At 41.3% G+C, this 59,564-nt stretch overlaps 1 pseudogene; it reads left to right on the forward strand.

The window, feature by feature from the left end:
* The first annotated feature begins 22,705 nt into the window (after positions 1-22,705).
* On the forward strand, positions 22,706-49,376 carry LOC116559954 (annotated as a pseudogene).
* Positions 49,377-59,564: the final 10,188 nt, after the last annotated feature.

Below are 59,564 nucleotides of genomic sequence, written 5' to 3' on the forward strand. Positions count from 1 at the left end.
CCTCGGCCTCCCAAAGTGCTGGGATTACAGGCGTGAGCCACCGCGCCCCGCCTCATCTGTCTTTTATATGCTCTTGGTTGGCAATCTTCCTCTTCCTTCCCAGTTCAATTATTCAGCCTCTGATTCATTCTTCTCTTCTCCTACCCCATTCTCCTTTACCAGCCAACCTACCCATACTTATTCTGTCTGACAGGATCTTACCCTTTACCAGAGGTTCTAAGAACCAGTCCCATGTAGAGCTCCTGTCTCCTCTTCTTAATTTTCTTTTCCCTGAAAGAGCCACAGTTTTATTTCTTTGAAAAAGGAAGGTATATATTTCCCCTTAAAGGGATTATAATCATTACAGAAAATTTGAAAGTTTTCAAAAAATGAAAAACAAAACAAAACAAAAACAAAAAACAATTTCCCAAAGCCTGACTATCCAAAGAGAAACAATGTTATGTGTGTGATCTGGAGTGAAAATTTAAAATTTAAGTTAGGACATTTTATAAATTATCCAAACTTTTTGTAGGAAGAAAACAAAATGTAAATAATCAATAAGAAAAAAAAACCCCATAATCCTACTGTCTAGAAGTAAATACTGGTTTTAGTTCAGAGTATGTGTGCACACACGTGTGTGTGAGTGTGTGTATGTGGTTTGCAGGCTGCTCGGTCAGTTATGGTAGAGATGGTTGAGGCTGATCTGGGATCACAGCCTTGCTGCGTTGGAGAAAGTGGTTGGGTGGAGTGGGTGTCGATATGCAAAGGTTGGTTTAAGTAAATGGTTTTGATTTTGGTATTTGGACAAGGCTTGAGGTGGAATCTCCTGGTGAACAAAATTGGGGAATGGAAAGAATATGCTAGTGCTGTGTTTTGTGTTTTCCTGTACCTTTTCTTCTGATTTCCCAAAGAGCTTACTCTGTTCTGTAGATTAAACCTTAGGCCTCTATGGCAACAGAGACTATAGGCATTAGAGGACAAAGAAAAGAGTCGGCAAGGGGCTTTCTCTACATTTCAATCAGGACGAAGAAGGACTGCAGCACAGTCATCACTGAAGTGAAATCAGTTTTGTATTGCATCAGTTTTGTAGTGTCAGGAAGTTCTAGAAAACAGTGCCTTGTGTTGGGAACTAGCATTCTACCAGGAACCATGATATTGGCAGGGTAAAGGTGAAGAGAGGACCAGAGTCGGGGAACATGAAGGGAAAATAATGAGCAAATTATTAGAAGTAACCCATGGAGATGCCAATAAAGAATTAGGGGTGATTTTACTGGGTAGAGAGGTCCTAGGGTCAAGAGCCTGAGGGGTATGTGTGTACACATATGTATATATATGTGTGTGTATTTATATCTACATTGACCTATATATCTACATATATCTTTCTTCAAAAATAGGGCATTGGTCAGAGTAAGAGCATTTACACCATAGAAAGCAGAAAATACTACAACTCAGAGGTTTTTCTTTACTCTCCTCCCAACCCAGCCCCAGTTGTTAAACATTACCAGCACAACATTGGCTTCTTATTCCTCGATTTACCAGGGTGTTACACAAAATTCACTCTCCAGACTTGCTTTAGAGCAATTGGGAACTTCAGCATTTTGATCTACCTTTTTGGAGTGGTCTGACATAGGTCACTATATCAGCAAACATGGCAAGAACTCACCAGTCCTGTCATGAGAATAAGGTGTTAGTTTTTGCCTTGCCCTTCACCCTGGAGAGTTAAGAAGACATTCTTCGGGTGGAGGTAAAATGTGACTACTCTGTCTACACCAGGGGGAACATCAGGAACACAAGTGTGCTCAAACACACATTCTTGCTCACCCACACACAAATAAATACATTTCCTCTTAGAGTGAAAACCAGAAATTGTTTAAAGCACCCACTTTAAAAATGAAAACTAAGAGTTCTGAAAACAAGTAGTAACAACGGATCCTTGGACTTAATTTGTTTTTGAGACAGAGTCTCAATCTGTCACCTATGCTGGAGTGCACAATCTTGGCTCACTGCAAACTCCACCTCTCGGATTCAAGCGATTCTCATGCCTCAGCCTCCCTAGTAGCTGGGACTACAGGCACACATCACCATGCCCGGCTAATTTTTTTGTATTTTTAGTAGAGATGGGATTTCACCATGTTGACCAGGCTGGTCTCAAACTCCTGAGCTCAGGCAATCCGTCCACCTCGGCCTCCCGCAGTGCTGGGATTACAGGCGTGAGCCACTGAGCCCGGCCTGGACTTAATTTTAATGGTAAGGGAGGGGAGCTATAAGGAAGGGGAGGAAAAGAGATTGAGGTAGAAAATAGGAGAAGCAAAGAGAGGGGAGAGGAAAAAGGATGAAAAAGAGGAAAAGGGCGAGAAGTAAAAGCAGCAAGTAGGGAGGAAAAGTTTGGAGAGGGTGGAGAGGAGGAAAAAGTGGACTGTGGAATGGAAGCTGAGGAGCTCGCGGGCTTTGGGGTGAGTGTGGTGGTTGGCGTTCAGCTGTTTTGTCTCCTTGGGCACAGGCCCCGAGAAGAGGTTACCCCTGCTCTGCCTGCACTCAGATTTAGCAACAATATTTTAAGCTTTTATTTTTGTTTCCATCTTTATTGTTTATTTTTGACAATCAGAATATTTTCTACTGGGATTTTGAATGTCTTCACCTTGTGACAAAATTACTTGGAACTAAAGATTTAGAAATTTAGTAATTAATATTAGATTGTGTTAATATGCATAGCCTGTGTTTTGCTTTGATGGATTTTAAACCTTACAGATTGCATTAATTATTTTTAAGAAAGCTGGCCAGGCGCAGTGGCTCAAGCCTGTAATCCCAGCACTTTGGGAGGCCGAGGTGGGTGGATCACGAGGTCAAGAGATTGAGACCATCCTGGCTAACATGGTGAAACCCCGTCTCTATTCAAAAAAAAAAGATTGAGAATGTCTCATTTCACAATGTCTAGAGATTGCATCTTATTAAAAAATAAACCTATTTTTAGCCTACGTGGGAGTTGGTATAAAGAGCATAGAATTCAAGCAAATAAAATGAGAAAAGATGATTGAACAAGAGGCATCACTGATTTACTGTTTATTTAACTGCTTTGACCAAAGTGTTTGGTTCTTATATGAACAAGAAAGGGGACGAGTTGTCCACCAGAATGAAAATTATATTCTGGTTTGAAGCTTCTGCTCTCAGATAATATAGTTTTCTATAGTATGAAAGAATAGCATAATCTTTAAGCAAGGTGGGATTAAGCATGGATTCTCACCCAGGAGGAGGGTAGGTTTGATGAATTGTTTACAAATTTAATCTTTGGTGTTGGCAGCAGGGGAGGGATCATATGTGTGATGGGAATTGATGACGTGATTTTTTCTTTTATCTTCTGAGTAAAACATTTTCTTGGGGTACAGAAAATTTTATGATAGAAGAATAAATAAGAAAACCAAGAATATTTAAGCAAACCTGCAGAATAATTCAGCGGCCTTTCCAGTTAACTTAGACAGCATGTGTCCCTGGTGTCACTGACTGGCACCTATAGCAATGCTTGATGTTACTTAGCTTCTTGTCACATACAACTTTCTTCTCTTCTTTCCTATGATTGTCCCTTCCCTCCTGACTTCTCTGAGGGATAGTAGGATTGAGGCCACAGGCTGCCACTCAGGGCATTCATTCTCTGAGGAGATGGGTAGGAGCCCCTGGGCCCCTTTAACCCCTGCTGCAGTGGGGGCAGAGGCTGGGCTGCTGGTGTGCTATCCAAAGGACTGTAGCGTACTCACGATGGCAGAGTTTAATCTTGAGATGTTGAGGATTCTGGAGGAGAAAAATTTTGTGTGCTGCCGAGTCATTAGGAATTGACCATTATAGGTAGTAAATAGCAGAACAGAAGAAAGAAACAAGAGGGTACAGGACTGATCAAGAAATAATTGGAGCTAGGCGTTCTGTAGCACACTGTAACAATGTAAGACATTTGCATGTACATTATGTGGTTGATTAGGAAAGAAGCTCTTTGTTCTGAAATGCCTTCATCTGTGAAAGTTGAAGAGATGAGCTCAGCTGGGATACAGTGAACTCAGTCTACTCCTCCAGGACTGGATCTGCAGAATTCAGATCTACCTTCGGTGACAGCTCCTGGCTGTTGGTGTACAGAGCTCTCTCTCTCTCTGTATGCAGCCTGTCACTCACTCAGCTTGTACTAATAGGGTGGGGCAGTCTCAGATTGTTTTATAGGTGCAATTATTTAACTTCTTTCGTTTGGGGTTGTGTTTTATGTTGCTCTTGAAGCCTCATTTATTTGCTACATGGTAGGTAGATGAAGATACTGCTAAATGAAAATTATGCAAAGAGCTCTGAGGTTGGAGGCAGATGATCTTGGACTTTTATTCAGTCTATACTTGTTACACATGAGCTTGGACAAGACTCTGATCTTTCAGCTTTCTTCAGACCTTAAACATGAGATATAAAAGAAGTAGAACATATAAATAAATAGAAGAAAATATGCACAAATATAATATGCTCTTTGAATTGGAAGACTCACTAAGCATAAATGCCACTGAAAAAAAATCACAAACAATAGATTTACAAGTATGGAAAGCTTTTTAATTCTATATAACAGAAAATGTAATAAAATTAAGAGGCAAATGACATACTGCAAAAAAAATACTTGTACCTGGTAAGTCAAAGTGTAGAAAATAGGCAACAGATACCGTTCACAAAGAAAAAGATGCAACCAGCTGATAAATATATGTGGTCAAAGAAGTACACTTTAGCTCTCCAGTGAGATACTTTTTAATCTGCTCAAATTTGCAGGGGGGCCCATTCAATCTTATATGATGCTGGTGGAAGTGGAAATTTTCTGGGGCAGTGTGTATTAAGAGCCATAAAAATGCTTTACTCCTTGAAGTTAACAAGAAGCTTGCTAGACCTGTATGAAGGATGCCAACGTAATATAATTTATAAAATATATTTATTTATTTTTTTCATGATGTATAGGTCTTAATGTTTTTGAAACAGAATTAACCCATAGTAGACTTTGGTGGACAATGTGGGTCTTCTACTTAGATACCTTCTAATTTAGTCAGGGTTTAATTAAAGAAATATAATTACTAGGAAAATGTATTTATTTTTACTGGGGGACATACCATGTTCCTGCATGGAAAGATTCAGTTTTGTAAATATACAAATTTTCTCAAAATTAATATTTAAGTTTAGTGAAATTCCAATAAAAAAACTCTAGTAAGATTTTATTGGGGAGGGGCAGATGTGATGGGAGTTGATGTGATTTTAATTTTTCTTTTATGTTCTGAGTAAAACATTTTCTTGGGGTACAGAAAATTGTATAGTAGAAGAATAAGGAAATAAAGAATAGTTTGAATAGGAACAATAAGTAGGAAAAATATATGCAATGCGATATTAATATGTATTATAAGCCCACAGAAACTAAAGACAAGAGTGATGAAATATATATAGATGGAACAGAATAGAGTGACCACACATGAACCCTAGTATATGTGGGAATTTAGCATGTGACAAAAATGAGGAAAATTACAGTGAGGCAAAAGATGGTATTGGGCGAATTGAGAAACAGTTTGGGGGACAGTCACAATAGATTTTTACCTAAAAGTACAAGAAAACAAATTCCAAATGGAATTAGTTAAATGTGGGAGAATGACACTGTAAAAAACTTGAAAATAAAGATGAATGCCTATATAATTTTGCAGTGAGAAAGAACTTTGTAAGTAAACAAAAGCTTATAAAGAAAAAGACGGATAGAACTGATTATACAATAACTTAAAGCTACCACAAACTAAATTAATAAGGAAATCATTAATAATAAGCGATTTACTACAAAAAAAATTAACAAAGTTAAAACACTTAGAAAAAGCCAAGAGATCTTGTTTGTGGCCACCCTCAGGTTGGATAATTCACTAGAATGACATACAGAACTCAGGAAAGCAATTTTATTATGCTTACAATTGTATTATAGTGAAAGGACACAGATAATAAAATCAGGAGAGGGAAGCGACACAGGGCAGAGTCTGGAGGGGGCCAGGCCCAGGGCTTCCCATCTTCCTCTCTCTGCAGAGTCACGGATTGTGTTACCTCCTGGCCACGAGGTGTGACAATACATACAGAGTATTGCCAATCAGCATGCTCACCTGAGCCTTTGATGTCCAGAGGGTCAAAGCTCCCACTATAAATCACATCTCTGGACTCTCTGGTGGCTGAAGCCCTCAGGCCAGCAAAGACACTCATAACATGCTGGGCATTCCAGGGGGCTAGAGCTCCCTTTCCAGTGGCCAAAAGACCTAAGTTAATTCTTCATTACACAAAAACCTATCATTTTATCCCTGTCAAGTTGACAAAGCGTAGCAGATGCCGTCAGTGCTGGGGCACATCCCTGGACATTTCAACGTTCCCCAGGAGACTTCTAAGGGCAATATTTGCAACTCCATGCCTGAGGGCCTTAAAAAACAAAAGAGAAAACAAAACAAAACAAAACTGCTGAAGGCCTCCTGCCCTTTTCCTTCAGTAGCCCTCACTTAATGACTCTTGGAGCTGTCATGTAAGACCTTAGCCCTTTAAGTGGGATAATGTTGGGGCATTCTGCACCACTTCCCAGAATTTCTCTGCAAGATTAAGTTCCGGTTGCCCACTGTGGTAGGTGTCTTAGTAGTGCACCCTTTGTTGGCTGCCTTTGCTTCTGGTTACCACTTACCCATATCCATCCCTATTTCTGTATTACTCAGATAAACTTCCTGCACTTGAATCCTTGTCTCAGGGTCGGCTTCTGGAGGATAACAAACTCAGGCATCAAATTTAACGTGGAATTCAGAGGTGGCTTGTGTACGTGGAAGTAGATTTCTCTGCTCCTTTGTGTTCTCTGCTCCACTTTGTGGAGTGTAAATTGGTTCAAGCTTTTTTGGTGGCTACTTTGGAAGTATTTATCAAGTAGCTTTAAAATATGCATAGTCTTCAACTTAGTAATTCTACTTCTGAGAATATTTCCTGAGAAATAGCTAGGGATGTGTACTAGGCTTTCTTTTCTGTTTCTAAACAATAAACTGCCTTGAAACGAGGAAAAGGACACTAAATAACTTTGTAGGTAAAGTTTTATGTCTCATGTATTAAAGGTAGGATGCAACAAATAATTTACAGCTTTCCTTTCATAAGCAACTATTAACCTTTAAAAAACTTTCCTCAGATATAGATTAACTTTTATTGAATATAGCTGTTAATAAGAAATTTTAAAATTGTTTGCATACTGTATTAGCCCGCTTGGGCTGACATAACAAAATACCATAGACAAGGTGTTCTAAACAACAGAAATAGAAATTTATTTTTTCACAGGTTTGGAGGCTGAGGGATTCAAGATCAAGGTTCAGTTCAGTTCCTAGTGAGGGTTCCTTCCTGTCTTGCAGATGTGCTCACTAGGCGGGGAGAGACAGTAAGCCCGCTGGTGTCTCCTCTTCCAAGGACACTAATCCTATTGCATTGGGGTCCACCTTCATGATCCCATTTAACATCAGTTACATCCTTACACCAAATACAGCCACACTGGAGGTGAGGAGTGCAACGTATGAACTTTGGGAGGACACAATTCAGTCCATAGCGCACACTAATAAATAGCTGTTATTTAGTAAGTTTTTGAACGTTCTTATTTGCTCCTTTTGTTCTTTTTCAGCTCTCTGGGTCATATCTGTTGATGAATATCTCTAGTAGGAAAAGCCTGTCTCCCATCACTTTTTGGACCCATCGCCATAGGGGTATTTGATGCCATTGTCCAAAAGACTTGGCTTTACTGTTTACCAGCAAAGTGTCAGCCGGGCTGGCTCCTTCTGAGGACTGTGAGGGAGTCTGTCCCTTAGCTTTGGGCAGCTTGCTGGCAATCTTTGGCATTCTGTAACTTGTGGTAGCATAACTCCAGTATTGACATGGCATTCTCTTTCTACGTGTGCCTGTGTCCAAATTTCCCCTTCTTACAATGACACCAGTCATACTGAATTAGGGGTTATTTTACTCAGATATGGTCTCATCTTAACTATGTCTGCAACAACCCTATTTCCAAATAGGCCATATTCAGAGGTACTGGGAAAATAGGACTTCAATATATGATTTTTGGGGGGACAAAATTCAACCTATAACAACTTGGAAGTCTTTGTCATGAATCAAAAGTTGAATCTGAGTCAGTTTATTTTATTTTATTTTTTGAGATGAGGTCTCACTTTGTTGCCCAGGCTGAGGTGCAGAGGCATGATCGTAGCTCACTGCAGCCTCGAGCTTCCCAGGCTCAGGTGATCCTCCCACCTCAGCCTCCCTAGTAGCTGGGACTACAGGTGCGTGCCACCATATGCAGCTATTACCTTTTTTGTACTTTTTGTAGAGATGGGTTTTTGGCATGTTGCCCAGGTTGGTCTGGAACTCCTGGACTCAAGTGTTCCATCCACCTCGACCTCCCATAGTGCTGGGATTACAGGCTTGAACCACCTCACCTGGCCAAGAGTCAATTTCTTAAGAGATGTTTCCTTCCTTATTTATTTATTCTCATTCTTCTCAGCAAACTGACACAAGAACAGAAAATCAAACACCGCATGTTCTCACTCATAAGTGAGTGTTGAACAATGAGAACCCATGGACACAGGGAGGGGAACATCACACACTGGGGCCTGTTGGGGTGGGGGGTAAGGGCATTAGGGGAGTGACAGCAGGGAGTGGGGGCTTGGGGAGGGCTAACATTAGGAGAAATACCTAATGTAGATGACAGGGGGATGGATGCAGCAAACTACCATGACATGTGTATACCTATGTAACAAACCTGCACATTCTGCACAAGTACCCCAGAACTTGGAGTATAATAAAAATAAATTAAAAAAGAAAGTCCTACCCACGTTAAAAAAACAAAAACAATGTGAAGCAAGACACATCACTTCCTAGCATTATGCTATAAACAGGTGATAAAGGGTGAGGGGTTATTCTCCAGTGAGGAATCCAGTCCAACCCACAGACCAGCTCATTGCCAACCAGCTGAGTCCAAAACAACTAGATCTTTTTAGACAATTGCCACCCAAACCAGAGTGCTATGAAATGAATTGTGTACCTCCCCTCTTCAAATTCATATGTTGAATTCTTGTGTCAGTTTGCTGAGAATGATGGTTTCCAGCTTCATCCATGTCCCTGCAAAGGAAACAAACTCATCTTTTTTTATGGCTGCATAGTATTCCATGGTGTATATATGCCACATTTTCTTTATCCAGTCTATTTTTGATGGGCATTTGGGTTGGTTCCCAGTGTTTGCTATTGTGAACAGTGCTACAATAAACATATGTATGCATGTGTCTTTATAATTGAATGTTTTATTATCCTTTGGGTATATACTCAGTAATGGGATTGCTGGGTCAAATGGTATTTCTATTTCCATATCCTTGAGGAATCGCCACACTGTCTTCCACAATGTTTGAACTAATTTACACTCCCACCAACAGTGTAAAGCGTTCCTATTTCTCCACATCCTCTCCAGCATCTGTTGTCTCCTGATTTTTTTAATGATCGCCATTCTAACTGGCATGAGATGGTATCTCAATGTGGTTTTGATTTGCATTTCTCTAATGACCAGTGGTGATTTGCTTTTTTCCATATATTTGTTGGCTGCATAAATGTCTTCTTTTAAAAAGTATCTGTTCATATCCTTCACCCACTTTTTAATGGAGTTGTTTGTTTTTTCTTGTAAATTTGTTGAAGTTCTTTATAGATTCTGGTTATTAGCCCTTTGTCAGATGGGTAGATTGCAAAAAATGTTTTCCCATTCTGTTGGTTGCCTGTTCACTCTAATAATAGTTTCTTTTGCTGTGCAGAAGCTCTTAAGTTTAATTAGATCCCATTTATCTATTTTGGCTTTTGTTGCCATTACTTTTGGTGTTTTAGTCATGAAGTCCTTGCCTACGTCTACGTCCTGAATGGTATTGCCTAGGTTTTCTTCTAGGGTTTTTATGATGTTAGGTCTTATGTTTAAATCTTTAATCCTGCTTCACATTGTTATGTGCCAAGTGCTAATTGTGGAGGACCTGTTCTTCTTTCACTCTCTTAGGCCTTAGTCATTAGGTATTCGTTGTCAATCCTATGGCTTCCTTCACCCAGTTCTTGTAGGTCCTCTCAGGGCATTGCTACACACTGCTGATTTCTCTTTGCTGCTGTCATCAAATACGTATTCTGGACAGTGGGGCTCCATAATGAGCTTCAACACCAGCCCTGTATTCATGATACATCACTGGTCACAAGTGAGGCTGGAGGAGAAGTCGTCTGCTGAGGAAGTAAGCACATGATCTGTCACCAAGGAGTAAGCATTTGGGCAAGATTGAAATTCAACTCTAAACTTCATCACACATCACCATCAACACATTCCTGAACATGCATTGTATTCCATTCCTCCTGAGACCTTGGAATGTTATCAGCGAAGGACAGCAGGCAAGGTAGTACATGTGAGAACAATTGTTGACCATGAAATACTTTATTCAGAAAGGAGTAGTAATGGCAAAAAGAATCTTTTTAGCAGCCACCGTTTCCCCTAGGGGAGAAAGCTCAGCAGTTGGTTTGCTCAGCTGGTTCACTGGAGGCAGATGAATTGGCACTTTACAGCTCAGGGCCAATACAGGCTCACAGAGGTGGCTTCTCTCTGCAGGCTGATTTGGGGCCCCCAACAGGGCCCAAAGCCCAGCAATCAGCACCTGTCTCTCAATTCTGGGCAACTAACAAATCCCATCCCAGTGTGCTGAGAGCGCCCTCTAGTGCCCAGCAACTTCCTCAACAATGGAGTGTAAAGATCTTCAAGGACCTTCACCAGAAGGAACTTGAATTTCAGACCTAACCTGAAGCTTATTATTTAAGGAAACCGACATATTTTTTCAAAGAAATTGTTGTATTATAAACTATTCAGACTGTAAAAGCATTCTCCAAAGAAAACCAAAGACTTAACTACAGTGATTCATTTGCTTTAAGTCCATAACAACAAAATAGTAATTTAACAACACAAATAGCATGCTCTTTAGCTCTTTGAAGGATGGCAACGAGCAAAACTGAAAAATAATGATCTAGCAATTACTGGCTGAACCACATTCTAAGAACTGTTAAGATAACAGGTGAACATTCGAAATTCAAATTTACCACTGTGGAGGCTGCTTATTTGCATGACAGATGGATTATTTGTTTTACAGAAAGGCTTTCTCACAGGCCTGGATTTGACTACCAATTAGCCTTAAACCCAGCAGAGCTTTAATTAGAATGCAAGGGGTTTGTGGGATCTGTGGGCACTGGGGGAAGAATGTCTTGAGATTTTTCTAGGAGTTAGTACAGGGCCTCTGAGTTACATCTGATATATATGGCACAAATTATATAAACGTTGGGATTGCCTGTCACCTAATACAATTATTTGTACACACAGAGTGTGACATTAATTCCTGCAGTGAACAACTCTATAGGCCCTTCATCCTAATGTGTCCATTTCAACGAAGCCCTATTTGCTGTGCACACACTTTTTTCCAAGAATCTATTAGTGAATGTGACTATCAAGTTATAAGCAACAAAAAAGCAACAAAATATAGAGAAATCTCCATTACATCCCTTTTCCGTATAATACTTTTCCTTGATTTTGCTATAAGCATTTCTCTGGCTTTCCCCCTCCTGACCCACACAATTATTAAATGTTTGTTGTCTCAACTAACCATGCCAACAGGTTCATAATATCACTTGATACGGAGAAAGTGGAAGACTCTGTGAAACTTGTTTACATTAAACATGCAAGCATAAGAAAAGATTGTTGAGCAACAGGAGTGAGCTAAGAAAGCAGTTGTGAATTCTGTGCATATAAGATGGAACTAGATGTTATTTGTGTGTGTTAAGTGCCTAGCCGAGTAAATAAAGAAGATTCAAATCAGGTGCAGCTGTTCTTTCTCAGTGCTGTGTGGGTATTAGATTCCCTGCAACCATCTGTGGCCTCAGACCCCACGTTCCTTTGCATAGGGAGCTTGCAGCCCCTTTTTAGCTGAATGCAGCTGGGAGCAGGAAGGGTGGAGCTGGCTAGGGTTTGACTCAGCAGCTGTGGGCGAGACCCTGCACACTCTATCTTGAGGACTGTGATAAAGGTTAAAAATAAAAGATAGCACTTGAGTGGGCGTCATAAAGAGTAGCTATCTAATTCTAGGGCTTATTTTTACAAAGCAGCAGCTGACAGTGTCAGCCCAGCACGTCCCAAAAGTTCTAAGACAGGACACTCCTACATTTGCTATGACCAATGTCACTTTAAGAGGTCTTGGCAGTTACATTCTCACTTAAGTTTTCCTTCTGCAACAACGATATATATGGAGGATTAGAAGATACTGCAAAAGGTCACCTTTTATTCATACCCACTTAAAAACTAAACCCACTAAATCAACTTCCTCTCTCCCTTCTCAAACATGTATAGAGCGCCACCACGTGGCAGGCACAGTGCTGGGCGCTGCCATTCACAGGTGCAGACCCCAAGGGTCTTTTCCCTCAGAGCTGGTGGAGGTTGGGGCATAGCCTGCGCTCAGTCCTGGATCTGTCTCTTGAGGACCAGTTCCTCTTTGGCCATGGAGAATGAGCAGAGCAGCATCTAACAACAGACGGGGTGCCCTCTCAGCTTCTCTGTCTTCACGAGTGAGTGCCACACATTTTAAACTAGAACTCTTTTGACGTATTTAGCACCTAACAGATGGTGCAAGAATTCTGGGCACTTTTTCTTTTCTGTTTGGGTGGGGAGGACATGCCTGTGACAAATGTGAGCAGATTTGGAGAGGTGAGGAAATATAGGAAAGAGGGAGGCCAGTCTCTTTTCCCTCTTTTGGAAAAATAAGCATTTTTCATAGAAACCTGATATTTTCATAAGACTCTTTTTAAAAAAAGACATGTTTTAACATGAAAAGAGTCATAGATACGTAAAAGTAGATACAGTAGTGTAATAAATCCCCATGTACATTTTGTTCGGCTTTAACGATTTGTGGCATGTGGCCTGACCTTGTTTTACACACATCCTCTCCCCTGTATTATTTTGGAGCAAACTTGATATTATTATTTTTTTGAGATAGAGTCTTGTTCTGTCACCCAGGCTGGAGTGCAGTGGCACAAACTTGGCTCACTGCAACCTTCGGCTCCTGCGTTCAAGCTATTTTCCTGCCTCAGCCTCCCGAGTAGCTGGCATTACAGGTGTGCGCCACCATGCCCAGCTAAGTTTTGTTTTTTTTTTGAGACAGAGTTTCGCTCTTGTTACCCAGGCTGGAGTGCAATGGCGCGATCTCGGCTCACCGCAACCTCCGCCTCCTGCCTCAGCCTCCTGAGTAGCAGGGATTACAGGCATGCGCCACCAGGCCCAGCTGATTTTTTGTATTTTTAGTAGAGACAGGGTTTCACCGTGTTAACCAGGATGGCCTCGATCTCTTGACCTCGTGATCCACCCGCCTCGGCCTCCCAAAGTGCTGGGATTACAGGCGTGAGCCACAGTGCCCAGGTGATATGTTGTTTCTTCTTTAAATATTTCAATATGTAGTTCTATAGATAATAATTCCTTTTTAAAAAGTAACCACTAACGAAAAAAATTCACAAGTTCATATGTTAAAACTTAATCACCAATGTGACAGTATTAAGACGACAGGCTTTTTAGAAGGTGATTAAATCCTGAGGGCAGAGCCATCCTGAAAGGAATTAGGGTCCTTATAAAAGAGCTTGAGGGAGCAGGTTTGTTCTCTTCTGCTCTTCTGCCATGAGGACATTTCATCCCCCTTTCTGCCCTTCTGTCCCTCCCACCGTGTCAGGACACAGTGTTCAAGGTACCTCCTTGGAAGGGGAGACCAGGCCCTTTCCAGCCACCAAACCTGCCAGCATCTTGATCTTAGACTTCCCAGCTTCCAGAACTGTGAGAAATACATTTTTTATTGTTTACAAATTACCCAGTCTCAGCTATTTTGTTATAGTGCATAAACAGATGAAGACACTATATAATTATAAAGGATTTGCCAAGGATAATATTAAAGCCAGAGGCATAGAAGATAGGCATAGTTTTGTTTCACTTTGCTTCTTCATTTTGTGTCTTTGTACAAATTGTTAGTTCTCCATCACCTGTGGGATGTTCTCCTTCCTACCCCACCTGCTCCCACCAGTTTACAGCTCCCAATTTCTTCAAGACCTGGCTCAAAGCCTAGTCCTTCGTAGAGGACTCTTTCCTGAGTCCAGACCACTGCAGTCACCCCTTTACCCAGGGGTCACAAGGCACCCACACAGGCTGACAATTGCCACTTGGTCATCATTTTTAGTCATCAAATAGTCATTGTTAGTCATACTTGGTATAGGAAAGGCTCTCTGTCATATGCTGTGGGGAAGGCAGGGAGAGCTTTGCAGAGGAGGTGGGATTCAAGCAGGGTCTTGAAGGCTGTGTTTTAATTAAAGAGGTGGAAAAGAAGGGGAATGAAATTATACACAACGTTGAAGATCAGCTTCTACTCTTCTTGTTATTGGCTATATAATTTTGAGATAAATCCTTTAATCCCTTTGGAAATCCATTTTCTTATATGTAAGATGGGAATGATGAAATCTATGTTGGAGGGTGTGTATGAGGATTAATGGGAAAGCCCCATGTATTGGTGGGAATGAATTTCTTTGCAAGTGATATTAATAACTTAATTAAGATATAACATGTAAGGAGGCTGAGGCAGAAGAATCGCTTGAACCCAGGAGGTGGAGGTTTCAGTGAGCCGAGATCGCACCACTGCCCTCCAGCCTAGGTGACAGAGCGAGACTCTGTCTCAAAAAAAATAAATAAATAAAAATAAAAATAAATAAATAAATAAATAAATAAAAGATACAACATGTAACATCTCTTCAGTGGTTAATACATGAAGCTGGCAAACCTCCTTTCTCCACGATGTCAACTCTCATCTGGTGGTGTCCTCTGTCTTGCTCCTGTTGGTTGAAGATGGGAGAAGTCTTGCATTTGTACGTCCTTGTGCTGGGGACCACGGATGGGTGCTCTGTCATTCTGGTAACTATAAATTGCCCAGTAACTGGCTGGCTTTCAAGGGAGAGGGGAACTGAACTGCCTCCTGTCCTCTGCACACGCTTTGTTATTTTAAGTCTGCACCTTTCTTGCTGTTGCCTCCACTGCTTGGAATGTGCCATCTTCTCAGCCTAAGCTGGTCAGAGTCACTGGGTCAGTAACAGTCAGCTGAAGTTTCACTCTGCGAACTTTCCCTGACCTCATTTTGACCTCCTAGACTGGCTTAGGTTCCCCTTTTCTGTGCTCCCATGCTGTACTGGGCATTGCTCTCTTCAGTGCACAATTATCACACCATACTACAAAGACCTGTCTTTTTCACTGGCTCCCTGGTCCTTCAAGACGGGCACATAGCACTCACTCATGACATGGTTGTGAATGAATGAATGGCCTTTCTCCGTTCCCTCCCAGTCCTAAATTTTCCCCGCTCCGGGCACCACCATTCCTTCTCTCTCATTCTGCATTGTTTATGGCTTGTTAGTTATTAATACAAAGCCACTTCCTGGTCTGGCCATTAGTAATGTCTCTAGGTGTTAATCATAACACCAGCTCACATCTGCTGAGCACTTACTATTTGGCTGCCACTGTTCTGAGCACTTTGCATGTATAAACTCCTTTGAACGTTCCTTTTTTGCCACTTTATTCCTGCTAGGGACTAACCTTGACATTTTGAGGGAGTAGTGTTCTGGCAGAGCCGTGGGACTGTAACATGGCTTTATTGTCCTATGATGCAGGAGTGGAATACAAGTTGACTAAGTCTGTCATCGTCAAATACTGGAAGATATGGCTGGGAAAAAACCAACAACAAAAAGTACTCGACATTTGATCTCCTCTTAGTGCGATGACATGACAGTTTTATTTTGTTTTGTTTTTTCTTTATGTGTAGTTTTAAATTACTGTACTATGTTTCAGGTACTTAGGCCAGAAGAACAAATTGGGATGAACGGTTGTATTTACATTTCAGTTTACTAGAGGTAGCCTTGAAAGAGTTATAAAAATGTGAATATCAGCGTGGAAAAAAACAAGGGAGGTTTTCAATTGTTTTTTTCCAAAAACGATAAATTGACAAGGAAGACAGATTTGGGAAAGTCAGTCATGGGAATTCGTCTTTCAGTGAATCCTTCTTGGCTGGGAAGAAAAGCTTTTCTTCTGTTTAGTTGGGAGCAATGGCAAGGATTATTTTACCTGAGGATGCCAGATTATTTTACCAGCAACTGGCAGAGAAGAATTCTCTGGACAACAACGAGGGGCAGGATGGTGTGGAAGGAACCTGCATACCTTCAGAAGGTCTGGGGTTCAGACAATGCTGCTTACCAGCTCTTAGCCTTCATTAAATTGCTTACCATTCCTGGAGGTGCAGTTTCCTTATCCATAAAATGGGGGTCGCGTTGCCAAATTTAGCAAACAAAAATCTAGGATGCCCAGTTAAAGTAGTATTTCAGATAAACATTTTTTAAAGTATAAATATGTTCCATAAAATATTTATGCCCCACGCAATAAATATGTCACTAATGGTGCATGGGACATATACTAGAACATTATTTGTTGTTTATCTGAAATTTAAATTTAACTGTGTGTCCGATATTTTATCTGGCAACCCTAAATGGGGCAGGGGCAGTGGTGGTGGCATGAGTAATTATCTTGAAGAGGTGGTGTGAGGATAAAATCATGCCACAATTGGGTTTTCTCACAGTGTGGAGTCTGTGTGTAGTCGACACATAAGTAGTGACTGTAATTGGTGTATAGTCAAAAACAAATGGATATTATTAGTATAATAGTTATTATTAATAAAGGTCTTTAAATGGCAACCGGCCATACAGGGAGCCTTTGGGGAAAAGTTTCTGACTCTAAACTAAGGGAAGGTAATATGATCATGATCTGGGAATAATATTAAACTTAGTAATAATTTGGGGAAGAGAGAGACTGCATATTTAACTTTATCTTTTTTTTTTTTTTTTTGAGTGGGAGTCTCAGTCTGTCACCCAGGCTGGAGTGCAGTGGCCCGAACTCGGCTCACAGTAGCCTCCACCTCCTAGGTTTAAGCAGTTCTCTGCCTTAGCCTCCTGAGTAGCTGGGATTACAGGAGCGTGCCACCACACCTGGCTAATTTTTGTATTTTTAGTAGAGAGTGGGGTTCGCCATCATGGCCAGGCTGGTCTTGAGCTCCTGACTTCGTGATCCACCTGCCTTGGCCTCCCAAAGTGCTGGGATTACAGGCATGAGCCATCCCTCCCAGCCTTAAAGAAACATAAAACCGGGTGATAGGGTCTAATGGCAAGGAAACAAGGCCTTTACTGCCACCTGGTGGCCATATGCTTTAACTGCCATGTGCCTAAGCGCTGCTGTAGAGGAAAGCGTTGCAAAATCTACTAAATCCACAAGGCACCAAGGCTGTGCCGAGACTGAAATAGTCGTGCACTACTGTGTCTTCCCCCAAGTTCCCTCTCTCCCACAGCTTGAGGCTTGAGAATTAGCAGCTGGCTACGAGAGGAGGAGGAGAGAAGACGGCGAAGCCCATGCCTTCCTCCTTGGTACCGAGTTTCCAAACCCGAAGCGAAGGAGCCTGAGAGGGGAGAAGCTTCAGGTTGAGTACTATTACAGTGGACTGTTTTTCACTGTTTTTTTTTTTTTGTTTGTTTGTTTGTTTGTTTGTTTTTTTTTTTAAAGAGCCTCTTAATTTAATGGCTCAGAGTGGCTAGAAAATCCGTGCTATTGCTTAGCTTTCATCTCAAGTGCAGGGACAAGGCAAATCCAGAGAGAAGAGATGAAAGGACAAAGAAAAAAGAAAAAAAAATGTGCTTTTTACTGCATTCTGCTTCATGCAGTTCCCTCAATAAACATGTTTTAAATGCATAAATATATCATGAGGTAAAAATCGGGGGAAAGGCAGTGCAGTGATGCCGGCACAGGACAGGCAAACTGCATTCCATTCGGACCGCAGCCTGTCATCCCACACACACACACACAAACTAAGGTCAAAATCAGGAGGGAGTCCAGGGTAAGGTTATCAGTCGAGTTAGCTCTAGGATTCATAGTAAATCTATTTGAAAAAATCTTAAAAAACTCGTAAGGGACATAAAGCTGTCCAGGCCTCCTGACCCTGACCCAGCCACGGCAAGCAGGGCCACTTCCTTTTATTCTCCCCTGCGTCCTCCTGAGTCTCTCCAAGCCCTGCAGGGAAGGGCGGAAGCTGCTTCCATCAGTGCCTCTTCCCCAGCTTCCACTCTCCTCTCTCTTCTGTGACCTCTCAGTTTTCCTTCTCTGTACCCCAAATCATGCCTGTCTGTGGCTGTTACAGACTACTACATCATCCATCATCTGTTGCTGTAACGGAATACTACCGACTGGATAATTTATAAAGGCAAGAAATTTATTGCTTGAAGTTCTAGAGGCTCGGAAGTCCAAGGACATGGCACTGGCATTTGGTGAAGGCCTTCTTGCTCATCCTCACATGGCAGAGGGCATCACATGGCGAAGGGGCAAGAGCAGGCATGCCTGCTCAAGTCACTCCAACTCTTCTTATAAAGCCGCCAGTCCCATGGTGGGGCCACACACTCACGACCTGACTTACTCCTAATTACCTTCCAAAGGCCCTACCTTCAAATATCATAAGCTTCCAGCACACGAAATTTGGGAGACGTATAGAAACCACAGCAGTGTTCAACCTTAGAATACTGCCTGGCGTTTGTCCAGGCTCTGACAGCCACTACCTCTGGGACATGTGAGGATCACTGTTTACACGCAAGGCTTGCCATGGCCATTACACATCTGTGAGTCAGTGTAGGGTCCTGGTGGAAGCCTGAGTCTTGGCATCTCTCCATTGTTTGCCACCTTGGTTCTCCACCTTCAATTTTTGGCCTCTCATTTTGGACTATGATGATTTTCTTGACGTTAATTTTTTTTCTTTTAGTATGAAAGTTTTCAAGACGCCTACAAGTGGAAAATGCACTCCTCCCAGCCAAATCAAGCTGCGCCAGATTCCTTACAGCTGCGTGCCGCGAAATGACTAATGAAAGAGCCTTCTGCTGCTGGTGGAACTTTCATATGTGGCACTATTGTGCCACTCAGCAGGACTTGACCCTGGTATTTACATATTGGATGTCACCCCAAAAGCCCCTGACCAGGGGGTTTCCGGGATGTAATAAGAATGCTGCTCTGGGCTTTGGAAGGTGTACTGTATACACGCCCATACTGTAGGGGAGGGGTTAGCATTTCAGACCCCCGTTCCTCCCTCGACAAGCAAGTGCTTTTCTCCAGGGAAGATGTTCAGATTCAGTCATAGAGCCATTGGTGCCACAGCAGCTCGGTAACAACAGCCCTGCTGCCTGCCAGCTGCTGATGGAGGTGTTGAGAATACCTAGATGAGGAAGTCAGGGGCCCTGCGTGCCTGAGCAGAGCAATGGACACAAACCCTTGGATAATTTCCATCCTTGGCTGTGTGTTCTGTAGCGTAGGTGTGAAGTGGGTGTTCTGGGAGCTCAGAAGAGGGGCCCTGAACTTATGGGTGGCCAGGGAAGCTTCCTGGAGCTCAAATGACTGAGTGGAGTCTTCAGCATTAAAAGAAGAAGTGCTTCTCCCGCACCCACACTCCCAGTTAGAAAGGTAATGCACCTCATTGAAATGATTTCAACTTTATGGAAATGTGTTCCTTTAAAGTTCAGAGAGTAAAGAGGAAGTAATAAAGCACAACTAGTAGACTTTCTAATCAATCGGAGCCTGTAGCTTTCTTCCTGAAAAGCGTATGGTGTGTGTGCATGTGTGAGTGTGCGTAGGTGAATCTGTAAAGGATGGAGTGGTAGCTGAAAAGAGGGAGGTGCAGGCGGAGGTGAGATCTCATCTTCGTGCCCAGAACTGCTTTGTGATAATGTCAGGCAAGGAGAGAAATCAATACTCACCCTCTATGGGACTCTGGCTTTTTACAACTTGGCTTTCCAGGTTTTCATTGATGTCTTATAATTTCAGAGTCTCATTGCTGGCCATGTTTCAAGTGGTTGATTAAGATGTTTTTTCTAACAAAATTGTTCTCTCCCTAAAAAAAAAATGTATAGGTCTAGCTATAAGATGTTAACAATATTTAACCTGCTACAATGCCAATAAGAGTTCTCATTTATTGAAGAGTTTCTTTGCACCAGCTATGTGCTAAGAGCTTTACAGTGGTTGCTTCGTAGCATCAACCCTCACACCAACCTTATGAAGCGGGTACCTCACTATTCCCATGTCCCAGATAAGGAAGCTAGGATTATTACTTGCTGCAGCCACATAGCTGATAATCAGCGGGTTCTCTCTGATTCCCAGGGCTGTGCTCAAGGATGCACCATCCTTCTGCCTTCTTTCTCAAACATATTTGGCTACAGGAGCATTTTCAAAAGTGAGCACCACTTATCTCTTAATACTACTATTAGCAATCTATGGAGCACGATTTGGGAAAAGCTGCCCTAGAAAAATACTGCCTTGTCTGTAAATAGAGATAATAATACAATCTCTGCATTGTGATGATTCAAAGACGTTTCAGGAAATGGGTGCTGAGGATACTTACCTTCCACCAGGAATGTGTATGTGCTTTAAAAATAACATCTGTGGCCAGGCACAGTGGCTCACGCCTGTAATCCCAGCACTTTGGGAGGCCGAGGCGGGTAGATCACTTGAGTCCAGGAGTTTGGGACCAGCCTGGGCAACATGCCGAAACCCTGTCTCTATTAAAAATACAAAAATTAGCCGGGCATGGTGGCGCATGTCTGTGGTCCCAGCTATTCGGGAGGCTGAGGTGGGAGGATCGTTGGGGTCTGGGAGGTAGAGCTTGCAGTGAGCCAAGATGGCACCACTGCACTCCAGCTTGGGCAACAGAGTGAGACCTTCTCTCTTTCTCAAAAGAAAATTACAATAAAAAATAACTTTTCCTCAGTGACAGGAAGCAGTGTTTTGGCTAGGATGTTAATGAAGGTAATTGTTAACTGGGTTGGGAGACCCTTGACCCTGTGGGGGGAGGGCCCTGTAAGCTGCCACTGCCCCGCCTCCACAGGTCCCCCTTTGGTCCCCTTCCCTCCTCTCTGGCCTTTGGTTCTCTCCGTCATCCCTCTGTAGTGCTTGTCTTTGTTTGGATGGTGCTCCAGTTGCCTGCCTCTGGGCAGGGTCCTTGCTGTAAAGCACGCTGCTGCCTACTCAGGCCAGCCCAGCATATCTCCTCTGCATATTTGGACTGTGTCCTGAGCCCCAGCTGTAGGCCAGGCCCCTGTGACATATTGGGCACACCACCCACAGCCAGCTGCTGGCACTGCCCGGCCTACATCTGCCCAGAGAACTACACTATGACCACCCACCACATCTCACGGACAGACCCTGCCTTCAGAGACAAGGACCAACCCAGGAGAGTCTGAGGTGGTGCCACCTCTCTGGACATTGATTTGGACGGCTCGCCAACTCCCAAAGGAGCCAATCTTTCGTCCTGGTTAGCTCTCAACAAAGCCCTGCCCTGTTGGTTTGCTGCAGGGCCTGGAGGACCTGGCAGTCCCAAATCATGACATTCCTTTTCTTCCGCACACCAGGTTTGCACAGCTGTCATTTTTCTTTCAACATTTTATCAGTCCCACCAATGTGCACATTTGGGCAAAAATACTATGATCAAAACAGACAAAGACAGGTCCTCAACCCATCTCCTGAATACCACCTAGAAAGAGCATTTGCATTCTTCTCAGTAAATATCATGCATACTAAAAAAGAAAACAAATTATTTCACTGACGTGCTCACTTGCACCTGTGAGGGAGCCATTGTTACTGCCATTTCATGCATGGAAAGGCTGAGGATCACAGAGGTTAGCTTATTCGCCTAACCTCGCAGAACTGAGAGCACCTAAACCAGGGCCAGAATCATTATCCAGTGTTTGTCTCTCTGCCAAGTGCTGCCCCTTGGACCTGGGACCCTCAGGCCATCAAGGCTGGGGCCCTTTGCTTCTGGAGGGTCCCAAAGTGACAGCGTAAGGGTGGTTCCCATTGAGTCTGACATGCTGCTAGGAATCCTTTGTTTTCTTCCCTTCATTCTCTTCCATCATCCTGTTTCTAGGCTCATCCCACTGTCCATTGTTCATAGACTTCAAGGGGCTCTTTGATTTTCTCTGTAGCGAGGCCATGGGACTTTTAGGTTTCACCGACCCACCCACCCACTCACTTGCCTCTTGAGAGAGCACCATCTGAAGCACAACTGTGTGTTAGGGAGCTGTGTAAGGAGAAGTGGGAGATGTGGTCTGGCTCCTAATAAACTGTCAAAGAAAAATTATCCTGATATCTGTGAAAAACAGCAACGAATTTTTTATTCAAGACTATTGCAATAAGGGTCAAGATTATTGCAATAGGCCAGAAGGTTGAGTTCCCCGGATACCTCAGGGATAAGGGGGGATTTACAGCTAATGAGCAGAGTCGGGGAGTGGATGGAAAACTACTCAGGGGAACTTGATTAGGAGGAGGAAGAACAGCTTGATGGGATGTTGAGGGTGGGAGAATCTCAGCAGATGGACTTAACGAGATTGATTGCCAAAACTGGGCTCAGCAGGCCGAGATCAAGGCCTAAATGAGAAGAGGGCTTAAAGGAGCCTGACTAAAGTTTGATCAAGGAAGGAGTCTTTGTCAGCACTCACGAAGTCCTGTGAGAGTTAGGACCCAAACGCAGGCCCCAAGGCGCTACGAGGCCGCGGCGCGCCAGCTACGGGCATGGCTGCAGCTTGGAGAGGGGCTAGTGGGCGTCTCTGCGTTATCCAGCCTCTGACTCCAGGGCCGGCCGGAGGACAGTCACGCAGGCTTCATCTCAGGTTCGTTTATGTCTTACTACTCTGTGATGTACCACACTTTTCTTCTACTTTCTACTTTGAGGCTTGAATTTCCAGGATTTGATAAGAAAGACTGAAAACCATAAGCAAGACTGAAAAGAGCCAAGGCTTTGACTAGACCTCAGACAGGAACGCTAAGCTCCTGTTTCTTGTTTGCAATGTTGGGAAAATACTTGTTACAGACTGAATTGCGTGCCCCCAGAATTCATGTATTGACTTAACCTGTAGTGTGACTGTATTTGGAAACAGGGCCTCTAAGAAGGTAACGGCTAAGTGAGGTCATGTAAGGTGGGGCCCTGATCTGATAGAACTGGTGTCCTTCCTTCTAAGAAGAGGAAGAGATACTAGAGATCTTTTTGTCTGTGCACACACAGAGGAAGGGCCATGCAAAGACGCAGTGAGAAGGCGGCCGTCTGCAAGCTAGGAAGGGAGGTTTTACCCGAAACAGAATTTTCTGGCGTGTTGACCTTAGAATTCCTGCCTCCAGAACTGTGAGAAAAACAAAAAAGCCCTCCAGTCTGTGGTACGTGGTGACAGTGGCCTGGGCACACTAGTACAATACCTATTTTGTGGATTTATGGCGAGAACTAAACATAAGGTGAGGACCTAACTGTAATTCACACATGTTGGCTTAGCCCCCTTTCCTCCTGTCATGTGATTTGTGGGGTGTTCAGGGTCTTTTGCCACCAGACAGCGTCCTTGTGACCACGTGACGGTGTGGAAAATTCGCTCAGTAGAAGCATTCTTTTGGAGCCAGGTGTTGCCTCTCTGGGTTGCAAGTAGCAGAGCCTTCGCAGATTAGTGTAAACAAAAAGGGGGGATTTTCTGAAAGGATGTTATGATCAATTAGGGTTCCTGGTTTCACACAGTGTACATGAATTGGCTGGTTTTGGCCAAAAAGGGATTTCTGAAAGGATATAGGATGGGGTAGAGGATTGGCAGGAAGGATGGAGGATCAGATTTGGGTCTCCCAGCTGGGAAAAGGGCCAAACATCACACCTGAGAATGGGGCCTGAGGACTGCGAGGCCACGGGGCTGGGCGCTGGCTGCTGCTGCTCGCTCCTCTGACCCCGTGAACGCTGGCCTGCGCCCACACTGCGGGACTGGACTCTTCTCTGACGAAGTCCTCCACACCGATGTCCCTTGTGGTCCCTGTGGTTCCAGAGCTCTGCTGTCTTCTTGGCTGAGCCTCAATGACGAGCACTGAGAGTGGGAGGCAACCCTGCCTCCTGTCAAGATTCATAAGGTGGGGAACTTCCCCAGACAATTAAAAAGCAGGCTCAAAATGCCAGATGGCCAAAAAGAATACCAAGTTCCCCCACAGATGCAGGGAACTCTTAGAGAGCCCCCAAATGGGAAGCGCAGCTCCTCTCACAGGAGGACAAAGAATTGGAACTCCGACGGCCGGTTACTCTGCCTCCCTCTGTCTCCGTCTCTGTGTCTCTGTCTTTCTCTCTCGCCTGTGTTTTCCAGCTCCACTCGCTAAAGGTAAGGCCCACCTCTGTCCTGAGCAGTAGGCATTAGTTGTCTTTGTTAGAACATCTTTTTCCCCTCTGTCCGGTTTTGGTCTGAGTGGATGAACTCCATCCTCAGCCCTCGGGATGGGCCGTGGGACCCAGTCCCCAGCCAGTCAGCACACGGTATTCCCTTGGCTGCAGGAGTGAGTAAGCAACCTAAAATAGCCTGGAAACGTTTTCCCTTCTTTTTTATTGAACTCTAGCTTACCTGTTGCGAAGTGCACAAAGTGTACAGCTCAATTAATTTTACGTAAAATCCGTTGTAATCACATGTGGAATCACCACTGAGATTGAGATCCTGACCATTTCCATCAGCCCAGCACCCTCCCCTGCAGTTCTTCTCTGTAATACTCCACTCAGAGACAATCACCATTCCGACTTCTGTTACCAGCAATGGAAATTTTACCCTTTTTTTTTGAAGTCTATATGAATGGAATAATAGGTAATCTTTCGTCTTTCTCTTATTGACTTGCAGCAATCCTTTATTCTGGATTTGAGTCCTTTGCTAAATACATAGATTGCAAATACGTTTTCTCAGCCCAGTCTGTATTTTGACTCTCTTAAGGATGTCTTTTTAGGAATATCAGTCCGATTTGTTGGCCTTTTCTATGATTAATGATTTTCATTTGTTCTATGTAGAAAATCTTTGCTCACTCTTAGATCATGCGCAAGTTAATGACTTTGAGGAACGAAGAAGTAAAATGTTTTTGTTGCATTTGAGATTGTGAGGCAGTGAGGCTGAGCCAGAATCGGAGACCGAGAGCAGAAAGACTGCGGGGTGGCCTTGAGGTGGGGTGCTGTCGCGAGGTGAGTCTGAGCTTCACAGGAGCTGTCTGTTCACTATAATTGTGGCTGAAATCAGAGGCAGGCCAAGCGGATGAGACCTGGGGCAGTTGACCTCAGAAGAGATTTGTTTAACTATTTCCCTTTTTTTTTTTTTTTTTTTTAAGATATAATCTCACCCTGTCACTCAGGCTGGAGTGCAATGGCATAATCTCAGCTCACTGCAACCTCCGCCTCCTGGATTCAAATGATTCTCCTGCCTCAGCCTCCTGAGCAGCTGGGATTACAGGCGTGTGCCACCATGCCTGGCTAACTTTTTGTATCTTTAGTAGAGATGGGGTTTTATCATGTTGGCCAGGCTGGTCTCGAATTCCTGACCTCATGATCCACCTGCCTCGGTGTAAGTGCCGGGATTATAGGCCTGAGCCACCATGCCCGGCTAACTATTTCCTTTTTAAACATTTTTTAATTTTTATTTTTTGAGAGAGTCTCAGTCTGTTGTCCAGGCTGGAAGACAGTGGTACCATCTTGGCTCACTGCAACCTCTGCCTCCTGGGTTCAAGCAATTCTCATGCTTCAGCGTCCTGAGTGGCTGGGATTGCAGGTGTGTGCCATGACACCCAGCTAATTGTTGGTATTTTAAGTAGAGATGGAGGTGTGTCATGTTGGCCAGGCTTGTCTCAGACTCCTGGCCTCAAATGATCCACCCACCTCAGCCTCCCAAAGTTCAGGGAATACAGGAGTGAGCCGCTGCACGCAGCCTATTTCTGATCACATATTTTATTGAGTTCTTATTCTGCAGGATGACATCCTTGTGGAATTTATATTCTAGAGGATTTTAGAGATTATTTTAAAATACTTTCTTTTTATAGTCCAGATCAGGAAACCAAGGGGAAGACATGACAAGTAATTTGCTTGTCATCACAGAGCTAGCGTAGAAGTACAGCTAAACCACAACCACAGCTGAAACCTAGGTCGCCTGGACTGAACCTTCCCCCAGGCCCTACCCCTGACGCAAGTCCAGCAAAGAAAGACCTGAGTGGTGATGACTGATGGTCGCTCTGCCTCAGGCTAAAGGTAGAAATCTATCTCAGGTGGGCGGAGATTTTCCTTTCTTCCTTTGACCTTGGGCAAAGTGATATGCCCTGCTCTGCAGCAACAGAGACTTCAGGAAGCCCACACACGTCAAGTGGCCGAAGCAGGCCAGTGTCAGCAGAGGGGGAAATTAGAGGGACTTCCCCCAAGTCCTTCCTGTCAAGGAAAGAAGCATGAGAGACCTTCATGAGGGTGAAAACAACAGTAGGGACTAGTCCAGACTGGGTACGTGTCTTGCTGGTGGGGCTGCTGCCCCTTGGGTTTTACCCCAGGACACTGGGTTCTGTCCTGTCATGGTGGTCAGTGCTAGAAAGTTGGGGTTCAAAGCTGTGCTCACAGCTTCAAGCAAGTCCTAGACCAAGGTTCAGTCCAGCGAGCACCAGGGTCCTCTCGTTGGCAGCAGGTAGGAAGTGATGGACGCTGGCTGACAACCTGGAGGCCAGCGACAAGGCGGGACCACTTTTGACTCCCTCATTTCCCAAATCTGATACCACATCAGCCCCACGTGGGCTCACTTAGACATGCTCACCACTGTTAAGGTACCACTGGGGGCTTCCCACTGACTGAATCCCTTTAAACAAACATCTTTCAAATGTTCCCTCCCATTATAGAGGAAGGCAGTAATAAGATGGTAGTAAAATAAGTCTTGATACCCATTTTCAACTTTTATGTGAAAGGAAGAAATGGGAAGTTGATAAGTGAGCGTATGGAGAGCCAGTGAGTGAGTGTGTATATATATATATATTTTACTTTTCTGGGCCCCAGTAACCTTCTCCCTTGAATTCCTGCTGAATGGCAAATTTAGAGCTGCTTTGTAGGTTAGTCTGGTGATTCGCTCTTGTTTCCTGGGTGTCAGACATACAGCTGTGACAAGCTGTCATCATCTGGTGTTTATGATGGATTGTGGATTTCTTAAGACTGAGGCCTATGTCTTTTTTTTTTTTTTTTAATTGAGGCAGTGTCCCACTCTGTCACTCAGGCTGGAGTACAGTGGTGCAATCATGGCTCACTGTAGCCTCAACTTCCAAGGCTCAAGTGATCCTCCTGCCTCATTTTTTGATTTTTTTTGTAGAGATGAGGTCTCGCTATGTTGCCCAGGCTGGTCTCGAACTCCTGGGCTCAAGCAATCCACCCACCCTGGCCTTCCAAAGTGCTGGGATTACAGGCATGAGTCACTGCACCTGTTTTTAAATTTATTTTTTAAAATTTACGTTTACATTTTATTGAACTGTAATATGTATACAGAAAAGAGTGCAAACCCCGAGTGCATGGAGGGTGTACATGTACATAAAGGACACACCCCCTGCACCCAGAGCCTAGATCAGGAAGCATGGAGAGTGGCAGGAACTCCTCAGGGCTTACTTCCAGCCCACTCCCCCTCATCTGCCTACCAGCGTAACCAGCGTCCGCACTTCTCACACTGTAGATTAGCTTTGCGTGTGGGAGTCATATTGGTATGCTAGAGATAATACTTGATTTTTAAAGAAATCTTATGAATTGCTAAAAGCAAATTGTCCTTCAGGGAGTACACAATAGTTCAGTTATAAATTCTGTAGTCTTGGGCCTTACCTCAAAAAGTCGGTTGACTTCCAATTTAATTTTTTCTTCTTACTTTGAAATAATTTCAGTCTTAAAGAAAACTGGCAAGAATAGTATAATGACTTTGTTTCCCTCAACTGTTGGAGAGAAAATTATTGGCACGATGCCACATCGCTTTAATATTGGAGTGTATCATTCCTGCACCCAAGGACATTCTTCTATATAACAATAATACAACTACCCAAATCAGAAAAGTCTTAATAACATGAATACATTACTAACATCGAACCTGTAGATGCCATTCAAGTTTCCCCAGCTGTTGCAATGAATGTGATTATCGCAGACGTCCAGGATTGAGCTCTGCATTTGGTTGTTGTGCCTCTTTAATCCTTTTCAGAGTGGGGGAGTTCTCAGGCTCCCCTTCATTCTGTGACCTTCACACTTTATTCGATTACCGTTATTTTGTGGAATGCTCCTTAATTTGAGTTTGTCTCATATTTCCTCAGAATTAGAATCAGGTAATGCTTTTCGTTTTTGGTAGGAATAGCACAGAAGTGATGCTGTGCGTGGTCTTCTCTTTGCATCCTGTAGGTGGTGCACAATTTCAATTTGTCTTATGGATGTTGATGTTCACTTTGATCACTTAATTAAGAGATGTCTGCCAGTCCTCCTTACTGTAAAATTATTATTATTTTTTATAATTAGTAAGTATTTTATGGAAGGTACTTTGAGACTATTTAAATATCCCATTCTGGCTGGGCACAATGGCTCATCCCTGTAATCCCACCTCTTTCTGAGGCCGAGGAGGGTGGATCATTTGAGGCCAGGAGTTTAAGACCAACCTGGGCAACATGGTGAACCCCCCCATCTCAACTAAAAATACAAAATTTAGCTGGGTGTAGTGGCGCATGCCCATAGTCCCAGCTATTCAGGAGGCTGAGTGGAAGAATCACCCGGGCATGAGAAGTTGAGGCTGCAGTGATTCAGCCACTGCACTTCAGCCTAGGTGACAGGAGTGAGACCCTGTCTCAAAAAAAATTATCCCATTTTGCATTAAATTCACCCATTAGTTTTAGCATCCACTGATATTTCTTGTCTGAGATGATATTATTATGGTGGTTGCCAAGTAGTGATTTTTAATTTAATTATCAGTTATGCATTTAATTAGTTGGCATTCTAAGGAAAAAGTTTCTTCCTTATTAATCAATCAATTATTTGTATTAGTATGGACACTCAGTGGTAGCTGTAGTCAGGTCGGTGTTGATGAGTGGTAGTCTATGTTGCTGAGTCTTTGCATAACCTCTATGCCTGCCACCATGGCCACCTTGTTTATGAGCCCATTGGGTGATGACAGGGATGGCTGGGGAAAGAGGCTGACTGGTATCCACAGAACAGGTCACCCTATCCATTTAATTATTAAAATACTACTCTGCTCTGGTCACCCTCTGGTGAACATTCACATGGGACACAAATATGTTCACGTTTTTTTGTCCATACAGAGAAGTCTGTTCATAGACTGCTTCTTTAAACATCTTTGTCATCAGTTTTCTAATGTGGTTTTTCAAGTCACTGACCTTTCAGGTAAACCATTGGCCATAGCTCATGAACAGATGCATACTTCTATGTCTGGCCATTTCTCCTCCTAAGCAAAGTGGACAGTGAGTTGCATTGCTTGAAGTTCCAAAACTGGGGAAATAACCACAGAATGGATTCAAGGACCCACTGAAATAGTTCAGGGCCCACTATGAGATGAATGTGAGCTAAACTCTTCTGATCACCTGACTTTCATAATCTGCCACTCTGGTTGGAGGGCCACAGTGACATTTTGGGTCTTCTGGAATTAGTGCCAGTTCAGAGCCAGGGTCTAGTAGTCCTGAAAAGGCCTGATTATTTCCTTTTCCCCAATGTAGAGTTACTCTGATAAAAGGTCATAGGTCCCTTTGGATAAGGCAGGGAGGTGTATTAAGTCAACTTTTAAGTAGTGAATACGATCCTTCTTCAAGGGGACCTGACCTCCCCTCCAATCAAAGGATTGCAAATGATCCTGTCTGGAAATTGATTGAGGGGCTTTGGCTCTCTGTTTTTATGATATAAATTAGATTTTGTTCACTTACCTGAGAACTTTTCTGCTTCTCTAAATCAAGTAAGAATTTACTAGGTTTACTACCTATTTTACTTCTAGAAACACTGTGACCAGCCAGCCATTGCCATAGGTTTATGAGTCACACTATTCAGCATGCGGCTGTGACTCTGCTGTCCATGATGGCAATCACGTCCACCTTGTCTTTGGCAGTTAAGTGTTGCTGCTTGGCCTCTGCCACCCAGGATCCAATTCCTCTCATTGCATATAGTTTTCAACTCAGTGGCTGCACTTTCCACTGTGAGGTGTGGCCTACAGAGAAGAGCAATCACAAGGTTCTTCAGGGATGCTAGGGGTCCTCTCACAAATTTATTTCTCACAATACTGCTGAAAGGTCTATCTTCTGGACCCTCTCCATATGAATGAGCAGGCCTTAGATGACAAATCCACTCTAAGATTTCAATTTCCCTAAACCCTTGAATCTCTTCCTCTACATTAAACCAATGCAGGTGTGATATAGAAATTAATTCACTGTGGGCCAAACTGTGGTCCATGTTTCAGCCGATCAACCAACAAAAATGTAGAGCCCTTCCTGACTCCTTGAACTCAACATTTAATGCAGAATTTATGCTTAGTGAGCCCATATCAATAAACTTGATTGGATTAAACTTTATGTTCCTGCCACCATTTCCCCAAACCTTATTTTTTTGTATTGAGGCAGGGTGTTACTCTGTTGTCCAGGCTGGAGTGCAGTGGCATGAACATAGCTCACTGCAGCCTTGACATCCTAGGCTCTGATGACTCTCCCGCCTCAGCCTCCCGAGTAGCTGGGACCACAGATGGGCGTCATCATACTGGCTAATTTTTAAAATGTTTTCATAGAGACAGGGTCTCACTTTGTTGCCCAGCCTGGTCTCACATTCCTGGGATCAAGTGATCCTTCTGCTGGGATTACAGGTGTTAGCCACTGTGCTTGCTCCAAACCTTTAATTCGCATTTCCACTCTGTTCCCTGGATTTTTGACTGTACACATGAGAAAACTCATGTAGTTGTTTTGGAGTATAGCACACCTCGTCTTGGGTCACACTTTGTACGTCACCTTTCAGGGCCTGCTGGGACAAATCTAGTTATAAGTGTAGAAGCAAAGAGAGGTGGTAAAGGTAGGTCCTGAGGTGAATCAGCAGTCTTCACGGCAGTTGCCTGGGATGGGGGCATGACAACTTCCTAGGATATTCAGGGTTAATCCCTTTGGATGGGGTGGAGAGGCCACTCCCACTGGGGTGGGTAAGTGCTACCACTGGTTGTTGGGAGGCCACTTGTACCGCAGGTGGGAAGGCTGTTCTGCTGTGGGGTGGGGGAGCCTCTTCTACTGGCAAAGAAAACTACCAGAAGGAACTCAATGTTCCCAGCATCATCCAAGTTTTCTCACATGTCCCCATCCCAATTTATAGGATCTTATACTTTCCAAGTTTGTGTCCTCACTTTAACAGTAGGCACCCTGTGAGCCTAGGAGTTTAACTTTTGTATTTCAGCCAGTTGCAAGATGAGATTCTGGTTTTGATTTTCAGCAATCTTAGCTCTTTGGCTATAGGAAATAATGGCTTTCTTCAGGGCATACATAGAAGCCTTTAGGTCATTTCTGCAGTGCTCAAGCTGAGAGTTCGAATTCCTGAATTCATCCTTTTCTTATACCATTTTGTCCAGCAGCACTGGGCATAATCAGCCAACCTTATTATACTCACCAGTTTTCCCAAATTTTCAATATATATATGTATGTAAGATATGCAGTCACCAAGCTTTTTGATTCTTATAAATGGTTGACTAGGCGTATCCAGTGCAGATATTTGTGTGTCTCTATTGCCAGAGTATGCCATAAATTATCAGTGCTCTCTTTACTACTGAAAATAGTCATTAGTATCTTCAAATCTAATTAAATTAGGGAGCCAATTCCAGAAACCCTGGAACCAATTCAGAAAATTCATCTGTAGCATTTTGTTTCCTTAGAACCAATCTCGGAAACAAAGTCTATATTAGGGTTCTCCAGAGAAACAGAATCAATCAATCAATCTATCTATCCATCCTCTATCTATCTATCTATCTATAAAATATTTATTGGGAAGAATTGCCTCACATGATTGCGGAGGGTGAGTAGACCCATGATCTGCTGTCTACAAGCTACAGACCTAGGACAAAGGCTGGAGGTGGCAAAGGACCTTGAAAGGGATAAGTTCAGAGGCCAGGAAAGCCAGTGGTGTAGCAGAGTCCGCCATCTGAAGAGGACCTGAGAAGCAGAGGAAATAATAGTGTAAGTCCTAGACCCAGGAGAAAATGGATGTTCTAGCTCAAGCAGTCAGGCAGAAGGGGTAAATTCTCCCTTTTTCAATTTTTTGTTTCATTCATGCCCTCAACAGATTGGACGATGCCAATCCTCATTGGGGAAGACAATCTGTTTTACTTAGTCCACAGGTTCAAATGCTAATCTCATCTGTAAATACCCTCACAGGCATACCCAGAAATAATGTTTAGCCAAATATCTGGGCACCCTGTATCAGGTCAAGCAGACACATAAAATTAACAATCACAAAAATTATCTGGAAATATAAAGTAAGAATAGCATGAGGCCAGCTTGATTAGCAAGACCCTTGACAACAGGCGCTTAGAACATGAAACAATCATTTCAGCATTAAAGTCCTACAATCTTCAAGTCAGGGTCAAGTCTTAACATTTCACTAAATTCATGGACATAATTTTAAGAGTCATGTTAGTTTTTCTTTTCTTTCTTTCTTTTTCTTTTTTTTAAAGATGGGGTTTTGCTATGTTTCCAGGCTGGCCTTGAACTCCTGGGCTTACGGGATCCTACCATCTCAGTCTCTTGAGTAGATAGGACTACAGGCATGCACCAATATGCCTGGATTGAGATTTCTTGCTTGTAATATCAAAAGACAAAAAGTTACACACCGTGGGGAAAAAGCATATGCTTCTTGCTGAAATAATTCAGGTATAAATGGCTAAAATAATTGAAAGAAAATGGCATGAAATCCAAATTTTTTTTCTTTGTCAGGAAATAATATTGGAAAATATTGCTAAATGTCAAATGAAGAAACAATAATCATGGCAAGTTTTGCAGTGTGGAACGCTTATTGCAGAAGTTCAGTGGAAGTACGGATGTTTCTCACATGTCTCAGCTAATAGCACGTTGTAGATTTTGTGTCAGTAGTGGAACACAGGAAGAACTGCATTTGAAAGTGAATCACTAAAGGAAGGATATACAGATAGTCTCCATTGTAAATGATTTACTTAAAATCATCATTCTATGAGAAAACTGTCTAATCTATAGCATTTTTATCTTCTTTGAATGAATTCTAAGAAATGCTGCTCTTGCCGTCTCATCTATTATACTGTAGAACTTTACACCACAGTGTAGCAGAATCTCAAGGTGCCATCTGCGAGTTCTCAGGAACACATAGTTGAACTTGTGTGCTTAGTTAAGGAGTTTGGATCTTACCATGGGTGTGCATGGATCAGATTTGTGATTTGGATGATCATAGGCTGGAAGTGGCAAAGGGGCCGAAAGCAGCAAGTTCAGAGGCAAGGAGACAGTTGGGAGGCAAGGCAGAGGAGCTGGGCAGATGATGGGTTCCTGAACTAGAATGTGGCAGATAACAAAGTGCTTTGCGTGAGGGTGAGAAAATGTCAGGAATGACTCCCAGGTTTCTGGCAGTCAGCTGGGAAGCAAGGACATTTGAAGTAGATTTTTGGGAATACACATAGAAGGCAGGATGAGCGTTCAGGAGAATTTTTGTCTTGCAGCTCCTTTTCTGTATTTTGCTCCCACATTCAGGCGCCCTCTTCCACACATTTTAGGAGCTTGTTGCCCTCATCCATGTCTCTGGCTATTCAGCCTTTCTACTCCTACCCAAGCCTAGACATCGGCCCCTGTCTCCAGCCTTGATTCCCTCAGTGCTCCTATCTGTCATATCCTTTTGTTCTCCACCCTACCAACCAAACATTCATTCCCTTTAGGCTCTGGGTTAGGAAAATAAAATGGTCTGGAGACAGAAAATTCCCAAATGTGTGGTCTTAAGCTTCCATTTCAACCATTTTATTTGGAGTAAACACCCTTTCTTTAAGGTGTTTTAATGGCAATTCATCAATACTTTATATATTGTAGGAAAATTGGAAATTTTCCTACAATATATAAAGCTGGAAATTGTAGGTGGTATGGCTGTAAATTTTTTTTTTTTTTTTTTGAGATGGAGTTTCGCTCTTGTTGCCCAGGCTGGAGTGCAATGGCGCGATCTCGGCCTCCTGGGTTCAGGCAATTCTCCTGCCTCAGCCTCCTGAGTAGCTGGGATTACAGGCACGCGCCACCATGCCCAGCTAATTTTTTGTATTTTTAGTAGAGACGGGGTTTCACCATGTTGACCAGGATGGTCTCGATCTCTTGACCTCGTGATCTACCCGCCTCGGCCTCCCAAAGTGCTACGATTACAGGCATGAGCCACTGTGCCCGGCTGGCTGTAATTTTTAAATATTACACTAAGTATGAGGCTTTTCCTTCTAACTTTGCTAACCTGTTTTCTACCCAAATTGCCTGATTTAGTGATTGTAGATGGTCTTTTCTCATATTGTTTGTCTAATGTGAAGAAAGTCTGACATTTTGCCTCCTAAAATGCCATAGAATAAGTTTCTTGAGAAAGACATATATTCTCCTCAAAGGACTTATCTAAATGTTTTGTCCTCATTTCTTGATACATATGTGCTCAATGAGTAGCAATGAATAAATGAATAGATCCTTGCAACTTAAGCTGATAGTAATACAAATAGTAGTTACCAGTTGGTGAATGCCAGGCAGCCTACTATAATTTACATCTTTTATTTCTAATCCTAAATATAATGATGTAATATGGAGAGCTGTCTGGGGATAGGAATAGGGCTCTACAATCATTTTTTCCCATTTCACTTCCTGGGTTTCTTGCTTCACACTGACTCTAGTAAAACTTGGTTTGGTTGTGCAAGAAGAGTACTATGTTTATTCATATTTATTCAAATTTGGAAATATTTTTATGTAAAACATTTAATACTTAAACTAATTCTGTGAGATAGGCATTAACCCGTACTTAATAGAGGAGGAAATTGGGACCCACAGGATTAACAAGTTAGACATAGAGCTTCTAGTAGAGCCCAGGCCTTTAGACTCCGAGGCGACATTGGGTTAGAACTCCATTTTCACCTGACTCCCATAAGCCTTTGCTCAGACTGGCGTATTCTAGAGTGGTATTATGGGTTTCAGCAATTAGCATTAGCTCCTGGTTTGTAGCCAATATTCCCCAAAGACTTGGGGGTATTTTTCAGATAAATGTTTGCAGGTTCATTTGAGTAAACTTTGGGAATTTAAAGGTCATGATGATTGAGCATTCTGGCTCACATAAAATATTTGTTTACAAGGTCCTGCTTTTTATTTTAATGATAAAATCATCACCCTAAAACCTCTCAATTTTGTCCTTGAAGGCTCCATGGTCTACAAGCCAGAGTCAGAGATCTCTGAGTGTCAGGCCGCTGATTGCTACATATATTTCTTGATAATTGCTAGTTATCCACACCTCCATTTAGAGGTTCGTTTAGACCGTCCAGCTGGCAGAAAGCAGGGTTAGATTGATTTAGAGTGAGGAGCAATCAGAAATGTAGGAAGAGGGAGATAAAACTAACTGTCTCAGGTGGTGGGAGGAGAGGAAGATGATTTATTAGCTCAAGTCCAAGTATGAACAAGGTCACAGTGGATTCAGTGTCAGTTGAAGTCCTGTTAAGGAATTTAAGGGGGATGGGAACTAGTCTTGAGAATATAGGGCTGAGCCAATTTTGGAAAAACTTTTTTTTTTTTCGCTTTGTAAGGAAGATAGACTATGCTAATGGGAAAGCCATATCTATGATGAGTTTGTATATGTTCATTTGGAAATAATGAGAGAGAGAGCTAATCTAGTATTATGTGTGTGTATGAGAGAGAGAGAGAGAGAGAGAGAGAGAGAGAGAAAATTTGAAGCTTGAGATGGGATGCATAGGAACAGGGAGAGGGAGAAAGAGGGGACCATAAAGTGGGGTGCTGCATAGGGAAAGGACCAGAGCAAGAATGCACTGATGCCATGATTGTCTGAAGGCTGAGAATAGAAATGTTGAATATAGATTTTTAACATGTCTGCTTTAGTTATGCACACTTTATTAAGCAAGAGGAATACATGACCAGTGTCATAATTTATAGATTTTCATAAAAGAAGAATGTTGAAGGCTGGGTGTGGTGGCTTACACACTTTGGGAGGCTGAGACAAGCGAATTACCTGAGGTTAAGAGTTCGAGAACAGCCTGGTCAAGATGGTGAAACCCTGTCTCTACTATAAATAAAAAAAATTATGTGGGAGTGGTGGCAGACACCTGTAATCCCAGCTACTCAGGAGGCTGAGGCAGGAGAATCGCTTGAACCTGGGAGGTGGAGGTTGCAGTGAACTGAGATTGCACCACTGCACTCCAACCTGGGCAACAACAGTGAAACAAACAAACAAAAAAAGAATGTTGAAATTAAGTTGCTAATAATACAATTGATAAGGTATTCTGTCTCTCCACTTGGTTACAAAGTTGAGGAAATACAGTGATTTAGGGGTGAGAAGAGAAAATCTTTGGAGAATAAATTTGGTTTTGTCTTAGGTGACCTACGCTTGAACAACAGAATAATGAGTACTTCCATTTCATGCAATTTGGTGGACTAGATTATCCATCCCCCTCATCCAGGGCAAAACACCTAGAAATGCCAGACAATGTACAACAAGCATTCTTTTCAATGCATAGTTGAATTTATAAGAAAGAAAGAAAAAATCCCATGGCCAAAACTTGAGGGTAAAATGAAAACTTGGAAAGATTGTAGGTCTCAAATGCTTGGAGTTTAATGGTTTCACAAGGCCTTAGGTTCAATGGAAATGAAATTGAGATGTCAATGCATAGAGAACTACAAAGGCAGCAACAATGGTGAACAGGGAGAACTAGAAAATGACTGCTTTTGGCTGGACACTAACCTGAAGAAAAGTGTTTATTAATGAATGAATACTAGTACTATACTAGTACTATCGTATAACTATAGGTATATAGTTTCCCTCTTCAGAGGCAACCACTGTTTCCAGTTTCCTGTGTGTTACGTGCATATATAATTATGTGCATTACATATTTTTTCTTTTTGCAAATGGTAGTGTATTATGTACACTAACTGAGAATTTTAAAATAGGAAAAACTAAAGTTATAATTTCATTACACTTTCCAACTCTTCCTTTTGGTGTATACTCTTGAAAACATGCTGCATGTTTTTCATTCCAGATATTACTGAGGCATTTGGAACACTCACATTTCTTTAGATATCTATCAGCCAATGGCAGGGTAAGAAAAATCAATATCATGTCTATGACTGCCAGAAAATTTCATTTTTAACTTTTCTTAACATTGCTTTATCTTTGAGCTAATAGAATAGTTCTAAATATATTAAATAGTTAAATAATTCTCTTCTCTTTCAAAGTTTGAAATCCATTCTCATTATCTCTTTTTTTTTCTTTCTTCTTACTCCTTTGAGACCCTCCACAAATGAGATCCCCCATTTTTGCCATCTATATATGAGAGTTGCAGTGAAAGCCCTCCATATACACATATACAAAAACATACAAATAAGCCTGACTTTATAATATAGCATGGATCAGAACAGAAACATATAACAGTTGCCTTAGAGAATGAAGATCTTCCAGTCCAACATAACCCAAAAAGATGTATTAGTTTATCCAAAGAAATAATTGCTTTTTAACTATTTCTGGTGTACTCTTCTTTATTCATAAACTTTCTTACTTACTGATTTTAACTTTCTAACTTGCTGATTCTCTTTTTAGCTGCATCTAATCTGCTATATAACTCTTCCTTTGAGTTTCTAATGTCAATGACTACTATATTGTTCTTGAAGTTCTATTTGATTCTTTTTTCAAATCTACCTAGCCTCTTCTATTTGTAGAGTTTTGTTTCTCTTATATTTTTTATTCCTTCATTGATATATTTATTCATTTTGAACATAGCTATTTTAAAGACTTGAATAATCCCAATATCTGAAATTCCTAGCAATTAATTCTGTGGATGTTTTGTAGCGCCTGGATTAAGGGTAAGTCCTTTCAGAGAGATTTTGCATTTGCTTCTACCAAATATCCAGAGGTTTACATGTATGATAATTTCCCATTTTGGATGTTATTAGAGCATGTGGACAATACAAATATGAATCTCAAAACCATGTGAGACTAGTAGGGGATAGTTAGGAATGGGCGAAAGACTTATTTCTCACTGTATGTCAGTAGTTGCAAAACTTTTTAGTTTCAGGGCTCCTTCACTCTTAAGAGTTACTAAAGAGCCCCAAGAAGTTTTGTTTATGTGAGCAAAATTCCTATCAATATTTACTGTATTGGAAATTATCACAGAAATCTAAAAAATATGTATTTACTGAGTCATTTAAAAATAGCAATAATAAACTCATTATTTGTTAACATTTTACATGAAAAATAACTATATTTTGTAAAACAAGTACTAGTGAAAAGAGTGGCATTGTTTAACATTTTTTTTTTTTTGAGATGGAGTCTTACCCTGTCACCCAGACTGGAGTGCAATGGCACGATTTTGGCTCACTGCAACCTCCGCCTCCCAGGTTCAAGCGATTCTCCTGCCTCAGCCTTCCAAGTAGCTGGGATTACAGGAGCGCTTCACCATGTCTGGCTAATTTGTTTTATCTTTAGTAGAGACGGGGTTTCACTATGTTGATCAGGCTGGTCTGGAACTCTGACCTCATGATCTGCCCACCTTGGCCTCCCAAAGTGCTGGGATTACAGGCCTGAGCCACCATGCCTGGCCGGTTTGACATTTTTATAACTCTCTTTAGTGTCTGGATTAGGATAGACAGTTGGATCCTCAAACTTGCTGCCACATTCAGTCCATTGTGATATCACACATCATGGTGCCTCTGAAGAACACCATGTGCACTTTTGAATTAGAGTGGAAAAGGCAAATAGCATCTTAGCCTTATTATGGACATAGTTCCATCTTGTGGGTCCATGGAAAGGGTCTTGGGAACCCTGCGAGGGCCCTGTACTATACTTTCAGAACTGTTACTGTATAAAATCTGTTTGAATTCTATACCTTGTGCTCGGGCCACTATGTCAAAATACATGCAAAGTACATAGACACAAACATACATGGTTATGCATCTATAAATGGACACATGTAAAGGTGCTCTCTTCTAGGTTTTTGGAAGGCAAAAAAAAAAAAAAAGCAATTGGGGGTTGGTATGGAACAAGTATACCTCAGTTTTGATGTCAGTAATACTGTCTCCAGCTTTAGAAAGGGAAACAAATGTATAGCTAATTATTATATCTAGCATTTATTAAGCACTTACTATATGCCAGGCAGTGTGTCAAGAATTCTACATATTTTCTCTTGTTTAATCCTTTTCTGAATCAGTGTGAAAGGTACTTTTATTTTCTTCACTTTACAAAAGAGAAAATAGACTTAAAGAAGTTCAGTAATGTGTCCAATATTATGCAACCATTAGAATCTCAGAATGGCTAACTCTGGAGCACATCACTCTCAAAAGCTAGACTCTGATCATTTTCTAATCCATCCTTCACTTTCATTCAACTCTGAAAATCATTTTTTAAGTATGAGAATAAGATCTTTTATGGCTTTAAAATATGCCTAGTAATATAAAATAGGTTTCTTTTCTTGATATATGAATAAAGTTAATGGTTAATGAACAAATTTTTTGCCATAAAACTAAATTTTTAAAAATTCAATAAAAAATTTAAAAATATCTTCTCAGCTCTAGAAACCTGGTATTTTAGTCCTAAGGGGTAATTTCAGGCTAGTTAGGACTCTGAACATACAGCTGACTGAGGCACTTGAAAACACAACAATGATCTCAGTTAACATGATCAGTTTCAGGAATGCATCTTTTAACTCAACCTGTCTTTCACAAACATGAGAGTATTCCCCCTGTCTTAGTCCACCTGTGCTTCTGTAACGAAACCTATGACTGGATAGCTTATAAATAATAGAAATTTGGTAGCTTGAATGCTGTGTCCTCACATGGGGGACAGGCTGGCCATTCCCTCCAGCCCTTTTATAAGGTATTAGTCCCATCCAAGATGGTAGAGCCCTCGTTGCCTAATCACCTCCTAAATGTTCCACCTTTTAACACTTGCATTGGAGATTCAGTTTCAACATGAATTTTGAAGGGAACGAAAACATGTAAGTCACAGCATTTCATTGCTGGTTCTCCAAAATTCATGGCCATCTTACATACAAAATACCTTCATTCCATCCCAATAGCTCAAATGTCTTAACTCATTCCAGTACCAACACAAAAGTCTAAAGTCCAGAGTCTTATCTAAGTATCATCAATATCAAACATGGCTGAGAATCAAAGGTGTGTTTCATTCTGAGGCAAATTTCTTTCCAGTTGTAAACCTGTGAAATCAAACAAGTTATGTGTTTCCAAAATACAAGTAGGACAGACATTTCCATTCCCAAGGAAAGAAATAGGAGAGAAGGGAAGAGTAATAGGTCCCAAATAAGTTTGTCCCAATAAGACAAACATTAAATCTTGAGGCTTGAGAATAATCATTGACTCCATATCCTGCCTTCTGGACACACTGGGGTGGGGGTTGGGCTCCCAAGGCTTCAGGAGCTCCATCCCATAACTTCACAGGTGCAGCCCACACAGCTGCTCTCAGGGTTTGGAGTTAGATGCCTGCAGCTCTCTCAGGCTGATGTTGCAATGCTGATAGCTCTATGGGTCTCAGGGGCAGGCCTGATCCCACGAAGCATTGCCTCAGTGGGGGCTCTCTGCAGTGGCCCCAACCCCATGGATCTCTGGACATTGACCTAATGGGACTCTGCTGTGGCCCCACTCCCATGACTCGTCTAGGCATGGCCTTAATAAGGGCTCTCTGCAGTGGCTCTGACCCCACAACTCTACTGGGCATTGCCTTGATGGGGGATTGCTGTGGGAGCCACTCTCTGCCTGGGCCTGAGGCTTTCTGACTCATCCTTTTAAATCTCGGTGGAGGTAGCTGTGCCTCCACAGCTCTTGCCCTCTGTGCACTTTTAGAGTTGACACACACAGACACTGCCAGCGTTTACCTATTCCTCAAGAAGAGCAACCCCAAGGCATATAATCGTCAGATTCACCAGGGTTGAAATGAAGGAAAAAATGCTAAGGGCAGCAGAGAGAAAGGTTGGTCACCCACAAAGGGAAGCCTATCAGACTCACAGCAGATCTCTTGGCAGAAACCTTACAAGCCAGAAGAGAGTGGGGGCCAATATTCAACATCCTTAAAGAAAAGAACTTTCAAACCAGAATCACATATCCACCCAAACTAAGCTTCATATATGAAGGAGAAATAAAATCCTTTATGGACAAGCAATCACTGAGAGATTTCGTCACTACCAGAACTGCTGTACAAGAGCTTCTGAAGAAAACACTAAATATGGAAAGGTACAGCCAGTACCAACCACTGTTAAAATGTACCAAATGGTAAAGATCAATGATGCAGTGAAGAAACTGCATCAACTAACAGGCAAAACAACCAGCCAGTAACAAAATGGTAGGCTCAAATTCATATATAACAATATTAACCCTAAATGTAAATGGCCTAAATGCCCCAATCAAAAGACACAGATTGGCAAATTGGATAAAAAGTAAAAACCCGTCGGTGTGCTATATCCAGGAAACCAATGTCATCTCATGCCAGTTAGAATGGCAATCATTAAAAAATCTGGAGACAACAGATGCTGGAGGGGATGTGGAGAAAAAGAAACACTTTTTACACTGTTGGTGGGAGTGTAAATTAGTTCAACCATTATGTCTCCCCCTTTTAAATGCAATTATCACCAGAGTAGGGATATTTGCTAATGTTTACACTGATGGAGCAGTTCCTCACACCCGTTAGCATGTAATAAATATTTATTCAGTGAATGAATGAATGTACTGAAAGCCAGTTATGTGTAAGCAGTGCCAAATGCATCAACTCGTTTCTTCTCACTTTGACTTATATTAAGTAGCTAGTATCCCCACTCCTACTAGAAAATGGGGGGTAAAGAGCTTGATGATAATGGTCATGATGATGATAGCAACATAAGTTGTCATTTGCAATCTTTCTGCTATGCGCCAGTTGATTTAATATCACCTCATTAAATGCTTAAATTAGTCCTGAGTGGTAGGCATTTTGATCCTCATTTTAAACAATTGGAAACTCAGTTCTTCACGGGCAGATAACTTGCTTATGACGACATACCTGGGAAGTGACTGAATGAGGACTTGAATTTCTGACCCTGTGGTCCCGGTCCCTGGTTTTCTCTACAAGTTGCCTCTTTGAAGCGTCTGTTTTAACACTGTTAATCTGAAAATAAATTGATCTACAGCACGATTAAATTGCTTAATTCCATGTGGAAATTTGAGATTTTCCTATTCAGAGCATTGTTCCGTTCTTCCTGAAAATAACTGGTTTAATGTTCAAACAGTTATTCCAAAAACCACACTGTCTCTTAACAGAATTTGAAAAGGAAATGAGGTCATCTTCACCATTGTGAATGAATGAAGCCCAAGCTATACAAACCAAAGACAGACAAATCAGGTTTTTCGTTTTTGCTCTCCTTTTTGTTTGTTAAGTATGAAAATGTAAAACTTTAAAAATGTTAATGAATCTGGGTTTAAATGATACCTCACTGAAGAAGCTACTCAGGAAACTTGGTGGGTCTCCTACCTCTACTCAATAAACATTACTGATGTAAAGTCCTATTTCTCTGTACTGAACAATGCACCTTTATTTAAGTAGATAGAGTTTTTTAGCCTCAGCACTCTCTTGCTACTTTGGGCAGAGAATTCTTTATTGTGTCAGGGGGTGTAAGACGTTTAGCAACACTGTAAGATGTTTAGTTACGTCCTTGGCTTCTCCTCACTAGCAGCTAAATAGGTCCCCCCACTCCTGACCTCCTGCACCTAGTAATTGGAATGACAAGATTTCATCCCCCAACCTATGTTAGGGGTAACTAAGATGAAAGCATGAAACAGTGTCACACAGGGATCCCAAGCAGCGTACCAGAGCTCAAGTTTGTATTTTAAAAAGGTAATTGCCTCTGAAAAGATGCAGAATCTGCAGTTGCTCACTTCTTGGTTTGGAGCCACTTTTTTTTTCTTTTATGAAAACAGTAAATCTCTTAGAATGGTGCCCCACACATATTAAGGCCTTGATAAATACTAGCTATTACAATCACGAAGGAGTGGTGCATGGTGGCCCTGAAGGTAGGTGATACGGTAGATATGACATACTCCAGGCGGGCAGGGAAAGGTCCACCTCAGGAGATGCTGATCACTGTGGGATGTAAAAAAGAACAAGAATCAGTCATGTATTTGAAGAGGAACACTGTAGGTTAAAAGGCCTAGCCCCAGCTGCACACTGGAATCACCTGGGGGAGACTTTTCAATATGCATGCCTGGGGTCCCAGGGATTCTGATTTAGTAGGCTTGAGGCCCAGGCATGAGTGTTCATAAAACATCCCTAGAAGGTTCTGTTGGATAACCAGTGTTGAGAACCACCAGTGTAGGAAAGCTGTCATTGGGGGAGGAGTGCACGTAGGAGAAACAGAAAGCCAGAGGGACCGAGCACAGAGAGGGTTGGCTTCCGTTGTCTGAGATGCTGAAGAGACAGGTGGAGGTCAACGAGGCAGAACCTCATCGGCCACATTAGGGTTTTGTTTCATTGGGGAATTGTTGGACAGTTCTGATGATCCTTTTCCCCGAGTCTCCTCCAAAGCAGGGTCTTATGTTGAGACGCAGATTTTCCATGAAGTTAAAGAAGCTTGAACTTCAGAGTCCTTCATGGCATGAGCTCCTTGGAGGGACACTGGCAGTGAGTTCACATGATCTTATGTTTTTGCAAAATGTGCAAAAAGATATTTTTGCCCGATAAGACCCGTGACTCTTAACACTACGTCTCCTCTGTCAAAAGTCCTTTCTGTTGGTGGGGTTGGAAGTGGGAATTTTTGGGAGGTTAAGTTGAGGATTCATTTAATTTAGGTTTAGTGGGAGGTGTTTATGTATTTTACTGTCATTTCCATGTGTACCGAATTATTACTGCATGTTCTTGCATAGGAATCATTTCTAGAAAATGGAATCCTCTGTGCTGATTCATCTGGCACTGTAACACAAAGAGCTAGGTTCAGAGGCCGTACTGTCAGATGAATGTGTGCTATGGTAAAATATACAAATGTTGATCCATGGAAGGGAACCAGTCAGAAGCTAGTCTGTGGAGTGAGTCCTTGCAGTTGTGAGAGTGTGGAATTGTAGCAAAGGGCTTAGTTCTCTGAATGATTCAGGTCTCAGAAATGCCCACTGTTAACATTATCCTAACATGAAGGGAAGTGTGATGGAGAAGTCAGTATGGAAAGACACAGTGTTGTTAAACGTTTGTGGTAAAATTATCTTACTTTTCCAAATTGGATACATGGATAATCATGTGTACTCATGTTAGGGTCCCTCCCAGGGGCTTAGAAGTAGCCTATGTAGACCGAGGGCCCACAATACAGAGATCTTGAAAATGGCAATTCTCTTATGTTGGGAATTTGTTAGGCAGCCTATGTAGTTACACTGCGTCATATCATTTTCAAAGAAAATTGTGTAAAATCAAATTGATGAGAATTCTTGTGTTTATAGGACTATATGTATTTTAATGTTTAAGTTTTAATTTTTGTGGGTACATAGTGTGTACGTTTGTGGGTTGCATGAGATATTTTGATACAGGCACACAGTGCATAGTAATCACATCTCGGTAAATAGGGTATCTATGACCTCAAGCATTCATCCTTTTTGTTTCAAAAAATTCAATTATACTCCTTTGGTTATTTTAGACTGAACAATTAAATTATTTTTTTTACTGTATTTACCCTGTGGTGCTATCAAATACTAGGTCTTATTTGTTTTTTCTAACTATTTTTTTGTAATTAGCCATCCCCCTTTCTCCTTCAACCTCTGCCCCCTGGGCTTCCCTCCCCAGCCTCTGGTAACCATCCTTCCACTCTATCTCCATGAATTCAATTATTTTAATTTTTAGCTCCCACAGATAAGTGAGAACATGCAATGTTTGTCCTTCTGTGCCCGGCTTATTTCACTTCCATCTGTGTTGTTGCAAATGACAGGATTTCATTCCTTTTTTATGGCCGAATGGTACTCCATTGTGGATATGTATTAACACCACATCTTTATCCATTCATCTATTGATAGACATTAGGTGGCTTCTAAATCTTGGCTATTGTGAATGGTGCTGCAACAAACATGGGGGTGCGGATATCTCTTTTATATACTCATTTCATTTCTTTTGGGTGTATACTAGGAGTTGCATTGCTGGATTATATTGTAGCTCTATTTTCAGTATTTTGAGGAAACTCTAAACTGTCTTCCAGGTTTTATTAAATTACATTCCCACCAACAGTGTATGAGGATTCTCTTTTCTTCACATCCTTGCCAGCATTTGTTATTGCCTGTATAAGATATAAGTCATAAGCAGTATTACAAATAAGGCGTCTATATATATGTAAACTTGCATATCTTATGCATACCAATATGCTATGCAAGATCTTAGTGTATTTGATGAATCTTGTCCTGACAAAGTTTGGTGGTTCCATATGAGACATCATGCAATCATACCGCAAAACATTTATTTAACCCAAAACCTAGTTATATCATTAATAGAAAGAGGTAAATTTCATCAGAAATAATGATCAACTCTTAGCATGTTTGATGATTAAATTAATTAATTAATTAGTCAAACATAACTGGAAAATAATTTAAATTTCTTGCTGATTTGACACAAAATACAAACAAAAAATAATTTAAAACTCACAAAATGCTGCTGCAATGAAGACACTTATGACAGATCAGTTAATGAATGATCTTAGTGAATGATGGTTTAAGATTACTCACTCTACAAGAAACTTGAAGTGCCCTGAAATTTTACAGTTCACGTATGAAAGACACTTGATAGAATTTCCCCTCATTACAGGACAATGATCGTAAACATTTTGCATGTCATTACCAATAATGAATTTTGAAGCAAAAAAAAAAAAAGCTTTTGAGGAAGTCAATAATAAAAAAAACATATTTCCATATATTTTGCTAGAGGAAACACTAAATAATGTTTCTTCTGCAGAAAATGATATTACAAAATTCTTGTTCAAGAGCATCCAGCCAAAAAATGTTAAGCCACAGCAGAGCCATATTTTCTGCTCTGAAAATAACAACTTTTATTAAAGTTGTTATTTTTCTGGATTATGTCGTTGTTGTGTTTGTCAGCTTGTGTTGTTTTCTTTTTTGCCAAGTCACTTCTCACCTGAGAATGAGGCATTCTACTTTCTTTTTTTCTGAGACAGCATCTCACTGTGTTTTCCAGGCTGGAGTGCAGTGGCACCATCATAGCTCACTACGGCCTCAATTCCTGGGCTCAGCCTCCTGAGTTGCTGGGGTTAGAGGCATGAGCCGCTGTGCCCTGCTTGTTAGCTTTCTTAAACTTATTATTATTTTTTTGTAATTTCTTTTTCTAAATATTGAGTCTTATACTTGATTTTATATTCATAATTTTACATTTTTTTCCTTAAAATTATGTAATTAAAATCACAACTTATATAAACTTGACTCCCGCCCTGCCTGATATGACATTTAGATCCCCTTGAACAGTTAGTGGTATAATAGTGATGTGATGTTCCCATTTCCCTCTATTTGTTGTAAAGTGGGAGAGACCGAAGAATACTGAACACTTTTTTTTGCACTTTAAAGCAATATAATTAGTCTAATTGTAATGCAATCCTGATTGAACAACAAAATACATGCAACAGAGTTTCAACTCTCTTAAGTATTTTTGTTGATTTTTTAAAAATTACAAAGGTAGTGCAAACTATTAAAACATCCAAATAATACAGAAGTAACATAGCGAAAATACCACCCAGTTCCCCAGAGGAAACCATTGCTTATTATTTGGTGTGAGTTTTTTCACCACACTTTTTCTATGCATATACAAATTTATATCTGTGAATATGTATGTGTGTATCTATATACATATATCCCAACATACATGTACATATGTCTAAAGTTAAAAAATAAACTTATAACAAAAACAAAAGGATAAAATACAATTTTTTAATCTTTTTATTTCTTTGAACAATATGTTATAAACCCTATTCCACATCAATACATATATATATATATATTCTTCTTGAAAAATGCAAAATATAGATCTAGTATAATTAAGTGAATCCCCTGTAGACATTTAGAATATTTTTATTCTTATTATAAACCATGCTAAGCTGAAATCCTTAAAAATATCTTTGTACACATTTATGAGTGTTTCTGGAGATCAGAGTCCTAGGAATTAAATTTCTGGATCAAAGGTTTGGGGCTTAAAAATTTCTGCTATTTATTACCAAATTGTCCTTCAAAAAATGGTTGGCTTTCACATGGTCACAAAATTTATGATTAAGGCCAGATTGAGTTATATGGTTGTCCCCAACAGAATTAGAAAGTGGCATGGGTGTGTGGCAGGGGTTTCTAAACCCAGCACTAGCACTTTTCCCCCTTTCCATGAGGGTTTCAGCTTAGAGTACCCCCTGGTGGGCAGCTTCTGAGTTGTGAAGGAGAGTACGAGAACTCAGATCTTCTCAGACCTGCAGAGGCTCCCTGGGTGGCGTTGGTCAATGTTGCTTCTGGTTCTCAGTTCTTGAGTATCTTAGCCGAATCATCAAGGCCTCAAGGAAGTAAGGTTCACCACTCTTCATCTTATCAGATGTAGTATATCCATCTGATAAGCCTTTCCTTAATAGTGATCTATGACACTCCCCAAATAAGCCTACACTTACCTATCCAGAAAGCAATAGCAGAGCTGTATTTTCTGCTCTTAAGAATCTTCAAGGTAAGATTTGATGCTTAGAACTTGAGGATTCAGGTGGAAGAAAGTGTGAAAACCTTGTCCAGAGAAACAACTCAATCCAAGAAAGTACTGAATGAAGAGATACAGGAAAGGGAGAATTCAAAGAATGAGGCATCAAAGCACAATCAAGAACTGACATCTCAGTTTTTAGCTGCAGAAAATAAACGTAATCTTTTAGAAAAACAATGGGAATACATGTGAAATATGATAAAGCATGTAGAAATGGAGAGGACATGTGTCTTAGAGAGACAGGTTTCCCTAGAAAGAAAACGACAACACGATCAAAGACATGTTTGGAACCAACATGAAAAACTGGATCTTCTTGAATAGGAGTATAACAAAGTTACCCTTGCAGAAAAAAAAAAATGCAAGAGTTGGAAGCAAAACTCTTTGAAGAAGAACACGAAAGGAAACACATGCAAACTAAGGCAGCTGAGTTACAGAATGGTCTAGAAACAAATAGGCTTACCTTTAAAGGTAAGGCAAGTCCACATGCTCCCAGTGCAAGAATAATTTAAAAAAAAGTCAAAACCACCAGAAAAATTAAGTTCTAGGAACGATTTTGGTGCACCAGTACATTATAGATTATGTCTGAGTGATACGCCATTTGTAGCTGAAGTCCACAAGTCCTGGCCATGCTGTGGCAGCCAACATTCAGCTTGTCTTGCATTGCTCCTAATGAAGCAACACAGTAAAGCTTTGTGCAATTATCAGTCAGTAGTGTTCCTTTGGCAAAGCAAGTATCTTCACGAGGTGTTAAGAGGAAGAAGTCAGCAAAGCCTCCCACCTCTGACAGCACTAATAATGAGTTGTGAGAAGTCTTACAGAATTACAGGATGGATTTGGACATAGGAGGTTTGATCACCAGCAGCTTGCAAAACTTATGTAGGAGCTGCCAACTGTTGAACTGAAAGACGACTTAGAGTGTGAATTGGAGGCCTTAGTGGGAAGGATGGAGGCAAAAGCCAACCAAATATCTCAAGTTTGAAAATACCAAGCCTAGCCAGAGAAACGGAAGGTAGAGAAGCAGAAGAAAGAATTAAAAGCTACCAAAAAGACTCTGGATGAAGACGGAAACAGCAACAGCCATTCTTCTGGACCACAAATAAGAAGGTATACGGTATGAATGCAATATGAACTGTACGCACAACTGTCATCATGTTGATGTGAATCATAATTTCAACTAGATGAAACCGTGTTTGCCACTGAGGTCAATACAGCACTTTTTTAAACAAGAAAACACCGAAACTTTCCTTAACAGCCAGTTAACAAAGGCTTTCTTTGTTATAAACTCAAAATTGCATTTCCAAATAGGACACGAATGTATTGATGATGAGAAAAAAACTAGCATTTGGGTATTTAACTTATCTGCCATTCTCATACTTACACAGAAATTAAGCCCAAGATGCCTGAATTTCCTCATGGCATGTGATAAAATACTCCAAGAGTGCTAATGGACATGTTAGCCACCTGTCAGAGGAATTCCTTTGTATGGCCCTCTTAGAATTGATTGAGATTAAGTTCTAGGATTGTATCCAGACATTCAGCATGAATTGTCATGGCTCCCTAGGCACTAGGCATGTCAAACTTTTCTATAGTTAGAGCTTTTAATTTATGATCCTTAAATAGATTTTGGAGTATTTATGAATCTCCTGAAATTATATGTAAACTTTTGCTTTTGGGGACAGCTTTCTGATAAGTAGGTTTGTAGCTTGACCATATTCACAACAGTGAGTCCACAGACCCAAGGAAAGTGAGAATCAGTGCTCTGGTGACATGGTAAATATATGTCTCAACCATCCTTTCAACAATTAAACTTTTGTTATCTCCTTGTTTGAAAAAAAAAAGAAAGTGGTTCCTATTTTTTTTTTTTTTTTTAGATGGTGTCTTGTTCTGTCACCCAGGCTAGCGTGCAGTGGTGTTACCTCACTGCAACCTCTGCCTTCCGGGTTCAGGCGATTCTCCTGCCTCAGCCCCCTGAGTAGCTGGGATTATAGGCATGACCCACCACGTTTGGCTAATTTTTCTATTGTAGTAGAGATGGGGTTTCGGCTGGTCTTGAACTCCTGACCTCAGGTTATCCTCCCACCTATAAGCTCTTGGTCATACTCTTGAAGAGGGGGTGCTCAGTGATGTGTGGAAGATGGGCAGAAAGGCAGGGTCTCTACACCAGAGGTCTGCTGCTTCTCTGTCATTCTGAGCAATTCTGCTCTGGTTCAAATTTGTAGATCCACTCAGCAGATCAAAACCCCTGCAGTCATCTGGACCCACCTGTCTTATAAGGCAGTCTTACAAACATCTGGTGTTATTCAAGCATGCTTTTAAGGGGATTTCACCTTCCATTTCCTCCTTCACAAGAAGTTATCAAATTATTCCTTGTAACCACATTCAGTAAGCTGTCTGAGATGAGTTCTAGTACACATCATTTTCTTTATCTCTCTGTCTTTCCAGGACTGTTACCCCATGGTTAGTGTGGCTAGCCCCTTCACTTTCCCTGCAGATTTTCCGTAATAGGGCTGTTCAGGCACCTCATCTCAGCAGCCGTGTGAAATGCCCCCTTTGCCTATCAGCAATGCATAGTGGAGGCAAGTGTTGCCTCGCAGCTTTTCTTGCAGCCTTGTTCCTGCTCACGTGATGACTTTAATAATTTATGTGGGTTATTACTTCCCTTCCACCCCCTAATTTCTCACAAATGGGTTCCTTGCCCGCCCAGTGAGTCCTGCTCTGAAGTTTCTTTTCTACAAGGGGCCTCTTAGCGTAGCTTAAGTTCTTTTCTATTTCTTTGGACCTCTTCCTGTTTCTGTCACTGGCAGTACCATAGCTGAGTCTGCTATCCCCCGCTATCCACCTTTTGTAATTCAACGGTAAAAGCCACGGTTATAAAAGCAACAAGCTGGATCTTCACAACCAGCCTCAGAATTTCTGGCTCTCTTTGGTAAATATAGATCAAGCATGGTAAGTGAAATTAACCATATCCCTTTTAAAGGCAATCTTTGATCTTCAAAGTTGTCATATTTATTTTAACAACATGCTTAACTATTGCAGCCCACATGTAGTGGGAGGAAATGTTTAAGTTTTAAGAGCTTGAAAGGCGTTTCTGCCACAGTCAGCAGCGACTTGTCAGACACACAACTTCTGAGGTGCAACTTTAGTTCTGACAGCTCTCATTCAATAAGGCACAGTGAGGAGGTTTCAGAGAAAAGATATCTGTTTCATTGGCATATGCCTTTACCTGTCAATAGACACTTGTAAAAAGGCCTCCAAATAAAGGAGATAGATATAGATCTCTTTACAAGGGTAGAATCTGAACTGAGTCTGTATTATCAGCCAGCTAGCTGGAACAGGAAAGGCAGTATGGCTGCTGGCCTCTGTGGCCATCATTGACAGAGTGGACAATATGATAATAGATATTGACCCTATGGCCATATGGTCTGATCAATGTCCTTAGATCAACAAGCTTCTCACTAAGTGTATAAAATACTGGTGCGCAGAGAATGAGATGTTGACTTCTTAACCCTCTGAACCCAGGCAGGACCTGAAGCATCAGGAAGCATATGGGCTGCTCACCTCTGACCTCAAGTAGCCTCTCCTATTCGACCCAGTGTGCAGTACAAATAACACCATTTTCTCCCTGTGTCCTGACATGGAAAGATTGGAAACACTATCTTAGCAGACCTGCCCTTAAAGGCCAGTGGTTTAAGAAAGTGTAAGGTTTAGGTCAGATACAGCATCCTAAGAAGGAAACATGAAGGGAAATAATCCCAGAAAAGTGTAATGCAATATACTAATGTGAAAATAATAAAGAGAGGAAGGAGAATGCCATTAGATGGCTAAAGAAGTCAGCAGATGTAGCTTTTTTTTTTTTTTTTTTTAAATACAACTCTTAGACACTGGCATTTGTTTATGCTTGTCTAAGGACTGTGTTTTAAAATATTTTTTATTCCAAACACCTAACACAGGGCCTATCACATATAAATATTTATTGATCAAATGTTTGTTGAAATGACCAGGCATGAAGTAATTGCAAAAGAAGAAACTTATTCATTCATTCAATTCAACATTTTCTTTTTTTTTTGAGACGGAGTTTCACTCATGTTACCCAGGCTGGAGTGCAATGGCGCGACGTCGGCTCACCACAACCTCCGCCTCCTGGGTTCAGGCAATTCTCCTGCCTCAGCCTCCTGAGTAGCTGGGACTACAGGCACGCGCCACCATGCCCAGCTAATTTTTTGCATTTTTAGTAGAGACGGGGTTTCACCATGTTGACCAGGATGGTCTTGATCTCTTGACCTCGTGATCCACCCGCCTCGGCCTCCCAAAGTGCTGGGATTACAGGCTTGAGCCACCACGCCCGGCCTCAACTCAACATTTTCTAGTTACTAATATGAGCTAGGACATTCAAATGAGTTAGAAATGCCATAGTTTTCAAGGAATTCATAGTTCGGAAGAGAAGACGTATTGATAATACATTATTACAGATGGCATAACAGAGGCTGCACAAGATAAACACCAAGAAGGGATAATCAATTTTATCCTGGAGAGTGATTAGGAAACCAGAGGAATGCTTTAACTGAGTTTATTTTTAAAGATTGATGGAAATGTAGCATACACGTGTAGTAAACATACAGCTTAATAAAAATTGACAAATTGAACACACCATGTAAGCCAGGTGCCTAGAAAGGTCCCTCATTTTTCCTCCTAGTTACTATCCACCAAAAGTAATATCTATCTGACTTTAAGCAGCATATAGTAGTGATGCCTACAACTAATGCTTTGTATAACAGGAATAACGCAATATATTTACTTTTTTGTCTGTCTTAACAAACATGTCTGTGACATTCGTCTATATTACTGGATATGAGTAAAGATCATTCAGTCTCATTGTATGATATTCCACTGTCAGAATATGCTTTCATTCATTCCTCCATTTATCTACCTACTGTTTGATGGACATTTTTAGTCTTTGACTGTTACAAATAGTTCTGTTATGAAATTCTAGTACATGTGCTTTAATGAACATATATATGTATTTTTGTTGAATATACGCCCAGCAGGGCAATTGTTTGTTCTTACAGTATATTAAGCTTTATCGATACTTCCAAATAGTCTTCCAAAGTGATTGTACTAATTTATACTCCCAGCAGCAGTCTGTGAGGGTTCTGGTTGCTCCACTTCCTTGCAAACCATGTTTTTTCTTTTCATTTCAGCAATTCTTATGGCAGCATATTGTAGTTTAGCAGACTTTTGAGAGATGCATTGTGTTTTATTAGGCAAATAGAGTGATAGAGGGAGTCCTGGGGAGGATTAAAAAGATAAGAAAGGCAGAGCCAGTGGGAGTCCTCAGCAGCTCTCTTTGGAGGCACTAGGGGAGAATCTGTTTCCTTGTGTTTTTGTAGTTTGAAGAGGCTGCCCACATTCCTTGGTTCCTGGCCCTACATCACTCCAACTTCCTTCCATCATGCTGTCCCCTTCTCTGACTCTGACTCTCCTACTTCTCTCTTGTCAGGACCCCTGTGATTACACTGGGTCCACCTGGCTAATCCACGATAATCCCCCATCTCAGATTCCTTAACTTAATCCCGTCCGCAGATTCCTTTATCATGCAAGTTACACAGTGAGAGATTCTGGGGATTAGGACACGAACATCTTTTAGGGACCCTTTCTCAGTCTACCATAGTCATGTTATAGCCTCACCTTATCTATACTATAGTGTGTGATGTTCTTAATTATGTGGGCCAGGTGCTAAGCAGAGTGTGTGATGGAAGAAATGCCGGTATGGAGTTAGCACACCAGGGAGTCCCAGAGCTGCTTCAGAGCTGTGAGGCCTTGGGCAAATCACTTAAACTCTCCTGGTTCTCACTTTCTAGTTTGTGAAATGAGGATGTTGGACTGGGTCAGAGATGGCAAATTCCTGCTGAGCATACCGTCAACCTTCCCTCCCGCACCCATGGCAGAGATTACGACTTGTTCAAGGCCCTTTCTCTTGTGATCTTGTCCCAGCCTAATCTTCCAAACAGCCACTGCCAGATGGCCAGAGATAATACTGATATGAAATCTACTTTCTCTCCTCAAAAAAGATAATCTCTGAGGCCTACACCTTAAGCTGTTAAAACAACATAGACTCCTAAAACTTAACTGACCTTATCATGGATCATCGAATGCCCAAAGTCAATTGACTTCCTTTCTTTTCTATATATTTTTTCTTTAACCTATTAACTTGGTTAATCAGTATTTCATGTCTTTGATTCTCCTCTGAAGGGAGCAGTTAGGAACAAAAAGAGCAATAACGGGTCTGATAGGTCCCCAGCTGTCTTACCATCAATCAGGTATAAATAAGAGTTGTCTACAAAGAAACCCTGCTCCAACACCACACTCATGGCAGTGTATGTACTTATACCTGTACCTACACTTACGTTTAAAAGCCCATGTCATTTTTCTATACAATGTAGAACTTGCTTCTTGCTAATATAAAGAGAGCACAGCAACAAGTTGTACTGTTGATTGTCAGACTTATGAGCTAGAAAGAACTCTCTCAAAAGCAATTGGCAACAAGGTAAGACCAGGCATGTGAAGCATATCTCTGAGGGTGAATGTGAAACATTAACATTAAAGACATATAGCTTGGATCATGAATAAAGGATGTGAACTCACTTCTACTGGAAGGAGTATAATGCAAAGAAATCTCAGCTGGACTTAGGTTGAGCACAAGAATCAAAGCCAGGTACTAGACCAAAGAACCAGAATAGTCAGATGATCACACTGTGATACATGGTTTCTGGAATGCATTATGAGAAATGAAAGAGCAATTTTCTATTAAGACAACTGTCTCTTACCAGATTCTACCTAGGCTTGCTGTAACCTGATTCTTTCAACTCTATTTATGATTTGTAAGATTTTCCAAAGAAGAGACAATTTTTCTTCTTACTCTAATATTTCTTCTCATCAAAGTGGAATTTTGAGTTGCTTCTTTTTATAACCACAGGACAGAGAAGAAGCCTCTTCCGAGATCTGAGTTCCTCGCTGGAAATTCTTGGTAGAGACAATGATGTGTGCTATCCTGGAATGGGTTGCCTTCCCAGAAAAGCCAGAGCATCCCTCCCCTACATTAAGTGTTTGCCCTCACATAAGCCTGCCTTGTTTTCCCCATAAAATGTGTCAATATCTGAAATTATTTTATTGATCTGTTTACCTTGGGAATGACAACCCTGTAGGTGATGAATTGGGGGTCCTGATTGAAGTTGCACGCTTGTTTTCTTTGGCCAGCATAATGGCCATATATCAATTTTGAATCGAATGTCTTTAAACAACCAGAAACTCTCCTGCTTAGCATAATCACCACTCCCTGTATTCTCACCCTTGACTACTTAGCACACGTGAGTTTTCTGCATAGCCCAGTAAGGCATTTGATTATGGGAACTGTGGTTTCTCTGTAGCAGGTCTCCTGCCCTGCAATATAACTGTATGGCAGTGGGACCTCATCTGTACCCCAGCATGCATGATGGGAGAGATTCAACAAGTATGTGTTCACTGGGGTGTAAAATGAGAGGTTTTATTTCTGGCTTATTCTAACTTATTGTAGGTCAAAGAGGGGGCGTTCTGCTCGTTTCATACTTTCACTTTCTCATCTGTGGGAGGTTTGAGTGGTGCAATGTATATGGAATTGAGAGGGAAATTGCTGGAGGCCCTGTTAAGGTTCTTTTGGAGACACTGCTCCAGAGTCAGCCCTCTCCAGACGATGCGAAACTCTCTTCTAGCCAGGCTTTTGCAAAGAACTGAGCTGCTTCCTTAGACAGGGAACAAAGGTTCACAAGTCTTACTGTTCTAAGTCTCCTCTCTGTGAGAAATGAGATAATGATGAGTCAGCCAGTATGGTGGACACAATAATGCTTCCCCACCCCCCCCGCAAAGATGTCCACATGCAAATCCCCCAAACCTGTGACTTTGTTACCTTATATGGCAAAAGGGACTTCGAAGATGTGATTAAGTTAGAGTCCTTGAGATGGGGAGATTATTCTAGATTATCCATCCAGGTCAGCCCAATATCATCACAAGGATCCTTATAAGGGAAAGAGGAAGGCAGGAGAGTCTGAGTCAGAAAGAGTCATGTGATGGCAAAAGCAGAGGTAAGAATAATCCCATTGCTGGTAGGGGAGCGTGAGCTAAGGGTGATGGGTGGCTGCTACAAGCTGGAAAAGATGGGGGACAGATTATCTCCCAGAGCTGCCAGCAGGAATGCAACTCCGCCTACGCAAAAGTTTTGGCCCAATGAGACCTGTGAGGGACTTCTGACCTTCAAAACCGTGAGATAATGAATTAGTGCTGATCTAAGGCATTCAGTCTGTGGCAATTTATTATAGCAGCAACAGGAAGCTAATACAATAAGTTAGTATTTATTGAGCATCATTTGTGAGCCAGGAACTGCACAATGTTCTCAGGATAAAAGATAGATATGGCCTTCAAACATAATTTTGTAGGGAGGGTAACCTTTAAAAATTTTTTTTAATTTCTATTTTTCTAATCTTTTAAGTTCAGGGGTACATGTGCAGGATATGCGGGTTTGTTACATAGGTAAACATGTGTCATGGAGGTTTGTTGTACAGATGATTTCATCACCCAGGTATTAAGCCTAGTATCTATTTGTTATTTTTCCTGATCCTTCCCCTCCTTCCACCCTCTACCCTCCAATAGGCCCCAGTGTGTGTTGTTCCCCGTATATGCTCATGTGTTCTCATCATTTAGCTCCCACTTGTAAGTGAGAACATGTGGTACTTGGTTTTCTGATCCTGTGCTAGTTTGCTAAGGATAAGGGCCTCCAGTTCTATCCATGTCCCTGCAAAGACATGATCTCATTCATTTTTATGACATCATAGTATTTCATGGGGTATATGTACTACACTTTTTCGAACCAGTCTATCACTGACGGGCATTTGGGCTGATTCCATGTTTTTGCTATTGTGAATAGTGCTGCAATGAACATACAAGTGCATATATCTTTATAACAGAATGATTTGTATTCCTATGGCTATATACTCAGTAATGGGATTGCTAGGTTGAATGGTATTTCTGTCTTTAGGAATCACCACATTGTCTTCCACAGTGGTTGAACTGACTTACACTCCCATCAACAGTGTTTAGCATTCTTTTTTCTCCATAACCTCTTGAGTATCTGTTATTTTTTGACATTTTAGTAATAGCCATTCTGACTGCTGTGAGATGGTATCTCATTGTGGTTTTGATTTGCATTTCTCTAATGATCAGTGATGTTGAGCTTTTTAAGATATTCTTTTGGTCACATGTATGACTTCTTCTGAGAAGGATCTGTTCATGGCGTTTGCCCACTTTTTAATGGGATTGTTTTTCTTATACATTTAAGTTCTCTATAAACGCTGGTTATTAGACCTTTGTTGCATATGTAGTCTGCAAAAATTTTCTCCCATTCTGTAGGTTGTTTGTTTACTCTGTTAATAGTTTCTTTTGCTGTGCAGAAGCTTAATTAGATTCCATTTATCAATTTTTGCTTTTGTTGCAATTGCTTTTGGTATCTTCATGATAAAATCTTTGCCCATTCCTGTGTCCTGAATATTATTGCCAGGGTTTTTACAGTTTTGGCTTTTACATTTAAGTCTTTAATCCATCTTGAGTTAATTTTTGTATATAGTATAAGGAAGGGGTCCGGTTTCCATTTTCTGCATATGGCTAGCCAGCTATCCCAACTCCATTTATTGAAGAGGAAATCCTTTCCCCATTGCTTATTTTTGTCAGATTTGTTGAAGATCAGAGAGTGGTAAGTGTGTAGTCTTAGTTCTGGGTTCTTTTTTCTGTTCCATTGATCTGTGTGTCTGTTCTTATACCAGTACCATGCTGTTTTGGTTACTGTGTCCCTGTAACATAGTTTTAAATCAGGTAGAATGATGCCTCTAGCTTTGTTCTTTTTGATTAGGATTGTCTTGGCTTTTGGGGTCATTTTTGGTTCCATATAATTTTATAATAGTTTTTTCTCGTTCTGTGAAGAATGTCAATTGTAGTTGAATGGTAATAACGTTGAATCTATAAGTTGCTTTGGCAGTATGGCCATTTTCATGATATTGATTCTTCCTATCCATAAGCATGAAATGTTTTCCTATTTGTTTGTGCCATCTGTGATTTATTTGAGCAGTGGTTTGTAGTTTTCCTTGTAGAGATCTTTCACTTCCCTGGTTAGCTGTATTCCTAGGTGTTTTATTCTTTTTGTGGCAATTGTGAATGGGAGTTTGTTGGTGATTTGGCTCTCGGCTTGACTATTGTTGGTGTATAGGAATGCTAGTGATTTTTGCACATTGATTTTGTATCCTGAGACTTTGTTGACATTGCTTATCAGCTTAAGAAGCTTTTGGGCTGAGATGATGGGGTTTGTTAGACATAGGATTATGTCATCTGCAAACAGGAATAGTTTGACTTTCTCTTTTTCTATTTGAATACCCTTTCTTTCTTTCTCTTTCCTGATTGCCCTGGCTAGAACTTCCAATACTAGGTTGAATAGGAGGGTGAGAGAGGACATCCTTGTTTTGTGCTGGTTTTCAAGGGCAATGCTTTCAGCTTTTGCCATTCAGTATATTGGCTGTGGGTTTGTCATATATGGCTCTTATTATTTTGAGGTATGTTTCTTCAATACCTAGTTTATCGCCAGTTTTTACCATGAAGGATGTTGAATTTTATTGAAGGCCTTTTCTGCATCTATTGAGATCATCATGTGTTTTTTTTTTCTTTAGTTCTGTTTATGTAATGAGTCACATTGATTGCTTTGCATATGTTCAACCAACCTTGCATCTCGGGGATGAAATCCACTTGATCGTGGTGAATATGCTTTTTGATGTGCTGCTGGATTCAGTTTGCCAGTATTTTGTTGAAGATTTTTGAATCAACGTTCATCAAGTATATTGGCCTGAGATTTCCTTTTTTGTTGTATCTCTGTCAAGTTTTGGTATCAGGAAGATGCTGGCCTCACAAAATGAATTAATAAGGAGTCTCTCCTTTTCAATTGTTTGGAATAGTTTCAGTAGTAATGATACCAGCTCTTCTTTGTATATCTGGTAGAATTCAGCTGTGAATCCATTTGGCCCAGGGCTTTTTTTGATTGGTAGGCTATTTATTACTGCCTCAATTTCAGAACTTTTTATTGGTTTGTTCAGGTATTCAGTTTCTTCCTGGTTCAGCTTCGGGAGGATCTATGTGTCCAGGAATTTATCTGTTTCTTCTAGATTTTCTAGTTTATGTTCATAGAGATATTTATAATATTCTCTGATGATTGTTTGTATTTCTGTGGGTCAGTGGTAGTATTCCCATTATCATTTCTGATTGTGTTTATTTGAATCTTCTGTCTTTCCTACTTTATTAGTCTAGCTAGTGGTTTATTTTATTAATTTATTCAAAAAACCACTTCCTAGATTTGTAGATCTTTTGAATGCTTTTTGTGTCTGTATGTCCTTCAATTCAGCTCTGATTTTGGTTACTTCTTGTCTCCTTTTAGCTTCGGGATTTGTTTGCTCTTGTTTCTGTAATTCTTTTTTTTTTTTTTTAATTTTACCATTTTATTTGTGAAAAAAAACTACAAGCAGAATTCATAAATAGACAGTTCTATTTAAAGCAGGAAAATGGTAAAGTGGCTTCTAATAACATAGTCGTGCACATGCCAGTAACAGGAATATATTAACATCTTTT

Source organism: Sapajus apella, unplaced genomic scaffold, assembly GCF_009761245.1.
Source record: "Sapajus apella isolate SASKATOON/1434 unplaced genomic scaffold, GSC_monkey_1.0 scaffold25, whole genome shotgun sequence".
Lineage (NCBI taxonomy): Eukaryota > Metazoa > Chordata > Mammalia > Primates > Cebidae > Sapajus > Sapajus apella.